At 49.0% G+C, this 69855-nt stretch overlaps 1 protein-coding gene and 1 long non-coding RNA gene across 4 annotated transcripts; one reads left to right on the top strand and one right to left on the bottom strand.

The window, feature by feature from the left end:
* Positions 1-20505: 20505 nt before the first annotated feature.
* Positions 20506-46946, bottom strand: CYGB (cytoglobin). The gene is made up of 3 exons (XM_034790442.1): positions 46380-46946; positions 23525-23756; positions 20506-21352 (listed from the first exon to the last, which is right to left on the bottom strand). Exons 1-3 carry the CDS (start codon positions 46520-46522, stop codon positions 21188-21190), a joined length of 540 nt encoding a protein of 179 aa, XP_034646333.1. The 5' UTR covers positions 46523-46946; the 3' UTR covers positions 20506-21187.
* On the top strand, positions 41410-66292 carry LOC117887734. Of its 3 annotated transcripts, none has more exons than XR_004648193.1 (4): positions 41410-41537; positions 64714-64770; positions 65422-65499; positions 65856-66292. It is a non-coding gene; the product is annotated as an uncharacterized LOC117887734 (long non-coding RNA). The 3 variants fall into 3 exon arrangements; XR_004648192.1 differs by lacking the exon at positions 41410-41537 and adding an exon at positions 46966-47088; XR_004648194.1 differs by lacking the exon at positions 41410-41537 and adding an exon at positions 51118-51161.
* Positions 66293-69855: the final 3563 nt, after the last annotated feature.

Raw genomic sequence — 69855 nt, 5'->3', positions numbered from 1 at the left:
GGAGGGGAAGAGGAGGGTCAGGCTGGTTGTCGGGGGGCTGTGCCTGGGAGGGGAAGAGGAGGGTCAGACTGGTGGTAGCGGGGTGGGGGAGACAGTGGTTGTTTTTTTAGTCTCTCAGAGGTGGCAACTCTATCTGGATTCCCAATCACTCAGAGTTGGAGGGTGCTCAGATATGGCATTTGCGTTTTGGCCCAATTTGTACCCTAAATAAAGCCAGTAATCTCCCCTCTCTGTATCCCTCAAACCGGCCTCTGCGAAGGCCCAATGGAACCGTTCCCGGTTATGGAGAGGGGGCTGGATTCTGCTTGGGGTTTTATCGATACAGATCTGAAGTAACTCCACTGATGGCAGCAGAGCTAGTCCAGATTTACACCAGTGCCAGTGATTGAAACACTGAACTCCCAGGCTGCACAGAGCATTGTCTATTCAAAACGACAAGGCCAGGGGAGCCGGCCAATCGAGCCATTAGATGGACCATATGTTCCTTCGTGCTTTATACATTCCTTTACTGGGGGCAAGTGGGCCTGATGGATTTATTACTAATCAGACGGTGCAATCTGAATATTTCTTTAAATTGGGGGTGGGGACTCCAATCCTTCAAACCAAGCTGAGAGCTCCAAGCTGGTGAATGTATTATACTGAGAGACTCCATGGCCCCTGTGGGACCATTGACAGGATTTGTGCATAGGGGAGAAGTGGAATTTTCCACACTTCATCTCGCCTGAGAAACCAGCAGCCTGGTGCTGTGTAAGTTCTGGTCATTACCCTGCTTTCCCATTTCACTGGGGGGTACAATCAAAAGAGTCTTTCCTCCCCTCTCCTGTGTTAGCATTTGAAAGTGTGGGAGGAGAAGAGGAATCTGGTTGTAAATTAGCCCTGAAGAATTTTTCAATTTCAGATGTGTATTTTTTTTCCCCCTTGTTGTTTAATCTCTTTGCTGCCAAACTCCAGAGAATTAATCTTGGTCTGGGCTGACAGAGTTTACACTAAGTGCTGCTCAGATAAACCATATCACCCAGCGCAGATGAAGAGGAGACAGAGAATGGGGAATGGGGAAGGAAGAGATGGACTCCTGGTTAGTATCATTGCTAGGAGGGTTTCTCTTTCTTTCCTTTTCTTTTTAGCAAAGCTCTGAGGGGAAAAACAGGACCAGATCCTCAGCTGGGGTGAGTCAGTGCAGCTCCAATGAAATCGATTGACTTGTCTCAGTTTACGCCAGCTCGGCATCTGAAATCAATGGGAGTTAGGCACCTAAATACCTCTGAGGATCAGGGCCCTGCTGTAAAGTGTAGTAGAACTTAATCAGCATCCAAACCACTGCACGATGCCGCTAAAGATGGGAGCTAGAGATCAGGCAAGTACACTCTTTGGGGCTGGGGCTGTCTTTTTGTTCTGTGTTTGTACAGCGCCTAGCACAATGGGGGGCCTGGCCCAATACAAATAAAGAAGGAGATGGAAAAAAAGGGGATAGAGTTCCTTTGAGTTTGCAGGATTTATCTATCCATGTTGCATTAATAATGAAATATTGATTCTCTCCACATTTGTATTGGCTGGCATGTTAGTTGTCCCAAATGATCTTCTATTCACCTGGAGGGAGTGGAGGGAGAAGAAATTTGCACAATGATTCTTGCTCTTTGCTGGGATCCAAAATAAAGGACACTGCAGAGAGGGCTAGATTTGCCTGGACCAGCTCTGATTCGCAATGATGCACCAGGGTGCAGGACTGGATGTCGGGTGACCAGACAGCAAGTGTGAAAAATCAGGGGATGGTGGTGGTGGTGGTGGGGTAATAGGAGCCTATATAAGAAAAAGACCCCAAAATCAGGACTGTCCCTATAAAATCGGGACATCTGGTCACCCTAAGATGGGCAGTGGCATGTTGCTTGCTAGATAACTATTCTGGCGCAATGGCAGACTGGTGTGAGGAATTTGCACTGGGACAGCTTTTCCATTCATGTTCTCCTTTGGGGCAGGAGGGAGTCAAAAGTTCTCCTTGGAGTTCTGGAAGTGGAAGCTGATCCGGGTGGGAGATGAAATGCTGAGTGTTTGAGCATGGCGTGATATATTTATCCTGTCTCCAGAGCCTGCCTTGGGTCATATTACAGCCTCCTTTCAGGGCAGTGTGGCTGAAAGCCCTAAGAGCTAAAAAAAAAAGTGTCGCCTTAATGGTAACTTTAATAGGACAGGGAGGCCAGGCAAATCTGTGAGAGCTGGGTGAACAGTTTAGGCAGAAGTTTGGATCCACCCCATTCTAGCCACCCAGCTGTACCTGTCTGTGAGCTCGGGGTTATCAGATACCAGGCTTTGGGCTGGGGGAACCCTGCTGGTGTTAAACCCTGTGGAGCATCCTAGATTTAAAGAATTGACTCTGGCTTTATTGAGCTTGTGGGAGTGAAGGAGAAAAAAATCTAGTGAAGGGGAATGTGATGGGGTGTACAAACCCCACCCTGGTCAGCCAGGGGTTAGCAGAAGCAGAGCCTAATTAAGCCGGATGGCACCTGGTCCGGTGTTAGGCATAATTGGTGATCAAACCCAGCTGGGAAGGGGGTAGGCCTTCATAAAGTAAGGAGCAGGAGGTGAGAGCAGAACTTGATCCCTCAGTTGGAAGTCAAGGGCAGAGGAACAGGAAGGTGATATAAGAGATAGCATAGGGAAGGCTGTGGTAGAGCTAGCCAGGGCTGGCGTACCCTGCAGGGCAGATGGCTTGTGTGGGGCTGTGAGATAAAGGGGGAGAAGCGGCTCACCCAGGCAGCCAAGAGCAGGAGTGTGACCTTGGAGTGTGAGAGGGATGGGACTTGCAGGGGCCCAGGCAGTAGGCCTGCTTGCCCTGACATGAGGGTTGTGATGAATTGGGAACATGGCCCAGGGCAGGAACTGGGGTGAAGCCCTAGGAGGCATAGCTCACTAGAAGAGCCTGGAAAGGGGCTACAAAGAAGGCCTGAAAAAAAGTGAATAGTGGGAAGAAGTCCAGGGAGGAAACTGCAAGGAGTCTGAGCCCAGTATGGTGAGAGGACCTGGGTTCCCCACCAGCCACTGGAGAAGGTAGCATAAGGCTGCTGAGATGGGGAGGTGGAGGCATGAAAGCCCTGGACAAAGGGGTATAGGGACCCAGGGGCCCAGAGTTGAGTGCTGAAGACCTGACATAAGGACGTTGGACTTTGTTACTTTGGAAAGAATGGGACTGGCATGTGACCTGTCTGGAGAGCCGGGCATACTGCTGCAGGGCCAGAGGTTGCTAGAAAGGAAAGAGCTGCTACGCCATGCCCAGCCATGAGATGTGCCATGGTGATCCCACCCTTCTATAGCGGGATATGGTTTAAAAAATGGACCAGTTGACCGGGAGGGTGAAAGATACTGGAGAAAAGGTGTGTGTGTGTGTGTGTGTGGGGGGGGGAAATCAATAAGTATCCGGATCAGACACTATTTCAACTTAGCATAATGTGTCCATCCCATGTTGGCACTCTCTTATATTGGGTGGACTGCAAGGGAGGGGTGTCCCTGCACCCTTAATACAGAGCAAGTCCCTCCCATGAAAAAAACATGGGGCACAGGCACAGAGTCTCAGCAGGCTGTAAACTGTCACAGCTCTATTGCTGGATCTATGATGATTTATGCCAGCTGAGGCTCTGCCCCATTGTGGTTATAGGGGGTGACTTGAATCGGCCTGGGAGAAAGCCTGGGTGTAAATTGGAGGAGGAAAAGAAGTTGTGAACTCTAACAGGTGAGATTTTCAAAAGCCTTTCAAGTCAGTAGGACTCGTGTGCCTAACTGACTTAAGAGCATTTAAAAATCCCACCTTTTGCAAATATGTGATCCAATGGCTAACGGGTAGACTGGGCGTTAAGCCATTTGGATTCTATTCCTAGCTCTGCCACTGACTTGCTGGATGACCTTGGCTAAATCTCTACACCTCTCTGAGCCTCTGTTTCTCTTTTTGAATTGCAAGCTCTTTGGGGCAGAGACAGTCTCTCCCTGTATCTGTGCGGCATCTAACATAATGGGCTGACCACTTCTGTTGAGACCTCCAGGTGCTACTGTAATATAAGGGGGGGGGGGGCTTGAAACTCCTGGCACTCATTGATTTGAAGATTTGCCCCAAGACCCCTGTTGCAGGCACATAAGAACTTCACATCAGGAGCTTTGGTTGGTTCCTTCCATTCTGCAATGTGCCAAGCACTCTTTTCCATGCTTAAATATTAGTCTAAAAGAATGGTCCAATTAGTGTCTGTCCCTGCTACACTATCGGATGGTTGTTGCTAGCGTGCGTAGCCCAAGGCTAAGATTTAGGCTCCAAGTTCATATGTTGAAAGCAACAGGTGGCTTGACTTTCAGAAGAACTCCTAGCATCTCCCCGCCCCTGCCCCCTCCTCCCCCGGCAGTCAATAGCATTGTTGAAATTTGGACATCTTATTTAAGCAATTCAGTGTGGACTGTGGAGCCTAACTTTAGACACTTGGTTTTTAAAATCTTGGCCATAGTATTTTAAGGCACCGGATGGCCTGGCTGTGATCTCCCAGGTGCTGGTTTGACACTGGAGTAATTCCAGTGTTTTCAGAGCAACTCCTAACTTGCCCCAGTGTATGAGGGCTCAGAATCAGGCCTAGAAGGCTGAATGCAATAGCCATGCCTTGGAATCAGTCTGATAGCACTTCTTAAACCACAGCTCAGTTCCATGCTCCCTGAACGGCCGTCTTTCCTGAGTTGGGGCCTTAGATTGTAACCTCCTTTGGGCAGCATCTGTCTTTGTCTTGTGCGGGGCTCAGCACTAAATTAGTAGTAGTTGAGTGCATTGCCAAGGGTCCCAATGGAAGGACCAGATGTTACTGGTCCATCTCTCTGTCCTTGTGTACTGCTGGAAGGAAAAGGATAGAAGCAATAGTAGAAGGGAGATGGTGAAAAGACAAAAGGAGGGGGGCCATGGCAGGAGCTCAGGTACTACAGTGATGGGTGGCAGTATAAAGACCTTAGAGGGAAATGATAGTGGAGAAGAGAGAGAGAGAGATGGAAAAATACAGAAATAAAAGGTCAGAGAAGAAGGAAACAGAAGCCAGGTAGAAGTCCCTGAAATTTATGGATTCTAAGGCCGGAAGGGACCATTATGATCATCAAGTCTGATCTCCTGTATAACACAGGCCATAGAACTTCCCCCAAATAATTCCTAGAACAGGTGTTTTAGGAAAAAAAAACATCCAATCTTGCTTTTTAAATGGTCTGGGATGGAGAATCCACCATGACCCTTAGTAAATTGTTCTAATGGTTAATTACGCACTGTTTAAAAAAATGCCTTATTTCCATTCACTTATGGCAGCAGAATCCTTCCTCTTGGCATTGTCCTTCCCCATGAGAGCAGAGAAGACACTGGGTTCTAATTGAAGGGTCTCCAGGTAAGTCTAGACTGCAAAGAAAACCCCCTGGCACTGCATTTCAGCACCTGGGTCAGTTGGCTGAGGCTGCGGGGCTAAAAATAGTAGTGTAGATGTTCCTGCTTGGGCTGGAGCCCAGGTTCTGATGCCCGACGAGAGAGGAGAGTCTCCGTGCCCGCAATCCAGCCCACATGAGAATGCCCACACTGTTCTCCTTAGCCCTCCAGCCCAAGCCAGCTGACCCTGGCTCTGAGCCTCAGTACTGTGCATTTTTCTTTGCAGTATAGACATAGCCTGAGTGGGCTAACCACAAAGTATGGTGGGAATGAGAAAGGTGCAAGCTGTCCACAATATTGGTCATTGCTCACTACAAACCCATGCCCATTCTTCCAGCTACATGAACTCTCTGAGCAATGATGCAGGGGGCCCATTTTCCAGTGACAACAGATCCAGAATAGTTCTCTATCCGAGCCACAGAGAGACTCCATGACTTGCCCAAGGAAGCGTGTAGTGGAGCAGGGAACTGACCCCAGGTCTAAAATACCAGGCTAGCACTCTGCCCAGTAGGCCATCCTTCCCCCCACTCTTTGGAATAGGCCATTAAATCAGGAGCCACCTTCACACACAGAACCCCAAGAAATCTCCTCTATATGATGTTATTTTGCAAGAAATAGGTGGTTGATTGTAACCATTAACTGTGGAAGTCAGGGGTAGGCCTGGGGAATGGCCCACCTGTTCATGAAAATTCACCCAAACTAAACAGGCGTTGCTGCACAGGACTAGGGGATGTGCAACCCCCTGCTGATGAGCTGTGGTGAGGCAGCGCTGCCAGCCACTGGGCCCTAGTCTGAAGACTCAGCAGTGAGCACATCTCTGCTGGAAGTGGAGAGCTCCACTCCAAGCTCTCACAAGTACTTTCAAGAAGATTGTTGCTTGCCTGTTCCAGTAATAATAATGCCTCGGTCGTGCTTTTCATCCCAAGTGCTTTCCAAATGAGGGGCTACACAGACTCTCTTTAGGGCCATTTCTTCCTGCACGTTTGCACAGGGCCTGGCACACTAGGGCCTCCAGGTGCTACTGTAATAAAACAATAATAAATTATATCATTCTCCCCATTTTAGTCGGGGAAAGGTCTCTCTGGTCCAAATCTTTTTCTGTCTTATTTCTCAGTCTTTTTTTTTAAATCTCATTCCATTTGCAAATGTTTCCCTCTTGTATTCCCATTGTTATTCTCCTCTCTGTATAGTTTCCTCCCATTCCCTTTTTCACAATAGTCTTTCTTGAATCCGTGAGGAAGGAGGCACTAGGACCCAGGCAGGGAGCTGAAGTTCACTGGGAGTCTGCAAGGTAGCCTGCCTCCATTTCTGCACTAAACTCTGAAGTGTTCAGAATTCATTGGAATTGGATTTTGGGGCTCACTGAGCTGTTTGCGCTATTAAGCATGAGCACTCCACATCTGCAGGGTTGAGCTGGGAGAGGACAACGTGGCTGCAGGTTGATCCTATCCTAGCCACTGGGGAGATCTCATTAAGGAGAGCTCAATGCGGCTCTCAAAGGAAGGGGAACCGATCTAGTTTCAGGGTATGATTGTAGAGTGCCTGGCTTGGGCCCTCTATCTCTGGCTGGAGATCTGGGGCCTGTGTGTAACTTGTGGGAGGGAGGCTGAGTGGTGGCAGGTGTTATTTGCAGGAGAGTGTTGGGGAAAGCCCTGTATGTTACCTCTAGAAATGAACAAAATGATGGCTGTAGCATGATACTATAAGGGGTCCTTAAGGAAAAAATAACTTCCCACTCAGCAGTCCCTGCTGTCTCTAACACCCAAATGTCCTTCCCCACCCCACATTTCCTGTTATCCCTCTTCTTGTGGTGTAGTAGGTTAGTGACTTTGGGAACTGGGCCTGGTTCTCCACTCTTACAACAGCAAATGGGTGTAACTCCATTAAGTTACCTTAGTGTAAACCTGGTGTAGGGCAGTGGAGGGTTCTTTGCATGTCCTGCTTTGAGCAGGGGGTTGGACTAGATGACCTCCTGAGGTCCCTTCCAACCCTAGTATTCTATGATTCTATGTTAACTCCTCAGCTTTCCAGGTGAGGAGTTTCTATTTCTATTGATCCTGGTGCCTTTCATTTTGTTTCAAATTTCCCAACAGTTTCTTTTAGTGAATGTCCTGCTGGCGCCAGTCCATCAGCCCCCCAGACTGAATCTATCTTTGTCTATGGAGCAGATGCAACCACAGTGCAAGCTTCCACCATGCTGCCACCCCACCATGGTGCCTCTAACCCTGTCTGGGAGGAAGCCCCTATAGGAATGAATAGAACAAGGCTCATTTTTGGTCACTCTGCTAGACTATTGTTCGGGACGGGGCTTGTGTGCTTCAGACATTGGAAAGGCAGTGTGACCTAGCAGACTAAGGCCAGGCCTAAACTCAGAAGTTAAGCTGATCCAGCTGCATTGCTCAGGGGAGTGGAAAAGTCCAACCCTGCTTGAGTGATGTAGTTAAACTGACCTAAACTCTGGTGTAGACAGGACTAGGTCGACAGAAGAATTCTTGCATCAACCTAGCTACCACCTCTTGGGGAGGTGGATTAAAGACAGCGGTGGGCGAACCCTTCCCATCGCTGTAATGTGCGTCTACCTGCTGTAGTGTTTCAAGCATAGACAAGCCCTAAGATACTGGAGCTCTTGGGTTCTCATTCTTTCTCTGCCACTGATTTGCTGTGTGTGGCCTGGGCCTAGTCTTTCTCCTGGTAGCAATGAGGGTACACAGAGGTCTTCCAGGGGGTACCTCAACTCATCTAGCTATTTGCCTAGTTTTACAACAGGCTACATAAAAAGCACTAGCGAAGTCAGTACAAACTAAAATTTCATACAGACACTGACTTGTTTATACTGCTCTATAGACTATACACTGAAATGTAAGTACAATATTTATATTCCCATTGATTTATTTTATAATGGTAAAAATGAGAAAATCAGCAATGTGGACACTCTTCTGTATTTTTTATATCTGATTTTTGTAAGCAAGTAGTTTTTAAGGGAGGAGACGCTTGATGTATGCAAGTGAAATTGGACTCCTGAAAAGGGGTACAGTAGTCCAAAAGGTTGAGAGCCACTGCTGTAAGGGACCAGTTCAGTTCCCATTGAAGTGAACTAAAGACTTCCATTTATTTCAATGGGAGTTGGACAAGGTGCCAAGGGATGAAGATACCTGAAGGAGTGGCAGAGCCTTGCAGTATTATATTCTGAACTAGCAGGGTTGAGGATTGGAGAGGAGCACAATAGGGCAGCTGTGCTAGGTAAATTTAAACCAAGACTCCTTAAATCTAGCAACCACCTTCTATTTATCACTGGTATGAAAGAAACCAGGAAGAGACTGAGGATAATGGGTTTGACTGGTTTATCGATGGAAGGTACAAGTTCAGTTTAATTACACAATTTTGGCCTATTACAAACATACTAAAAACCTACAAAAAGAAAAATTACATCCATAATACACTAAACGGCATGTAGAAAAAAAGCACATGAGCTTCGATAACACGTACATACATTATAGTATTCTTAACACTGAAGACACAGAATTACGTCTGACCAAATTGGTTCACAAGTGCGGGTCACTGTGGGACCGGATAAGGACATACTAACAGACAACTTTAGCTATGGAAAACAGTATTGTTACAGTTCGTTAAATATTTCAGACCCACGCTTATTTATCCCACGCTTTCTTTTTAAAGTTGGTTCAAGCTTTTTTTTTTTTTTGCACTCTCTCTTCTGAGCATCCAACCTTTTTCTGACATCGCCTGTGTTGACCATGGCAATCCCTGCACTGATACCAACACAACAGCACAACTTCACTACAGCAATGAGTAGGGAGGACATGCTCTGGAGGTCCCATTTGAGTCAATGGGAATTCCGCCATAGATTTAAATGAAACTAAGATCTCCTTTATCAAAAATAACAAAACCAAACTACAGCAGGATTCTACTGTAACAGTTTGAGTGCGGCCATATTGCTATTGTAAGCTGCAGGCTTTGGACCTTGAGTGTAGGTCTGAGATTTTTGTAAGTTCTCTAAGAGATTTGGTGTTCTGGTCTTAGCTGGCTCTGAAATGTGTTTTCAAAAGCAAATCTCATAGGGTGGGGAGACAGGGTAGATGGGACCTTCGCCTTGTCCACTTCCTATGCTGCATTTTTTTTGTTCCCCCGGCACCTAATTTCATTCATCTTGAGATAGGCCATAGGCTGCAAAACCTTTCATGTCCAGGTCCCCGGTTTGTACTGACGTGAGCTAGACTCACTCTGAAGGTTCTTTGGCAGCCTGTGCAAAAGGAATGGGTGGTATTGGCTCCATTCAGAGTGGACAGGGTATCTCGCACAGGAAGTCATCTTTACAGCGGGCACTGGTTGCTCCCTTGTTTGCACCCAAATTGTTTCGGCAGGTTTAAAAATGTCAGCCACAATGTTTGTGTTTATATTTCTGCTACCCGGGTACTACATATCCCTATATCTCTGTTCTCTCCCACAAGCATGTGTAAATGCTGAAGTTAGCGTGCAGGTATTCTATTTAGCTTTCATACAGAAACTCCTCTGTAGCTATAAAAATATATATATGTATATAGGCTACAACCAAATACATATGGCATCCATAGACGGGCTATCTGTGTTTGATCATTGCTCTCACGCTGCAGAACCCATCCCTGTTAAAGATTCTCTGCTCCTCTTGCTTCTTTTCTCAATAGCCACATAATAAGGGATGAGGCTGGTAGCTAGTTTTCTGGTAACAACACTGATTCATGAAGGAGAAGAACTGAAGGCCATTGCCAGGGCTTGTACAGTGCAGCAGGAGGGGCAGAGGCAGTTTTGAGATGATAAAAGGAGCATGAACTGCCTATATTGAGTGAGGATCTACAGGGGCATCACAGACACAGCCCTGCCTTGGAACAGATGGGTGGTGTGTGTACCTTGAGCAGTGCACGTGGTGGGGAGTTCTCTTCAAGGCAGGATAGCTGTTTCAAACCTGGGGGTTAGACTGCTCAGCCACCCTCTCTACTCACGTGTTGGGTTTTGTTAGTCCGAGCATGCTCCCTCTATGGAGTCAAGGTTACACGCACGGCAGAGTCCTAAGGAAAAACTTTCAAAGTGCCAAAGTCAGTTCAGAGGAGCCTGAACCTCATCCAGGAGGGAGGGATAGCTCAGTGGTTTGAACATTGGCCTGCTAAACCCAGGGGTGGGAGTTCAATCATTGAAGGGGCCACTTAGGGAACTGGGATAAAAATCTGTCTGGGGATTGGTCCTGCTTTGAGCAGGGGGTTGGACTAGATGACCTCCTGAGGTCTCTTCCCACCCTGATATTCTATGATTCACCCTAGAACAGTGTCCAAACCACCAGCCCCAAATCTCAAAACACTCCGCAGGAGCCACTGGGGAGAACGGGTTAAAAAGAGTAACAACCTACACTGCTGCACCCCCTCTACAGAGCCTTCATCCTGACAAACTCTATCCCCCTGCAGCAAAACATGCCAAACTGTGGTAGACGCTTACCAAATACAGAACCCGGGCTGTGCTAGAGATGGGAACTGGAAGGTCCAAGGCAGAAGTGCAAGCACAGGGAGTAACAGCTGTGCAACCAACGTGAGAGGAGAGATGAGACTAATATAGGCCCTTCCTAGTCTGTCTGTGTAAGAAGGGAGTGGAGGAAAACTGTTCAAAGAACTATTAAAGCCTCTCCACTGAAAAGTGGGGCAGTAAACTGCATCGCTGAGATGTAAGGGACAGCTGAGACGGCATTGCACTATGGAACAGCCTGCCATTGAATCACAAATGGATAGATATGACAAATGGACACACGGGGGTATAACCCAAAGCATAGTGTGAACGATGTGCTGGGCATGTGCTTGATACCCTGCGTTTTTCTTGCTTTTACCCTTGGCCGCTGTGAGAAAGTGAAGTATCAGGGGGGAAAGTGAGGCAGCCACCTGGAAAGGGTTAAAAGTTCCCTGCCTCCCCCAGCCAAGGGAAAAGCACACACACCCTTCCCTTCAGTTGCTTCTTCCCTATATGCCCAGCCAAGGCAGGGATCCTTTAATCCTTTCCAGGCAGCTGCTCCCCTTGTCACAGCAATGCTGGTACAACTTGTCGTGCCAATCGGTGGTTTTAAAGTTGAACTAAAGAGCATTTCGTGAAGCGATATTAGTTGAGCAGAGAGGGTAGCGGTGAGGCTTTGATGGGAGGAGGAGGACTCCAGAGACCTAGTATACCAGAAGAACAGGTAGTGTCCTGAGTCTGGTAGATATGGCCCTGCTGTGAAGGGACAGGAAGACTCAGATGGGACAGCAGAGGAATGCAAAGTAGACCTGACTCCAAGTTCAATGGGATCTTTTCTGTTGACTTCTGTGGGGTTTGGAGCAGGCCGTAAGATCCCGAATTGGCTAGCCTTACAATGAAAAGTACAATGAATTGGCTAGCCTTACAATGGCAAGTAGCCTCCTGGATTTCTATGGACTAATCTGAGTGAGATACTCTTTGTCATAAGTAGGGGTAGCAGAATCCAGGCCTAGTTGGGCTTAGGCAACTTCATCATTAATTCAAACCCAAGTATATTCAGCAGGCATTTGCTTTGGAACGTGCCTCTGTAACAGGCGGCTTATAGACAAGCCAAGAGGCAATGTACCTCACAGCCACTGGGCATGGGGAGGTGGAGCCGGAGATAAATGAAGTCCAGTTTCCGAGAATCTCCATTTCAAAATTTTGGATGGTTGTGAGAAGAGACCATTTGGGATATGAAACAGAGCTGTCTGGAACATGCAGCAGCTGTGTGTGTGTGTATGTTTGTGCATGCAAGAGAAAACCATGCTCAGAGCCAAGACCAGTTCTTCCCTTCTGCTCTCCCTCACAGCATTTCTCATTCCTGTCTTGTTCAGGAATTATTTCCCTTCCAAGGTTCAACTTGGTTTTATCTCTTCTCTGCTGAGATTTTCCTGATCTAAGCAAGCCCTGTTCTGTTTCGGGGGTGGAGAGGGGGTGTTGACTTTATCTATGTCTATTCTCTGGCACGGCCCCCTTCATTCTACTTCCTACAGAGCTGGTAAAAATAAACATGTTTTTGTTTGCATGTATTTGAGTGGCCTGCGATTTGGCTTATTGGGTGGATCCTCCCGGGACAGCAGCTGTGCACAGCTGGATGGTATTTAGAAAAATATATCTTAAAAATACGCTAAGTTGTGCTGTGTCTTTCTAATGTGATTGCTGCTCTGAGTTCCAAACTCTACAGCCAATCCGCTTGGGACACAAAATACTAACATTTTCGAGTGTTCACTAATTCTGGGTGCCACAGTTTCCTGGTGGGGGACAGCTTGAAACACACTAAGGCTTAACTTGACTTCAGCTGGAGTTGCGGGTGCTCAGCACCTTTGAAAATCAGCCCTGACTGTCTCCCGTTGGGCACCAAGAAACCGAGGCCCCCAACCTGAGTGGGCGCTTGAACCTTGTGGCCTTTGTCCATCTCCCATGCCAGACTCTTGCAATGAATTCCAAATCTCCACACTCTCAATGCTCCAGGCCTTTCGTAGCTAATCTCACTCCCACTGACCAGGCTTTCTGTTGATTTCAATGGCAGTTGTGTCAGGACCAAAGTGCTAGCTCCAAATCAAGCCTTGGAGTAAGTGACCCTGACTGCATTAAAGTCAATGGAGTTGCACTCAATTACACCAAGGGGGAATTTGGTCCATTATGTCTTATGGAGAGAAAAGGTCTGATGGGGGGGGGAAGTAATTCCCTCATGGAGATAAGGTGAGTAAATATGCATTTTCAATCACACTGTAACAACGCATAGCACATAATGGGCCAGCTGTAAATCCGCGTTGCTCCATAGAAATATGTGAAGCTATGCTGATTTACATCACCTGAGGATCTGGTCCACTGCCTGCACAGCACTTGGGTAACATGAACTAACTGATAGCGGTTTCTGCTTCTCGAACACCTTCCAGGCAAGGATTGCAAAGGGCTTTGCAAAAATTAATGAATTAACCCACACTACACTCCTGGGGGCTAGGTAGAAGACATCTGCAATTCCCTCTGTTAGATGCCTGTCCTTGCCCTTGCCGGGGAATAAACTCAATGAATTAACAGCTCTCTTCCCATTTGTAATTAATATGGTCCTAGCTATGAAATGACCCAGCTACAAACTTAGTTGACAGGTGGAACACGTCCCTGAAGTTCATACAAATGGCTAGCAGCTGAATAGACATTTGGATGTTAGCTGTTGAGATGTTTGTGCACAATCTGGCTGCACATACAGGGTACTGATTCTCTAAAACAAGCCCATTACGTTCCAAGTGACCCTGCATTGTCTGTAATTGTCTGGGCTTTTTTTTTTTTTTTTTTAAACCCCTTTAATCTTATAACAGCCTCAGCACTGGGGATTTATGACCATCTGGGGTTCAGATACTCCAGTGACAGAGATCAGACAAGTACCTGGAAAGACAGGTAGGCAGGTCAGATGGTCACTTCTATCCAGCTGGTCATTTATCCCCAGGAAGTACCCTCTGCTAGGGTCATTAATGGTTAGACACATACTGGCTGGAAGGGTCTCTTAACATATCCATTCTGCCTGTGTGCTGTGGAGGAAAGAGCTGCAAAGTAGAGTGGTTGTAGCTCTGCACTGCCCGTGAGAGAGGCACCAAGCACCAAATGACTCACGGGGCTGTGTTCATTCTAGGCATGGGTTTGAGTCACAAAGTTCAGCTCCAGAAGGGGATATGAATCCAGAGCATCCCACACTTGGGGCTTCCGACCCAATGACCTGACATGGTCCAGTATAGAGTTTGAGATCTGGCTCTAACTTCCCCAACACTCTGGGATGGATCAGATTTGGTGGCCTGGTGTGGACCTAGTTCTAGCTCTTTGATTGTAAAAGTATCCTTTGTTCCTTTCCTGGACGAATTTGTATTCGGTGTTCCTGGTTGTTAAATCGCTACCTTTCCTGAAAGCTCTGAAGAGCCCTGTGCTGAGTGTTCCCTATTGGCGCTGCAGCCAGTGAGCAGAGCCATATGTGGCAAAATGAGGCTAATCCAGGAGAGGAGGAATGATTGGGTGCTACAGTAATGGCTGGGTAAAGAGGCCAGGTGATTTATAATGTGTCACAAATGCTAGTTCACACCAGTCTGCAGAGTCCAGTCGGGGGCTGATGCAATGATCTATGGGTTATATAAGCCCAAACCCTGGCTAAAATCTAGCGGTCAAAACGGGGGGTGAGAGACATTTTTTCATAACGTTTCCATTTTTATCTTGTTTTAACTGGGCCCCAGCCCTGGGGCTGCTCTCTCTACGTCTGGACGCTGTGTCAGCTCACGTTCCTTTCCTGGGCGCTCCTAGGAGTCTTGTGGGGTTCTCAGTGTCTGAGGCAGCAGGGAGGGAGAAAGGTGATTGTAGGTGGAAGGAGAAAGCAACCAGCTCTGTTTAATAGAATTCAGTGGGCAAGGCACTCAGCCCGGGCGGGATCCATTTCCTATCTGGTAGGCTCAGAGTGGGGTGACCTTGAATGGGCCTTGCACCCGGATAGTAGAAGATCCTATTTAAAATCTTTACACCCATTAGTGCCAAGAGAGAGAGGGGTGCCCATGAAGGTGCCTACTGAAAACCCTGTGGAGAGACTCATTCGCAGCCCTGCCCCTCTTACTCTCAAGGTCTCCTGAGTGTGCAAACGCAGAGCTGCTGATACGGTGCTTGGTTGGGAAGACTGCAATGTGTGCGTGGCTATGTCTACACTGCACCTACGTCGGCAAAACTTGTGTCGCTCAGTGGTGTGACTATTTCACCCCCCTGAGCGACATACATGACACCAACACAAGCGTGCGTGTGCGCAGTGCTATGTTGGTGGGGGAGCTTCTCCTGCTGACGTGGCTTATGCCACTCGCGGAGGTGGGGTTTTTTAATGCCGACGAGAAACCACTCTCCCATCAGCACAGAGCGTCTTCACCAGACATGCTGCAGCAGTGCAGCTGTATCAGTCCAGCTGCAGCGCTGTATCTACAGACATGACCTAACCTGGCCCCAGGGCAGCCAATAAAGAGAGGCCAGAGCCTCTCCTGCATGGAAAAAAAAAATCAATTTCAAAGAATAAATCAATCGGGCTGCTAGTGAGTGAAGTGAGGAATGTCTGGCTGCTGGCCGCCGGGGGAGAAATCATTCCCGGGGAGAGTTAATGTATTTATCACAGGCTTGCCTCTCATTCAGTCTTGGAACAAACTCCCTCATTCTGCTTAATTCTCTTCAAACCGCTTGGATTTTTTTATATATATAAAATATTGGCCTCTCGCTGCCCTTAAGTCATGTCATGTCTGAAGCTAGAAAGCTGTTCTCTCTCCCCTGTGCACGGCAAGCGAGCAGCGCAGATCCTAAGCAGGCTCAGAGTTTCTCTTCTGCCAGTTGGGGATAAGATAGACCAGTGGTGGTTATTGTGACATCCTGGACACCTGTCTGCTAGAGTCTGGGCTGAGAATGAGCTATTCCACAGAGGCCACTGTCTAACAATCAGAGGATAATAATTCTGGGGGAGATTTTCAAAGTTGACAATAGGAAATAGGTGCCTGGTTCTCACTGACTTTTAATGAGGATTGGGCACTGACATGCCCTTTGTGCCTTTAAAAAATTCTCTCTGTCTCCACCAAGCTGGTGGGGATTTCAACCATTGATTTTGAGGTAAAGGGCTCCATGCCCTAGAATACCCTGAGCCATCTTGGCTCCCAAGAGGAGTGGGGGATTTGCCAGCTCTTGATGTTTTCAGATTAACACTGGCTGCCTTTCTGAAAGAGATGCTTTAGCCAAACACAAGTTATTGGGTTCGGTCCAGGTGTAACTGGGGGAAATGTAGTGGCCTGTGATATACAGGAGGTCAGACTAGATGATCTAATGCTCTCTTTTGGCCTTAAACTCTTAAACTGATGTTCTCAGCAGAGAGACTAGGTCCTGAAAGTGGATGGAGACTGAACTTGCCTCTCCGTTCAGTAAGGTCCCTCCAAGTCAAGGTTGAGGCGGTGCACTGGTAGCACAGTGCAGGGAAGTTTGCATTGCCGCTGCCTGTGCTGTCCTTTTGCAATAGATACATACAGCAGAGGACTTCAGTCTCCAGGACTGTCTGTCCAGTCCCTTCCACCAGCACTACATTTATATATATTTTAAAGGACTCTGGGTTAGTCTCAGGTTGGCACAAGGAGACAGTGCAGGTTCTTTGTGAGTGAGAGAGAAGGCTGAAAGAGGCCTGCTTGTGGGTGATAAGAGAATGTTTTCTTTTATTGGCAATTCTCCTCAAAATCTGGAATTGGAATTTTTTGCTACCATTCTCCCCATGCATAAGAAATTCCCCCTCTCCCTTAGACAAGGAAAGGAGATGAACTTCGGTTTGGGGGTAACTCTAAAAATCTGCAGAGACCCTCTTTCTGATCCCCCCCACAATTTTCACTTGGACTCTTCAGAAACCGAACGTGATGAAAACACTGGCTCGAAATGCCAGGGGGAACATTTAGCAAGTGGAGCCATGGATTTGATGTGTCAGTCCCAGGACCTCTCTATAGGCTGCTACCAACTCTCAGCATAACCTGTGACTAAATCCAAGCCATAGTACCTAGAACTTTACGGCACCGGGATCACGCGCGTCTGACACTGCTGAGATCCAGCAGTTGAACCAGCACTCTGGTCACTGTATGCCCAATTAGTTTCCGCGGAGAAGGGCCTGGTTCAGGGAAGCTGGGGCTAGTTACAAGATCAGTCTGAGCCACAGGGTGCTAAAGACCTAGTTCACCCATTAGCCGGAAGAGTAGAGAGACACATGGGGAGAAAGGGCAAAGGGGGGATGAGAGAGACTGGGAAAGGCTGGTAGGCCCAGGGTAAAGGGAGTGCTCTGCGCGTAGAGATCGCTTCCTTCTGGCAGAAGGGGGTGGGGTTTGAATGTCACTTCTAGCAGAGCTGCTGCACAAGACTGTAAAGAGGTGGTGGTGGTTGGGGGTAACACAAATAAATGACATGCTGGTGTTTATAAACCGGAGGTGTTAGAGCCATTGGTACAAGAAGACAAGCGGAGGGCTGGGCCCTGCCCCAGAGCCTAAGAAGGATTTAGTGTCTGATCAGCTCAGCTGTGAATCTTATTGGAATGTTGCCCTTTCATAGCTGCGGGATGCTGAGAAAGAAGAGAGGCACCAAGGGCTCGATCCTGCAAGATGCTGAGCGCTCCAGGCCCGCTGACGTCTGGATTAGGCCCACTCGTGCTTAAAGTGAATCAGGGGCTCAAGTGCTTTGCTGGATTGGGGCTGGAGGGCTCAGAACTTTGAAGGATCTAAGTCCAGCCGAGCAGTTCAGAGAACTGTGCGCGACAGGGAAATGTGGCCACCTGCTTCCTCCATATGTGACATCCCCAGCCCCCAGCCCTCTGTCTCCCAAGGAGTTCCAAACCTGTGGGGAAGGTTACAGAGAAACACAATAAACAAGGACCCACGTACAAAACATCCTGCTCCTTTCCACCGCGCTCCTCCCTGTGAGAGGCAAAGAGACCTGTGCTCAACCACCCACTCTCGCAGAAAGGGACCCGGCCACCGCCGAAGCGCACAGGGAAGGATTTAACTCACAGCAGAATTATTCTGTTCTTTGTCGGTAGAAAATGGTGAGAGAAAAATAAATGCCTGTTTGGTCAAACTTCTTCATTTAGTTTCATGGCCTATAACATGCACCAGCAGCTCTTTATTACTCCGTATTGTGAATTAAGCCTCAACAGTGCTCAGTCCTGTACAGGACACAGAAGAAGACATAGTCCCTGCCCCAAAGAGCTTCCAGTCTAAATAGGACTCTTGCTATCTGACTCACTTGTCTACTAGCTGGTCTGCACGGGACAAACAAGGCAGAATATTTATGGAGTAAGTATCCTCCAAGGGCAGGGTAGTTACAATAGAAGTACTATGTAGCAGCAGGCTATTTACAAAGGCAGTACAACGTACTGTGCTAGGTGAGCACCGCGTAACTGGTAGGGCATTTTCAAGGAAAGTCCCATGTGGTAGCAGACTCTGTGGTACTTTGTATGCGGTATTGTTGTTGTAGCCATTGTCAGGCCCAGGATATTAGAGAGACAAGGTGGGTGAGGTAATATCTCTTATTGGCCCAACTATGTTACTTATCCTGTAAGTCATACAAGGAGAGGAGAGGGAGAAAGAGGGAGGGGGCAAATGGAGGAGCTGGAGGAGTGACAAAATGAGGGGAGGTGGAAGGAGGAGAGAGGAAAGGTAATCCACAAACTGGGTGCAGTTTTGGGGAAGTGACATCTCTTTAGTTACTATTTAAAACTGTCATTTGGCTCCAGATTGGCTCAGTGCAGCCCCCTGGTATGGAGACTGCATGGGGCCAAATCCATCCCTGCTGTAACTATTGATTTAGCCCATGGTGAAAGCTCCTGGGCTTGCTGCCAGCACAGACCATATGACAGAGTTGCCCTAGTGAGAACAGCCACTTTCTTAGGACCGGCTGGAAAGAGGGATCTACTGCGGGGGTGGAAGGAGGGACACTCATGGTACAAGGAGCACACTTAACTCAACCCCACGCTTTTGGTCCTCTTGTGTACATGATCAGGGGAGACTCCCAGCCCCACCCCCCAGGAACCGACCATTGACGGCTCCTCTGAGAATGTCTGGGAGGAATATAACTGGAGACACACATGCAGAGCAGGTCTCTTCCCGGGTGCAGACTACATCTGAGGTTTGTGGGTAGTCTGCCGCAGATGGGAGCCTCCGAGGAAAAGAGCCCTGCCCCTTGCTTTGAGCAGTAGCACTTACCATGCGATGTATCATGGAGAAGTCTACTTGTAAATAATTATTGGATGAAAAACATGCCAAGCTTCTGTGAGTTATTTGAGCAGCTTGGCTTTTCATCTCCAGAGTGCTTTACAGACATGCACTGATTAATCCCTGCAACACCCCCTGTGCTTTGGGGTGGGGGGGTATTGCTATCCCTTTTGACAAGTGGGGAAACTGAGGCAGAGAAGGTAAGGGACTTGCCCAAGGCTGCAGAAGGAGCTCCTGCTGCTAGACCAGGGTTTCTCAAGCTGGGGTCGCTGGACCCCTGGGGGTCTGCGAGGGCACTCCAGGGGTTCCGTGAATCATGTCCAGATCAACTCCTCCCCCTCCCTCCCAGTGCCTCCTGCACGCTGTGGAACAGCTGTTCAGCAGTGTGCAGGAGGCTCTGGGAGGGAGAGGGAGGAGTGAGGAGGGGATGGGAAGAGGTGGGGTGGGGAGGTCTTGGGGGAAGGGGTGGAGTGGGGGCAGGGCCTTGGGCTGAGCAGGGAGCTTGGGGTCCATGAAAATTTTAAAATCAAAATGGGGGTCCTCAGGTTGCTAAAGTTTGAGAACCACTGTGCTAAACTGTGCATCTCTCCCCGAGGGGGATGCTGGAGAGAGTCATTTGTTATAAATTAACATAGGGATTTATCAGGTGCTCATGATACTGACGGGGACGGAATCAGTGTCTTACATGCAGTGATTTTTATCAGGCACTTTATACGGAGGAACCCAGTTTCACTCTGAGGGCAGATGTATGCTCTAAGGAGCAACGCTTTTTTTCCCGTGAGTAGAGACTTTTCATCACACTCAGGAATTGACCCTTAATATGTTCAGTTCATCTTTCCACCCCTTTCCTGCTCATTGCATAATTCCTCTTCCTCCAGCCAGAGGGCGCTAAGAGTAGCCGTGGCTTGGGTGCACTAAACCTCCCATTCTTCCAGCAGACACACACACGCTAATTGCGAGCTCCCTGGGTCATGGCCACTGTGAGTAACACCTGCTGGCTGAGTCAATTCAGATGCCTGTCCCGGCTTCCCATGCGTCCTATGACATGACTGAAGGAGTTAAAGGGAGACAGCCTGGTTCCTCAGTGCCTCTCCTTTTCTCTGGAGCCTGCATTTCCCTGGCCAGCAGCAATCCGCGGCCGACTGCCCATTGTCTTGTGCTGCCATTTCTCTGAGTGCAGGGCCCAGATCCTGTGCTAATCTCCTCCCCTCCCCCTTGCCGCAGGAGTTGTACTCTCTACCCACGAGGCCGTGCTACAAGCCCTGTAAATGGCATCCCATGACATGCTCTGTGGTGGCCGGAACTGTTTCTGAAAATGCAGCAGGTGGGCCGAGCCTCCAGTACTACGGGCAACAGATGGCCATGGAGAAGGGTTTCTGTGCCAGTGAAATACTGCTGTCTCAGGATGGGGTGAGGATGGGCGACTGGTTGGGCTGCTCCTGTACCGGGGATGTATAGTTTAGTGGGAGGTTCTCTGCATCCCACACTAATTCCGGGCTGGATTCTTACCAGCTGGGTTCTTTTTCTTTTAAAAATGCAACAGTTACGTGTTTCCTTTGCAAACCAGACAGGAGAGCAGGACATGACCCTGATAAATCACAAACCCCATGCGTATGGAGCCCATGATGGCTGGGGGCACTGCAGACTGTAGGAGGTTAGGATGGGCTTTTAATTCTTCAGTAAATTCGGGCTGTATGTCTCTGGCTCACCGCAGAATTTGAGCCAATGCAGTTCTTAGGGATCAAATCAAAGCCAGGCTCTGGGTTTGGGGAGGTCGATAATTTACTGGCCTCTGGAACAAGACGGGGCCACCAAGCGAAATGATTCCCCATTCCCACCCCCTGCAACTCCCCACCCTCTTTTTTTGCCACGGGGAGATAAAATTTGTACTCTGCTGTTACAGCGCTAACCCTACCAGGCTGCTGAGCTCAGTGAGGCTCTGGAGGGAAGACCATAGTGAAGTCTTGTTGCCTGTCCCTCCCCGCCCCTCCCCTGCCCCTGTGTCCGCTCACATGGTGGAGTTTGGATACTGCACCCAGCCCACCTCCTTGTACGCGGCAGTCACGTGGGTGTAGATGAGGCTCTTCACCTTGGTCCAGGCTCTCTGCACCTCTGGGGTGAAGTCGTTGGCATATTCTTCTGCAATGACCTCCAGCATGACGCCGGTGAAGAACTGGGGGAGAGGGAGACAGGAAAGGGTTGTTAGATTCTCCAGGAAACAAGGGGAGAGGGGAGGTGGTCAGGGGCCACTGGGGCAGCCCCTTTTCCAAAGCAACCCTGCTGCTGAGTTCGGGGGGGCTTCTGCCATCTTGCTGAGCCAGTCCATAGGGATACTTTACCCTGCTTTGCACTGCCCCCAGCCATTGCTCTGAGAGACTGACAGATGCTCATTGGGCTCCAGGAGATGTAAAGCCATGTTATTAGCCCTGCCGTGCCAAGGGAGAAACTGAACCCCAGGCAGGTTGAGAGCTACGTTGTCTTGAGCCAGTTCATTTTAGGGGCCCCACTTTTTGGGTTCCCAACTACAGACATACAAGGGCCGATTTTTTCCAAAGAGTTCTGCACGGCAGGTATTGGGCTGGTTGGAAAATCGGGTCACAAGCGTCACAGTGGGAGTTGCTGGGTACTAGGCACTTTGAAATCTGTCCTGTAGTGTCTGCTTTTTAGAGGTGTTAACCGCCCACAGCTCCCACTGCCTTCCTGAGTCAGTGCTACTGAAAATCAGTACTGAGGTCCCAGGTATCTCACGCTGCCTGCCCACAGGTGGCCAGAAGGAGGGGCCACATTTGAAAAGTTTGGCCTAAGTGTCTTGCCTGAGGCCACAAGTCGTCGAGGGACAGAACCCTGGCGTCCTGCCTCCCACGCCTCTGCTCTAACGGCACAGCTGCTGAGCTCTGGACAGGTGCCCTCTCTAGGTGCTCGGCAACTTCCTCTCCTTTCTGCTTCTCCAGGTGTGGCAGAGGAGAACGCTGGCCGGCTGCCCATGGACATAGTGTCCTAGAGGTAGGAGTTGCCTGCCCTGAGTCACCTCATCCTCTTTGGTCTGCAGTGCTGCTTTCTGACATGCTTGGCTGTGCGGGGGCAGAGGGGCTTTCCCCTACTTTCCAGGGTCTTTATCCTGTTCCCCCAGTGGAGCGCTAGCTATTGGTAGGGGGAGAAAACCCTTCACCTCCACCAGAAGCTGTGGGAGAAGGAGTTCCCTGCATCTTCCTTGTGGGGGGAAAGGCAGGTTTCCGTGGGCTGGGACAGCTTGGTACCTCACTGCTATGGCCAATAAAACAGCTGTAGGTGACCCGGTCCAGAGGTAGGCCCTCGTCTGCTTTCTCTCTCCCACAATCTACCCCTCCTAGTTTCATGATGAAAATGCAATCTCTGATCCACTGATGGGTTCTGATGCCCGTGGCCGGGGGAGGTGGCCCATGGCGGCGAGTCTCCCAGGGCTGTAGGCCACAGCCCATTTCAATTCAACCTCATGGACTCAGAGGTGGGGTTTTTCCCCCTGAGGTTCATCTTTAAAACCATCATGTGAGAGCAGTACTGTGTCTTGGCGCCGTGTGGCACAGAGGTGGTGGTGGCCCCTGGAGGAAGCTGGAAAGGAATTCCCTTCCCCTCTCCCCCCCCCCCCATCATGGCAGGAGCGTGGCCGTTGCCTGCGAGCTGCATTTCAGGGGAGGACGCGGAGGCTGCACTGACATTAACCAGCTGATTGCCCCGTTTGCTAACCCATTGGCCATTTCCATCCCAAGGCAGGTCAACGCCCAGCAAAGGAGAGAACCCTCAAACCAGGATCCCAGCTCTTTTCCCCTCTTCTTTGTCTCATTGGCTTGCAGCCCCATTGCCCCTTCCATTTGACACACTTCCTCGCACTGTAACAGCTCTCCCCTGCACTCCCCCCCCCCCAGAAGCACCAAAATAGGCCCCTACTGTTGGCAAGCCCCTGCCTTACTATACAGCTTCTGGGGTGCAGCCTGTGAAGTCCTCATCCCTCCCCTCACTCTCTTGCTGCCTGTCGGTGTCACCTGCCCCTTGGCTGCTAAGGGGAGTGAGAGAAAACTCCCAGCTGAGCGAGTAAGGAGAGGAGGTGAGCGGGGAGGGAACTTGCTGACTTGTAGCACCGACTCCAGCAGTGCCAGCAGACCCTATCTGGTACAGCACCCCCTTCAGGATACCCAGGAAACTGACTACTCCTGATGTAAAAATCCATAGGACTGGCCAATATCCTGGGGGCTAGAATAAACCAGTGTATTCCCATCGTCTCTTGCCAGCACCCATTTATCAGTGTGGGCCTTATCCCCTCCCTCCCTTTCCCTCTAACGTCACAGAGACTTCCGTTCTGGTCCTTTACCTTGAAGTAGACAGGCTCCACTTTGTGCTTGAGGGCATGGGCCTTGCCCACCAGGGCCAGAACAGATGAGACCTTTTCGGAGTCGTTGATGTTCTCCACTACGGTGTTAACAGCGCCCATGACCCGCCGGGCATGCTTGCGCAGCTGTGGGGTCCTCTCCATCTCCAGGGGGTCCTCCATGTGCTTGAATTGACTGAAGTACTGCTTGGCAGACGGGAATTTGACAAAAAACCTGCACAGTGCAGTTGGGAGAGAAGGAGAGGGAAAGAGAGAGAAGCCACGTGAATTTCAGTGAGAGGTGAAGTGGCTTAGGGCAATGGTTCTCAACCGGGGGTGCACATACCCCTGGGGTACGCAGAGGTCTTCCGGGGGTACATCAACTCATCTAGATATTTCCCTAGTTTTACAACAGGTACATAAAAAGCACTAGCGAAGACAGTACAAACTCAAATTCCATACAGACCATGACTTGTTTATACTGCTCTATAGGCTATACACTGAAATGTAAGTACAATATTTATATTCCACTTGATTTATTTTATAATTACATGGTGAAAGTGAGCAATTTATCAGTAATAGTGGGGCTGTGACACTTTTGTATTTTTATGTCTGATTTTGTAAGCAAGTAGTTTTTAAGTGAGGTGAAACTTGGGTGTACGCAAGACAAATCAGACTCCTGAAAGGGGTACAGTAGTCTGGAAAGATTGAGAGCCCCTGGCCGGGGGCTAGAGCAAAGCCAGTGAGGCAAGAGAGCTTGGATCTATTCCCAGTTGTGCCACATACTCACTGTGTGACCTCATGGCTTGCAGTGGTGTGGGGTTTCGTTAGTCTTGAGCATCTGCATCTCCCAGTAATTCAGTGGGGGCAGTGGTGCGTGGCCCATCTGCAAACCATGTTCTGGGAGCTTTCCCAACTATAACAGGGGCCTGTCAGTAAATACTCACCTGCCTAGCAGAGTGTCGGGGGTGGGAGGGCTGAATTTGTGATTGTCATTATTATATTGCTGTGGCTAATGGCTCCCTGGTGCTGGGCACCGGCTGCACACAGCGCGAAAGATTTTTCCTGCCCCACACAGCTTGCAATCTGATATTTGCAAAGCCCTTCTCCCATCTGTGCAGAGCCCCCGGCAGACGGGTCTCAAAGCGGTAGCCGTGTTAGTCTGTATCAGCAAAAAGAACGAGGAGTACTTGCCCCTGCACGTCCACACAAATTGAATAATTCTGCCCTTGGCCACCCCCGTGATTCCCCTGAGTTTTCACAGGGGGAACCAAGGGCAGCACTTGGCCCAGAGAATCCAGCCGGGATTCACAATGGGAAGTCAAATCAGTCCTCAGAACGTTCCTGCTGGGGGCGGTGCTGAGCCCTGGGGCATCCAAGGGCTGTTGGGTCTCCAATGTGCCGATCCTAGGTTACTGCACCCTACAGGGATGTCTTCTTCATCCCGTGTTGGAGAGTGGAGTGGTCCCGGGGCCAACCCTCTTTCCCCGACCCCAGGAAAGGGGTACAGGAGACCCTCAAATCTGATGGGATTAAAGCCATGGGACAAATTAATCACAACTGAAATGAAAGGAGTTGTGGTTGAATTGGCCACGTGGAGCTAAAACCTCGACTCCCTCTCCATTCCCCAGTAGGAAAAGAGCTGGGGAGGGGGAGTCGGTGTGTCTTTGCTGTGGTTATTTAAGAGTCTCACACACTCCTCCAGTTTGCTGGGGCTGCCCCAGCCCCTCATAGAAAGGGCAGCTCTGCTCTGTGCTGCTAACAGGTGCCGGTTTGCCTGGGGCAGGACCCCCAGGGCGCAGATCTGAAATGCTGCGAGTGAAAGGGAAGCTTTTGCTGAGCTCTGAGTCCACTTGCCGTGTGCACAGGGCGTCCCGCTCCAAGCTGAGGAGAGGTGAAGGCTCTGTTATGCTAGGCTAGTGAATCGATACACCACTTGGTAACAGAGGCAGAAGCATAGGGCGGGAGGAGAGAGAGAGAGAGAGAGTGTGTGTGTGTGTGTGTGTGTGTGTGTGTGTAGGAGCCTACATCTTAAAAATCTCTGCTGAGTTACTTAATCCCTGCATGAGAGGTGCGATTCTGCTGTCACGTGCAGCGGGGCACCTCCATCAGACTGGAACTCCATTGAGTTCAGTGAAATTGCTCCAGATTTACACCAGGGGGAGCGAGATCAGGATTCAGTCCATCCTCTCCACTCCGAACATCCGAAGGTTTGAGCAGCTGGGCTCTCTCTGCGTCCTTATGTGTGTACATTAGACTGGCTGGGAGCCAGCGTAGGCTGCTCAGGAGCTGGTAGACTCAGCTCCCAGGGCTGTCCCCGATGTCTTCTTTGTCCACAGTTCCAGAAAAACACCTCCCTCCTGCCATCTGCCTCCTCCCTTCTTCCAGGCTGGTGCAACCCCTCTCCCCCCTCACACGCTCTGCACCGCCCCAGGCCCATGCACACACCACCTCCAGGGCCAGGTGGGGGTCATCTTCTGTGCGCGCCAGCCCATGGGCAATTGCAATACGAGGAGCAGGCTCTCATTTGCCACCTCATTGTCCTCTCCCCACCCCCCTCCATTGGCTCCCGGAGGATCCGGGGGGCTGCCAAGTCAGCAGCGAATGGAACGTACATCGCTTCTGTTGCTTCCCTCAGGCATCTGGGATTCATCAGCGGGCCCAAAATAGGTTTTGATGTGTGAAGAGTGAGCAGCAGGGGGGAGGAGGGAAGGTGTGGGGGGGAGGCGTCGGTTTGAAAATCAGAGAGGGAGCCACGAACAAGCTCCTCGGATTCTTTTTTAACCTCTGCCGGCAGAAGCTTGAAGCGGCTCCTCCTGCCAGAGGAAATCAGTTTTCCGAACCCCAGGTCTCACCATCCCACCCAATCTCCGTTCATTCACAGCTGTCCAGGAGAGACTGGGCCTGAGAAAGGGCTTTGGAGTGGAATACGCAGGTGCCAGGGCCTGGGAACTACACCTTGTGGTCCCCTGCCTCCTTCTGAACGAGCATTAGTGAGATCTCTGAGTCTCATTAGGCTAGGGCGGCTCTGGCTGGGGAGAAGCAGCAGGCTAGGTTATTGTTATATTGGTATATATACATGGAAGCATCACTATTAATGTTCCCCTTTTCCCCGAGTTCCCAGGATTCAGCCTAGAATGTCTCCCAGAAGAAGGACAGACATTCCCCCTCCATAGCAATAGGATTTCTTTTGTTATCCTTGACCGGTTTCAGAGGGGTAGCTGTGTTAGTCCAGATCAGCAAAAACGAGGCATCGTTATGGCACCTCAGAGACTAACTTCACCCCGAGCCCTGGTCTCTAAGCCTGGATACTTGCTGGCTGTATTATTTTGAAGTTCTTTCTCTCCCCCCAATTGCTCTTCCTTCCCCTGACCGCGCTGTCACAGGCGATAAGAAAGGCTACAACACTCAGCATAAAAAATGGAGCCAACAGGAAAGGATCATTCCCAATATCAATATCTAGAGGTCCTTCCCATTGACAGCACTGGTCTTCTCGGTGCCCATATAAGCAGATCTCTCCTCCTCTTGGGCTGTGGGGCAAGAGGAACTTTGGCCTGTGTGAGTGCTAATGGCACCATCCTCTCTAGGATCCCAAGGGTTAGAGTCTCACCCATTGTGGCAAGCTGTAATATCGGAAGATCTGCCCTTCTCAACACTGCTGTCATGCTGCCCAGCTAACAAGGAGCTCTGGTCCCCTCAGCGGTGACCACCTCTGTACAGGGCTGAATGAGGGGAATTCAGACTCAGAGACGGGGTAGAGGGGAGCAGCAACCAGAAGAATAGGTGACCTGGCATGTTGGATGAAAACCATCTATCCTAAAATGTGTGTCCCACTCAAAGCACATAAGGTTTGATTCTCCTCTCACTCACGCCAATATAAATCAAGATGACCCCCCTGGAAATTGGTGAAGTCACACCAGTGTAACACTGATTAAGTGAGAGGAGAACCAGGCGCATGAAGTCCAATAGAGAGCTTGTAGGGAATCTAGTAGATTAGTAGGGCTGGATTCCTGTCTGGTATAAATCCATTGAATCCAGAGATCAATTTGCCTTGTAGAGCTTTTGCCTACTGTGGGGAAGCTGGTGGGACTTAGCTAAGGGCTGGTTTACAGCTCTAGAGAATTCCATATGTTCTGGGTGGGGTGGGAATAAGCCTGTGATAAGAGGCTGGAGGCATTTATGTTTGAGATGAGGCAGGCAGCTCCAACCGGGGGTGCTGCCGCAGAGCACATGCCAGATGTCCTGCATTTGGCTTCTGCTCTTAGGTACTTGGGAAGCATTACTTGCTCTGAATGCAAAAATGGTGTCTGGGAAAGAGGCTAAGGGGGTAGACAGGAACAGCCACTATGTGTATCATGACTAGGAAATCAGAACTTCTCCTCTGGCAAAGTGAAGGATAGAAAAAGATCAACCTAACCCCCACTGTAGATGCAGCTAAGTGGATGGAAGAATTTTTCCTTTGACCTAGCTACTGCCTCTCAGAAAGGTGGATTAACTACATCAATGGGAAAACCCCTTCCGTCAATGTAGGATGCATCTACACTACAGTGCCACAGTTGTGCTAATGTAGCGTAGACATGGCCTACGTGACTCACACAGGAAGTCTGTGACAAGACAAGGAACTGAAGTCAGGTCTCCTGAATTGCAAGCTCGTACCCTCAGCACTGGACCATCCTTGTTTCTGGGTGAATCAAGCTCGGCATTCAAAATTGAAACTTTTGGCCTATATCCAGAAGAAAAACACTAGTGTTAAATTCAAGAAAGGCATATTAAATAAAAGTTCACTTGACTCTCAAGAAATGTTTTTAAAAAGCAGTTAATCTGTAGTTGTTAATTAACTTAGAAGTTTAATTAATCATTTTGATAAAGGACAAACAAAAGCAGAGAGTGGAGGAAGAGAAAAAAATAACACATTCTGATGAATAGGGAATTTTTTTCTGTCTGTTGCATCTTTGTCTGTAGTTCAAACCTCTTAGTATCTGGAATATTGTTTTCTGATTCATCCAAGATCATTACAAATCTAATATTTACTGTTGCATATGCAAAATGACGATTGATACAAAACAGATGCCTGAATACCGATTTCATTAAATTCCTTGTAAGTGATTCGATTCCGCGCCCCCTAATTTGTATTGCATGAGCTACATCTGGACAAAATGGACAGGATGTCCTAAGTGTCATTTTTTTCCTTCTTCCCCTTTAACCATTTTAGGTACACGACCTTTATCAGCAGCAGAACCAAAGGAAATAATTAAAGCACAAGATGGCTGCAGGCATTGGGAATCTGCTCTTTGTTCTCATTTGTTTGGAATCTGAAATATGTTGGAGGAGGAGTGAATTTTCGATATATTTGATTGAGTAAAGTATTTAGAAGGCGCTTTCCCTTCCAGTAATTCCAATACTCACTAGTTTACCAGTAGGAGAGTTGTTTTCTGAAGTTTCAGTTCTTCTAGGGAAAAGCGTATTTTCTTGAATCCATGAATTTGTTACAGCTCTGAGCTACGGTCTGATATCCCTACTCACACAGAGTAGAATGTACTCAACAAGTAGCCCTGTTGTAATCAGTGGGGTAACTTGCAGTGGAAGGTAGTGGAGAAAGGATGGTCCAGTAATTGGGGCAATAGCCTGGGACTTTGGCAAGCCCGGTTCAAGTCCCTTGCTTTGTCACAGCCCTTGGGCAGGGGCTGGATTTACTAAGGTATTTAGGAACCTAGTGGGGCTTACAAAAATGCCTATGTAAGTCAACAGGAGTTAGTTGTAAATCCCCACTTGGCTTCCTTAGCAAGGTGCCTAAATGCTTTGTAAATCTGGCTCTCTGTGCCTCAGGTTCCCAACTGTTTACTAGGCACAATGTTGCTGTCCCTCCCAGGGGTGCTGCAAGGATGAATACATGAAAGACTGTGAGGTGGTCAAACACTACGGTGATGGGCGCCTGCCTCCCCTGCTACTCAACGGGAGCAGTTATCAGAGCTTGGCCCTTTAGGACTACCTAGTTGAGGTTGGACAATGTTGTGGTCTTTAGTTCATATCTATCATTGACCTTAAAAAATGACCTACACATACCTGACTGTGAATTTGAATGAGTATCTGATTTATCCACATTCATTTCGACAGCACCAAAGACCCAGCACATGTCATTTTACTGCTCTGAGGTCCCAACGCAGCAAGGCACATACGTGTGGGAGAGGGCTCAGGGCTGGGGAAGAGCGTTGGACTGCAGGGGGGTGAGGGCTCTGACAGGGGATGTGGATTCTGGGGTGGGGCCTGGGATGAGTGGTTTGGTGTGCAGGCTGCCCTGGGGCCACAGCGGGGAGAGAGGACTCCCCCAGCCCTCTCCCCCTGCAGCAGGTTGGGGCAGGCCACTTTCCCCTGCCATGACAGGTCTGTTCGGAGCTAGGGCTGGGGAGAGGCTCCTCTCCCCGGCCGCAGCAGCTCCCAGGCTGGGGGTGAGCATCTCTCCTCACCTCTCCTGGCTGTGGCAGGTTCGGGGCTGGGGGAAAGGCGCCTCTCCCCGCCACAGCCCTGAGCACCTGCATGGCCTTTGATAGGCTGCTACGTGGCCGCACAGCTTAGAGGGAACTTAGGACCCTGTCCCCCACCCTCGCACCCGCCCATCCCCCTCAAGGCCCTGCCCCTGCGCCGCCTTTTCCCCTGAGGCCCTGCTCCCATGCCACCCTTTCCCCCGAAGACCCCGCCCCCTGCTCATTCCTCTCCACTCCTCCCCCATTGCTGGCCCTTATCGCCAATAAAAAGTGGGAGGACCATGGCCCCTGCCCCTCCTTCCCCATTCCGGGGCCCCTGCTTCAATTTCCCTATTTATAAAATGGGGATAATAGTGATCCCCTCCTCTGTAAAGTGCGTTGAGATTTACAGATGAAAAGAACCCCATAAGCACTGAGCATTAGAAGCCATTTGTTAAAGTTTCCTATGGGCCCCTGGGTGTTTTCTTCCTTGCTGCCCCAAGCAACCACATCAGGCACACCAAAAAATCCGTTATCTACAGCCAGGCATTCATACCACAGAATGTGCTCCAAAGAGAAAATGTGGGATACCCACCTACACACACTTAAAACTGCCTTCACTAAACAAGGACGCTCCACCAGAGAAGTAGATTGCATCATGGAAAGGACCACCCAGATATCCCAGGAGAACCTGCTATAATACAGAGAAAAAAAAAAAAGCCCCCTGACCACACACTCTTAGTTGTCACCTACCACCCCACACTGGAACCTATGTGGGGTATCATCAAACAATTACAGCCCCTATTTGATGGGGTCCACATCCAGAAAGAAAGCTTTGCTGAACCCCCTCTTCTGGCCTTCAGACAACCCCCCAACCTCACCAGGCTCTCATCAGACCAGGATCCACCAACTCAAAGCAGCACCAGACCCTGCCAGAACAACAGATGCAAAACCTGCAGACATCTCACTGCTACAATGATCACCACCCCCCACAATACACCTTTCAAGATTCAGGGGTCCTACATATGCCTATCGCAACATGTGACATACCTCATCCAGCACATCAAATGTCCCAATAACAACTGTGTGGGTGAAACCAGACAATCCCTACACTCAGAAAATTCACACAGAAAAATAATAAAAAACAAAAACACTCTGTCCCCCGTGGGCAAACCCTTTTCCCAAAGGGATCATTCCATGTGACCTTGCAATACTCGTCCTCAAAGGAAGCCTGCACCACACCTTCAAAAGATGAGCCGGGGGCTTAAATTCATAACGTTGCTAGCCACTAAAAATCATGGCGTGAACAGGGATACTGGTTCCATGGCTCATTACAATGATCTGTAACACATGCCCTGCCTGCTAACCTTTAATGGTCCACTTCAGACCTCTTTTGCATAACATTCTAACCCTTATTGCTCACCCCATTTCAAGTGACTTCCGACAACGTGTCACCCTCATTATACTCAACTATCTGTCCCAACTTCTATTTAGCTTGGACACTGATTTCTTTCCCCACAGCTGAAGAACTCTCTGTATTTGAAAGCTTGTACCTTCCACTGAGGGAAGTTGCTCCAATAAAAGATATTACCTTAGCTTCCTTGTCTCTTTCATGTCCTGGGACCAACACAACTACAACAACACTGCAAACAACTAATTGTCTCACTCTTTATCTGGTGCTCTCCCCTGTTGTCTTATTCTTAGACGGTAATCTGTTTGGGGCAGGGCCTTTCTTTTCGTTGCATGTGTGGAAAGTGCCTAGCACAAGGAGGGTGGGATCCCAGGCATTACAATAATTCATTTGTAGTGGGAATACATAATAAAATACAACAGATTTCCTTCAGCTGTGCCCTTTGTGAAGATGTGCACAGGCTAGCTTGTTTGGCGGTGCAAATATTTTTAATTGCTCTTCCCTAGACGTCACGCCCAACAAAACCCAGGCTGGATGAGTCGTAACACCACGAGTGGTGACAGCTGTGGGAAAGGGACATGCTACGGGGCTCACAGAGCTGCTCCAAGGACAAAGCGGCTGCAAAAGTTGAAGCTAACAGCTAACTTACTGTTAGTATGCAGCTCACTGTGTGGTACCAACACTTCTCCCTCTGCCTTGCCAGTCTCAGGACCCAGGAGGAGCACTGGCGTCAAAGTGGCCCTATCTTGTGGGGTGCTGAGAACCCTCTACTCCCATTGCAGAGGACTCTCATCAGCACTGGGGATCAGGCCCAGCAAGGGACAATTTTAAAGACCTCCTCTCCCCTCCTGCTCCATTCTGATTGCAGGGGCCAGAAAAGGCCACTCTCAAGGTCCAGGAGCAGCCACAAATATGGAGTCTCCCTTGAATGCAGGTGTAAAGGTGTATCTGCACCAGGAGCACTCATATGGCCATCTTGAAAGCACTTTGTGGGTCATCCGATCAAGGAGCGGAACCAATACCATGTGACTTTGGAGACGGCACATAGAGTAAATTACGGAACAGTTCCTGTTCAAAGCAATAGTTCACCGTCCTCAATGCTTCACCTTTATACATGGCAGCAAATTAGTATGGGCTGGTCAGAAGCTGCTGCTGCTGTGAGTCTCAGACTAAGATGCTTCTTTGGAGACTGACTTCACCCCACTAAACATGCGTGCACAGAGATCTCAGCAAAGGGCCTCATCTTGCGGGCTGCTACCATGAGGCACTGAGAACCCTGCACCCATTCCAGACTTTGCAGAAACTCACTGTATGAGAAGAGAGACGCATAGCTGAACCCGAGAAAGGACAAATCCTCAGAGGGAAGGTGAGGACGTTGTCACAGAAAGTGACCCAAAGTGATAATACTCAAAGTAAGATCCACTGAATGGTCTCAGATGCCAAAGTGGAGCTTGCCGGAGCTCCCAGCAATACTTCACGAAGCAAGCCTGGGACTAGTCTCCCAAGGGAAGAGGTTGGGTATTTAAAAATGGACCAAGAAAAGCCTGATAAAATATCCTGCCCTGGCTGGAGAAGGGAAGGGAGTAGCTGGGATGACCTTATAAGTCTTCCTTGTTTCAAACGTCTCCGATTCTGTGAAAAGCAAAATCCAGTGGGGTGGATTGTCCCTCTCTCTCCCGCTTTGTCTTTTCATGGTCTCTGCCATCCCCCCAAGGGCAGCAAAATAAGGAACACCTAGCAACTGACGAGCCGCTTCCATCCCTTCCTCAGCATTACACCGCACTGTTGACCTTCTGCAGACAGCCGCCTGTCCTTAGTAATGTTGTTGTCTAGATTTCAGCAGCTCTGGCTTTGATTGATCAGAGGCTTTCTAAGAGGCGCGCCTCAAAGAGCAGAGGCCACCGCTGTGCTCTGAAGTAATTACCAGCCTCACAATGTGAAACCTGGTCATGTATAGTCATTTCGCCACCACAGGCAGCACATCCTGCTACACTGCATAATGGGCCTCGGCTTCACTCTGTCTTCATTAAAGCTGTGGGTATTGCCAGAGACCCAAACATCCCCTTGATGCATAAATCTAACTTTCCACTCAGTGCTCTGCAAGCTCTTAATTCTGACAGTATCTATTTTGGTTTTCTTGGAGGCACATGGCTCCTGCAGTGTCTTCTTGCAAAAGCCATTATAGCAATTACTTCAGTTCCGGGCATAAGTGATCTGGTCTCACGCTAAGAAACCCATATTCCTGTTTCCAAAAGTCTCACTGGAGCTATGGTTTCAGCTGGCACAGTTTAATTATTACTTGTACATTTCCAGTTGTTCAGTCCTCTCTCTCTCTGCGAACAGGGCTTGTCTGGGCTGGTTTTCACAAGCCATCAACACGCACCTCCATGCTGCCAGTGACACGGAGCTACAGCAACACAGCTCTGCAAATCATCCGACCAAAGGATGCCTCTTACTGCCTTTCCTGGGCTCGTCTCTTCCTCTTCTCAGCTCCCAGCCACGCAGCTGGCCTGCAGAGGTGCTCCCTGCCCTGGGAGGGGGCAAGCGAGACTGGGCAGGCAGCTTCTAGCCCTGTCTCCCCAGCCCAGCTCCAGTGAGAAGCTCCCCAACCCAGAGGAGCAGGTGTCACCCGCAGAAGGCCTGATCCAAAGCCCATTGGCAGCAATGGAAAGACTCCCATTCATGCTAATGGCCTTGGGATCAGGCCCTGAGAGATTTCTGGGAGGAAGAGCAGTGGGTGAGGACCCACCTAAGGTCAGACCTTTGGCACTGATTCCCCACAACTCTCGGACAGCCATAGGTGGGAATTGTGGATGAAGGGTGATCACGCAGGAGAGTGGGGGCAGTGAGCTCTGGGCCCCAGCTGAGATAGGCAAGGCAAGGATGCCAGGGTTTAGACAGAAAGGGGGGAGACGTTTGAGAAAGGCTAATAATGGGATAACAAATCAGGGGGGAGGGCTCCGGAAGGAAATCGAAATGAATGAAAGTTTCACGAGAAAGCTAGCAAGGGCAGCCATGACATTAACGTAGTTAGTACTGTTACAAAGCAGAAAAATCGAGATTATGTTTTATGACAGAGGTCCCCACCAAACTCAGGATTCTGTTGTGCTAGGTGCTGTACAAAACAGCCCCTGTCTCAAGAGCTTACACTCTAAATAGACAGGGTAGAAGTAGTAGTCTTCCTATTGTAAGAGGGATTAAGGGACTTGTCCACAATAGTAAGGGAATCTGTTGCAGAGCCAGTTTTTGACCGCAGATCTCTTCAGGGTCAGTCTAGGGCCTGATCCACAAGGCTCTCCTATTTCCCTAAAGAAAAGGTAAATGAAAAATAGACAATGGTTTTAAAATATAAAATGAAAGAAAGAATTGACTTGAAAAATAGAAATCGTGCAGATAAGAGTTAATTATAAAATAAAATTATTATTAATGATTAGCTGCAAAGATTAAATAAAGAAATAACTAGGGTTCTTATCCTACAATTGAAATCCATTGGGGCTGCATGCAGGATAGAGCCCCGCATGCATATTTGGCATCACTTCATGTAGCTCAGCGGTTTGAGCATTAGCTTGCTAAACCGAGGGTTATGAATGAGTTCAATCCTTGAAGGGTCATTTAGGGATCTGGGCCAAAAATCTGTCTGGGGATTGGTCCTGCTTTGAGCAAGGGGTTAGATCAGATGACCTCCTGAGGTCCCTTCTAACCCTGGTAGTCTATGATTATAATTGCCAGCACTGCCAACTCAGTCTGAGAGGCTGGCTCACACTTAATCAGCAAGAAAATATCTGAATATGAAATTTTGCTTGTTTGCTATCTCTTAATTACTGTTTGTCTGCTTGGTCTATTTCAATTGTAAGATTTTGGAGGTAGGGACAGTCTCCTACCATGTGCCCCTCCTAACACAGGGTCAGACCCTGATCCCGAATGGAGCCTTGGGCAGTACTGCAGTATAATATTAAATAATTCATAGAATATCTGGTTGGAAGGGACCTTAGGAGGTCATCTAGTCTAACCCCCTGCTCAAAGGGGACTAATCTGACAGATTTTTACCCCACTTCCCTAAATGGCCCCCTCAAGGATTAAACTCACAACCCTGGGTTTAGCAGGCCAATGCACAAACTACTGAGCTATCCCTCTCCCCCAATTATCCTAAACAGAAAGTAGTCTCCATGTTTCAGAGTGTAAGCTGTTCATTGCAGTGGTCAGGAAGGAATCTTGCCCTCTGTGACAATTTAGGGAGTTTGTCTGTACAACTTATGAATTCTGGCTGATACTGGGAAGTTGTTCTTATGAAAACTGCTGTATCATGGACTGCCTCTATGTCTGTGTTTATCCGCTCTGGGCTGACGGGGCCTGTAGCATGAACATCCCAGACTAGATACAATGGACAATAGTTAACCGTAGCCACTGTACTCTGACCCGTGAATAGATATGCTAAGAAGGTTTACTGGAGCAGGGAGGAGCCACTCCTCCTGTTTGTCGGTAGGGGGCTGGGGTTTGAAAAGTCAAAATTCTCAGCAGCAGGCCAAAGGAACCAGGTGTTGGTGGTGGGACGTATAAACTTGAAGGAAAGCCTCACAGGAAGCTTTGGGGCAGAAGAGGGGAGAAGAGACTGGCAGGCTTTTGTAGTGGGGACCCAGTTTAGCTGCAAGACTGAGCAAAGTCAAAGCAGGCGGAGGGGGTGGGGCAGAGGGCTCCATGGTTGAGAAGCCAGGCACTGCAGCAGAAGGACACTGGCCACCCCCGGAAGACTCTGACCCCTGCCCAAAGAATGCTCTGGGGCGGTGAGAAAAGCGAGGCAGGGACATGTGTGTAGGTTTTATGATTTTTGTTTAGATCTGTGCATTTCGTGGAAAGAGCTCTGGTGCCTTAGAATCCCGCACGGAGTCTGTCTGAGGGTTACGTGCAACACCTCTCGTGTGCCCCTTGCAGAGCTAACCGTGGACCCAGGACACCCGCACAGGTGGACTTCTGGGAGACGGTGTGTTTAAGCTACGGGAGGAAGAGTGGGGAGTGGGTGTGGGCCCGGGGCAATGCCTGGACTCTCTTCAGGCTCTGGAGGTTTAAAGCATGTGGGATGCAGCAGCTGATTCCCCCACACTTGTCTGGTGAGTGCCCAAAGGGGGGCCTTTGACTAGTTCTGTGACAGCCCCTCGCTAGCATCGCATCGCACAGCCGGCTAGGTGCAGTGGGCAAGCAGCTGGCCTTTCTCTGATGCATGCTGGAAGTCTCTGAGCAGCATGGGGAGTGTTGCTGATACAGCCCCTTTGCAGTGCAGCAGACAAAAATCATGCCTGTCACTCGCGCTGTGTTAATGTTGGTGGCATGCGTGCGAGGCTCCCTGTATAACTCTTCTCGCGCGCGCTGCTAGGCGTTTCTAGACCTGAGGCAATTGTTCATGAGGTTGATCTTACATCCTGCTAGTGCCTCTTAATAGTGCACACGCTGTAGTTGCCAGATGATGGTAACGCATGCGGCATGCACCCTTGCTCAGACTTGCATTTCTCAAGAGGCACACAACCGCCTGCCTGGGACTGAGGTTTGCCCTTTGACGGTCGCAATTTTCTCTGAATTCTTGATATCCTCAAACCACATCTGCTGCAATAAATGCTCAGTGGGGCCCTCACACTTGGCATCGGGTCCCAGATCATCAGGAACACACAAGTACTAGGGATCCTCCAGGATTTTTCAAACCCTCAAGGATGGGCAACATACCATAGACAGCTCCAGAGCTCAGACATCCTGTCTGATCCCTTGGTGCCCAAGGACCCTGGACAGTTACCCACATTCCAAGGCTGCATGTTTAACCCTAAAACATCAGCCAAGGTGGATGATTTGGCCTAGGAAGAGTGTCTTTTTCAGGCAGCCCGTACTTTGAAGGTTGAGAGATGTATGCTGTTTAATCAACATTGCCCATTGCTACCAATTGTATGAAACTCTTAGCTTCTGCCAAATCCACGAGGGATGTCCTTACCTTTCCGTGATTTTAACGAGCATTGTAGCTCAACACACAGGAGCACTTTGTAGCCCCCAGCAAAGATGTTGCTTGAATTTATAGACACCGAGAGCCACATTCTGCTCTTCGCAGCGACAGCCCAGCACCCCCATTAAACGGAGCAGTTTAACGGAGCAGAGAAGGTGGCCCACGTACCCTGTTCTAAATGAGGGATTCTCGTGGGCTGGTACAGATCAGTTCAGCTAAGGACGAGTCACATGCTGATCAATCGTTATCTTTCACATTTCATTTCTTAACTCTGCTGCTGCTGAATTGTCCTTTTGTGGCAAACTGTGAGTCTGAGAAATAGTCCCTGGGGGGTTCTCACAATTGTTCTGGTTCATCAGAATGTCTCTTAAAGAAGGAGCTTTGCAGTAGGGGAAACTTTCATAGACAGTAGATCAGAGTTAAAAGTAAATCATTATATCAAAGGTCTCAAAAGGGATGGGGAAGGAAGAAGAGAAGCATGCAACTTTAAAATAGCCTGTGTTCTTCCCCAGTGGGCACTTGTTTTGAAATGAAGCTGATTGGTTGACAGTTAAATTATTTGGATGCGTAATCTTGGGGTGGCAGCTTAAAACAGAAATGTTACATGTGACTGTTAGGGTAGGGGGTCTACCAGATAGGACACTGGGCTGGGAGTCAGGTGACCTGTGCTCTGCTCCCTGCTGGGCCACTGCCCTGTTCTGTGATACTGGGCACATGACTACACCTCTCTATGACTTTGTTTCCTCTCCCAACCTTATGTCTTGTCTACTGAGCTAGTAAACTCATGAGGCAGGAAATGTCTCTTATTCTGTGTGTGTCCAGCACCTAACACAATGGGGACCAGATCTCAATTGCAGTCCCTGTCTAGGTACTGCTGTAATACAGATAAATAAACCAGATTGATAATAAAAGTGGGGTCACACAACTTAATGGAAAGAGTGTCTCATGGAGGCCTCCCCCCAGTCACCTTCTCACAAACCACTTCTTCTCCCATTGGCCATCATTGAGACCCTCCTCCCTTATCATTCCACCATCATGCAGATCACCTGCCCTCCTATTGGCCATTACCGACACCCAATCCCCTCCCATTGGCCATCACTGACACCCACTTCCCTCCCATTGTCCATCACATTGACCCCCACTCCTGTTTGCCACCGTATAACATCCCCGAGGCAGTCGTACACAAGGAAAAAGGACAGCTAACAACACACTTAAGTATCTTCCAGTGCCGGTCAGCAGAGGAGGAGGCCACTGGTAGCGTGAGGCCAGCAGGTGTTCCACAAGCCACACTGTGCAAAGCGCTGGCCTAGTGAGACTCCCTGCTGCTGACTAACATCCACAGCGATCATTGCTGGGTGACCTGGGGCATTCGAGGTAAAACCGAACCGTGATTGTGTTTTGCTGTTTTCTGGCCTTTCCTGTTTTTAAGGGCCTTTCCCAAAGCTCACACAAAAGATCCACTTCCCGTACATACTTGTTAAACCATTAGAAAACAACAACCATTTAACCTTTCTCATGTTTTCATAAGCCTCCTGACCACGTCCGCTCATTACTAAAGCTGCTTGGTATTTAAACCCCAGACGCCTAATAATGCTAACAAGCCTAACACTCAGTGAGTGCTTTTCATGCTCAATGCCCTTTACAAGATGGGGGGGGAGGGCGGGAAATCCCGATGAACTGGCTCAGACAGAACGCCTGTTGAAAACAATGGGGTCTGATTCTCCATGTGTACTAACCTCTCTTTACGCTGCTCTGGTTTGTGTGGCAGAGCGGGCGTAGGAGAGAGAAGGGTGTAGAGACCACGGGGAGGAAGCTGTTCTGAGGTTGAGAAGTTAAACCCAGAGCTGTGCAAATTTGGGAGACGTCTCCCTGCAAGGTCAGAGACGGGGCGTTGAACTATGGAAAGTTAGTGAAGAAATGCCAGGGCCTTACACACACAATGACTACCTGGTTCAGTAGGAGATGGTACATCTTGCGATGGTTTTGACAGCTCTGTTGCTCGGTGCAACTTTCAAATTGGATGCGATCTTTGATTTGCTCTTTTGCTGCACGGAGCTAATGAAAGACTGAGTTTTTCACCAAAGCGTTTGAAGGGGCATCCAGCGGGCTCCAGCCTTTGCGTCTTAGCCCCACGAGCACGGAGCGCCTGTGTGTGTATCTTCTACATGGATGGTGAGGGCACATATGAACTGCGCCACTGCATGTGGCATAGGTTTGTGTGTGTTCTATGTGAACTGCGAACATGTGTTTGCATTCACGGTGTGTGTTATGTGCACTGAGTGCATGTGTTTGCATTCACGGTGTGTGTTATGTGCACTGAGTGCATGTGTTTGCATTCACGGTGTGTGTTTCTATGAGGAGTGCGTTTGCGTGTAGGATTTCCAAGGCCCCCCAGGGAGTTAGGCCTCCAGCCGCATTGACTTGCAATGGAAGCTGGCACCTTATTCTCTTTGGTATCTTTAAAACTCCCAGCCTATCTGCACGGTAGTGGGTACTGCCTGTGTGTGTGTATTGTGAGGATGTGTGTAATGTGTATGTGTTTCACTTTGCAAGGTTTCAGTTTGTGTTATTAACACAACAATATAGACCAGTGCTTTACAGAAATAAGAATAAATTGTGACCTACAAATACACCATCATGGAAACATCTACTACACAAAGCAAAATCTGTTGTAGTTACGTTGAGAGCTGTTGAATACTGTTCTGTCATCCTTTTTCATGCGCCTAGCTACTACATAGGGCTTTTCATCTACAGCTCTCAGAGTGCTTTATAAAGAAAGGATATCAGCAGACCTATTTTACAGATGGGAAGACTGAGGCAGAGAGCGGGGAAGTGATCAATCCACTGGGCCAACCTACTTCCCCATACAGCTGTGAGTAATCCCACTGAAGTTCAGATACTGAGATCTGTGGAACTGCTTGCCCCAGTAAGGTGCTATTCAGTGTTGTCCCCGGGGGCGCTGGAACAATTTTTATAGTGGGGGGTGCTGAGAGCCATTGAACCAAACTGTAAACCCTGTCTATGATGGAAACCACTTCAAGCCAGGAGGTGTGGCAGCACCCTCAGCAACCCTAGTTCCAGCACCTATGGTTGTCCAAGGCACAGCTGGGTCCTAAGTTAGATTCAACTCGTGCTCTGTTAAGAGTTAAGCATATAGTTAGATAATAATAATGTTAAATGCAGAGACCTCTGGTTTCTCAGGGGAGGATGATGCGTGAGATGAAGATCTTGTGTTTCCTTAGGCGGGAGGTTCCCTAGCAAAGGAAACTGTCAATTATTTAAATACTTTTAACCACACAACTTTTATTCCCACAGTCTAGGGATGACTTAGTCAAATGGCGTTATTATTGTTCTATTCCTGTAGCGCCTGGGGACCCCAGCCAAGACTGGAACCTTCCTGTCCTGAAAGAAGGATCAGAGAGGAAGGATGGTCCAGTGGTTAGGCCACCAGCCTAGGACGCGAGAGTCCCATTCCTTGCTCTGCCACAGACTTCTTGTGTGACCAGGGGCAAGTCACTTACCCTCTCTGTGCCTCGGTTCAAGCAGGATAACTGCCCTGCCCTACCTTGCAGGGATGTTGGGAGGATAAATTCACTAAAGATTGTGAGGCACTCAGCTACTCCGGGGTTCAGACTAGCAGAGTACCAGATGTGCAGTTAGGCACTGCACACGTGCACAGTAAGAGAGAGCCCCTGCTCTGAAGAATTTACAGTCTAAAGAGACAAGACACACAATCGGTGGGAGGGGAAACTGAGGCACAGGGGGTGACTTGCTCATGGCCACACAGCAGGCCAGCGCAGAGCCACAAACAGATACCCAAATCCTTTGAGTTGCCACTGACCCACTGTCTCTTACCAGGGTGCTCTGTTCCATTCTCTCCCAATACCTGAACAGGCCTGTGTACCACCCCCTGCACCAGGCAGTTATGATCCAGGGAAAGTTTCTTTCATTTAAAGACAAGTAGGGTTTATGCCCTGAAGCATGAGGGTTTTGTTTAAGTCTGACCATTATAAAATACAGGTCACAGGCAGGCGAGAGGAGCAGATAGCGTGTGCTGGAATCAAAGGGACATAGACCAAGGAGGAGAGAGAGGAGGGAACTGTTCCTTGCAACAGGACTGGATTCAGTGGTGCCTTAGCTGGGGTTTTGGCCCCTCTCTTCCAGGTAAGCAGGACTTTTGCGCATATGCAGCGCTCCAGAAAATACCCTGGCTCCGAGTAACCTCATCCTCTTTCAATGGGAAACGAACCCACCCACAATCTGCTACCGCGGGGCAAAGGGGCAGCTGTCTGGTGGTGCAATGTGATTGATCAGAATGCCTGCCCGGTGGCATGCACTGTGCATTTCCCTGTGGGCTGTTTGAGTCTGTTTGCTGATACAGCATGCAGTTTCACTGCACAATGCAGCTGTACATATCCCCGTTGCCATGTGTTTGTGTATCTTGCCTCTCTTTGTGTATGATACGTGCTTATCTTTGCTGTGTGATCTTGGATTTCCTGTCCTGTAGGCCTGCTCCTGCTCTTGTTGAAATCAACAGCAAAGCTCCCATTGACTTCAATGGGCAAAGGATCAGGCCCTATATTTATCAGCATTATTTATTTCCAAGGGTGCAATGTGCTAAGCTCTTTCCAAATGGAAAAAATAAGGCACCAGCCCTGCCCTGACCAGCTCACAATCTAAAGGCAGAGAATTGAATGGAAAGGGTACAACATATCCACAGGCATGTTAAGAAATGCCTAAATACATACGGATAAACTTTAAATAGGCCATGAAGACAATTCCTGAGTTACTTCTCAAACCTGACATTGACAGTCAACAAGTAGAGTTGCTCATTTTTGCTCTGGCCTAGTGGTTCAAGCATATGGCTTGTGGTTAAAAGACCTGAGTCAGCCTCTCTTCCTTACTTCTGCCACTGACTTGCTGGATGACCTTGTGCAAGTCACTTTGCGCCTCAGTTTCCTGATGACACTACCCCTCCTTTGCAACTCCCTTTGAGACCTGTAGGTGAAAGGGGCTATCTCATTGCAAAGCATACGATGCCTATGGTATATCGGTGGATTGTGGCTGCGTGTGTCGGGCAGACGTGATTGTTTTCCCACGCACACAGAGCGATAAGCCTGTCTGCGGGTGGTCAGCAAACCGAATGAGAAAGTGACCTGTGTCGTTGCTGAGCTGCCGCATCATTTATAAGAAAGTAAAAGCAGCGTGTGATTCCATCTCCTTTTCCCTTCCTGTGCCTCCCCACAGCCTCTGCTCATGACCTAGTTCTCCTGGCGGGAGCTATTGCTGATGCCAGCTGTGAAATGTAAAGGCATGCAGGAGCCGGCTGGGCAGGAGCTGTTCTCACAGGTACTGACAATTCAAACCAGGGCTGGCCTGTTTCTGCACTGCCCGCGTTTCCCCAGAGAGCTCTGGAGTGAACTCAGGGAGGATGGTGGGGAGCGATGCAGAGTGAATCCCTTCCCAGCAAAGGAGGGTTTACGTGCAGTTTCAGAGCTTCTTGATCCAGCCTCACTCTTCAGAGGCAAGCCTGTGCTCTGCTGTTCCCCTGTGACCGGGGCTGCCTCTCTTCCTGCTCACTTCTTGGCATTCACGGGGCAAGTGGCTTATGGCTGTGCTTCAGCACCCCTCCCTCCGTGGTCTCAGTGGCAGTGGAGCAGCGAGTCACCTGCAGTGTGTCATGTCACTGTGACAACATGAGCTGCTGCTTTTGCCCCAGGGGAAAGGATGGGTCACTTGTCTACTGCCTCATCCTTTTCTAAATGCCTCTTGCCTTCGCCTCCACCCGCAGGACTCCTGATGAGAAATGCAATGATCTCAGCTGGAGTTTAAGAACATACCAATGGTCCGTCTAGCCCAGCTGCCTGTACTTGGGTAAATCCCAGGTGCTAAGTGTTAGCTAACAAATTCTCCCGTCTCCATGGGAGTCCTCACTCCTGCCCGGCACTGGCGCCGGTTTTGCGAGGTGGCGCTTTCCTCTTGGCACAATGACAGGGAAATCCCAGAATGCAGTGGTCTTTAGAAACCAGCCTGGAACAGAAACCACCCCGAGCATTGGGGAAGTTCAGCTCCAGGTCGGAACTTTGCAGCCAGGGCCCCTTTGCCAGCTGTGCTTCACACCCTCTCCTGTTCCCGGTTCTGTCTGGTTTTCGGTCTGTTGTGTAACACCCCAGACCACACATGCCAGCTGGCCACTGCTTTTCCCGCTGGAATTGCTGCATCTACTTGGGAAATAACTTTGTTTTAGCACCTCTACTCCAAGAGAGATAAGCTGGGCTCCCCAGTGCATTTGTCTGCTATTGGCTTCACCTTGCACCCTCTTCCACCATCCTGTTATGTAGGCTACAGCCCCTTCCTGCCCCCTCAACCTGTACATGACCTGCATTGTGCACACATGCTTCCCGGCATCGATACTAGCCATTCTCTGCTGTGTTCTGGCTCATCCCCATCCCATGCGTCACTTACACCCTCCCTGCAATTACTGATGGATTGGATCTATTCTGTCTTCGTGCAGTTCAAGTCAGACAGGAATCCAGGGTGTTTACCATGCTAATCTGCCCAGAATAGGCTGTGGGGTACCACTTCCACCACTCGTCCATAGCTGCTCCCCTCCCCCTGTACCAAAGAACTGACACACACACACACCCATCCCGCATGCACACAACACCACCCAGCAGGTTTCCTAGAGGCAGGGGCAGATGTCCAAGGAGACAGCCCTAAGTCAGGAACGTGGCAAGAGCCTGCTTTCAGCAGAGATGTGCTCAAGCAACCGGGCTCTGATTACCCCAGCTCCATCTCTAACGATCAGAAAAGTCGCACTAAATATCCAGTCTGGTTCCCCCTGTGACTGGCACAGCTGGAAGGGCTGTGCACTTGTAAGCAAGCAGGTCGCTGCAGCCAGTCATGTCGGGCACTAGCGTAGGCCAACAGAGCACTCTTTCAGTGCTTCATTTCACATTGGGAGGAAGAACGATCAGCCCCAAGAAAGCCTCAGGGAAATTCCCAGCTTCAGGTTTGAGGCCCCTCTTCACAGACCAGATCCTCAGCAATTCCACTTGCCCCAACTCGTGGCTCAGAAGACTAATAAAAGATGGACCTAATAGTGTCCAGATCTCAGGTCCTGTTTGGATTCAAGTGAGGCCTAAGCCAAACTCTGACCCAGCGTTTTGGGGGGCTGGGGCTTGGCCCATTTTAGAAAGGGGAAGGGAGAGGCAGCTGCATGATTTAGATCTGGAGGTGATCTTCCCCAGGGAGAGGGAACAGGGAGGGTTTGGTTTAGACTGACAGTTGGAAGTCCTGGAGTGAAATTCTGGCCCCATTGAAGTCAATGGCAAAACTCCAACTGACTTCAATGGAGCCAAGATCTCACCCCTGATGTTTACCTAAACTCGCTAAACCTCTTGAGTTTATGAACTCGGGCAGGAGATCTCCCAGGAATGGGCTTTCTGAGCAGTGACTAAACCTAAATATTTCCGTCTCAAACCATGTCCAGCTCTAAGAGTAGGGAGAGGTTCAGGGAGGGCTGTGGGATGGGGCCGTCTTTGTATTTTATCCAAACCGGTTCCCTGCAGAGGAATGCTGTGAGCAAATCCTGTAGTAATTCCTATAAGTCAAACAAGGGGAAAGCCAAGAAGGGTCGTCTGCACATCGGAGGCGGTTTCTGCTACCTCTGCAGTTCCCCTAAGCTCAAAGGAAACTTTGCAATTATTACTAGTGAGAAATGCATCAGTCCAAGTGTTTCTTATAACACAGGTCAGTCCCAAGGCCACGACCTGCTAATCTCAAGGAACAACGTTTGCAGCCAGATTTCAAACAGCCAGCTTTCTCCATCTGGGGTTTTGTCCTGGACCATTATAAGGGAAGGAGAGCATTGGCCAAATATGCATCTGGATTCAGCTTTCTCCCAGCAGTCATGGGGGGTTGGAGCTGGAGGCTGAGGTTCAGGTCCATCCTTAAACATTTTTGCTCAAATCAAGTGGAAACTGGTCATTGCTTCTATCTGCAGGGCGTTAGTTTAGATCACCTTGAGGTCCCATCTAACCCTATGATTCTACAGCCCCATCTTCCCCTCCCCAGCTCCTTCTATGGTTCTTCTGCGCATTCCTTTAAACCTAAGGCCTGATTCCCCTCCCACCTACACCAAAGGTGCACTTGGGTAACTCCACTGACTTCAGCAGCACTATTTCTGATTTACATTGGTGTGAGCGAGATGAGACTCGGTCCTGGAGTCTGTGCTGCCCGTCCGGGCGTACCCAGAGAGTTCAGAAGCACAAAACAAGATAAACATTCAATAACAGTTAAAGGTTCTTTGAAAGAAAACAAATCCTTCTATTTTAGAATGAGAAACCCCAGTAGCAACCTGCCCCTTTCTTACCCCTGGACAGACACACGTCATTCCCTTTACCTGCAGGTCTGTGCAAATACACAATACGGTGCTGTAAGGTAGTTTCCATATCCTAATCCCAATGCAATAATACTTCATTCCTCCCATGCTCATTACCAATTGCCACATGCCCCCCCCCCCTGCTTATGACCTTCGTACCAGCCTTAGCAGGCAACTTCAGCATTATCCTTTATACCAATGCTGTCGTCCAACAAACAGATGGTGCCGTCAGAGACCGATCTGTTTTGGTTTCATCCTGGCTTGTAAGTTGCATTATTTCACCCACAAACCTAGTACATATAATTCCATCAGCAGGAATGTGAGTAGAAACCACTGAGCAGAAAACGGTACAGCAATCCCCTCCTTCTACACCCTCCCTACCCCTGCCAACACTGCACACAGGGTATAAGGTGACCTTTCCCATTGAAATACCGATTCCCACAAACTACATTATAAGGGTCTCCCCCACTCCCCAACATGTTGAAATCAGAGAAGTGCTGTGAAATTGTCCATGATCAGAGCCAATAGGGACTGAGAATGGTTCCTGTCTATCTGTCACTCATTTCATTTCATTTTCTTTCTTTCTTTCTTTTTTTTTTGTTTGTCTCTTTTTTTGAAAATACCTGATCAGTATGGAGACCCCAACATCCTCGCAGTTCATGTACACTCTGCTCCAGGTCTCTTGAATCACCTTTTTCTCGGCATCTGACAGCTCTTCGCTCCTTTCCCATCTCTCAATCTCCATTTCTCCCTGGACTTTCTCCATGAAAAACAGCCGGCACAATCCTCCAGGAAGCCAGGAGGAGATAAAGAGAGATGTGTGTGTATGTGTATCCTCTGAGAAAAGAAAAAGGTGTTTGTTTGGAGGTGGTGTGGATGAGATTGTCGCTGTCTATATCTGTATCTATTTATCTATATATATATGTAGAAGTGTGTGTGTGTGTGTGTGTGTGTGTGTGTGATTAAAAATATATCCAAGAGGTATAATGCATGTGATTAGATTTCAAATCTTCTAGTGCTGTCCATTGCTGTAGTTTGCTTCAGCTCAGTGTGTGCATGTATGACTCTGACTCTGATGGGAAACTGACTAAAAGTAAAATATTCAAAGGCATTGCAAGACCAGCCTCTTTACCAATGTGTGAACGTGAGCTCACTTTCTCTCCCTCTCTCTCCTCCTCTCTCTCTCTCTCACTCTCTCTCTCTCTCTCTTTGAACAGGGAGAGATGAAAAAGAGGTTCTGTGGAACATCAGGAGCGTCTGCTTAGGGGATTTTATGACTACAGGTCTTTTTTCAACCCTTGTAAACAACTCTGAGGAAATGCAGCATCCAAAGTGAGCGGTTAAACTTATCCCAACAACTGGCTTAGCCTTTTCCATTTCTTCTCTCTCTTGTGTTATCTAATGTTGCAGGAGATTGTGTTTTGAAGGGGAAAATCCCCGCTTGCTTCCGATTTCTAGTCTGTGTGTTTGAGGCGGCGGGTGGAAGGCAAAGGAGAGAAATACCTATTAAATCACTGCTTAATTTCAACATGAACTAAATTATTTTCTGTCCCAAGGGGATGTTTTTAATGATAAGAATTTGCTTTGTCTTCCTTTCTCCAAACACAGTGGTAGAGGAATGTGGGCTTACGGCACTCCTGGAGAAAGCATACTGGTGTATTTTTATTAATTAGGGTTAATAATTTTGTAATGGAGATTGCATTGGTCAGATATTCCCATCCCACCTCTCAGGTAGCACTTTGGCAGGCAGGGAAGGAGACTGAATTAGAGGAAAAGAGAAACACTTGTGTTGTGGGTTTGGTTTTTTTTTTTTACCCAAATGACATTTCAAACTAATTGAAAATCAGGAATACTGTACCTGCAGCACAGACATTTGCATAGATAGAGAGAAAATCCTACAGGGACCTGTAATAACAGACAATACCCAGATGGGGATTGGAGACAGAGAAATAGACAGACTGAAAAAGTGTGTAAATATATCAGTCTCTCTCTCTCTTCTCCTTCATCTGTTTGCCTGTCTGTGTGTACTCTTGTAGGGAGAGAGATCGATCAGACAGACTGATGGACAGGTCAGTGCTATAGCTGGAGAGGTAGATGCAGCAGACAGACAGACTGAATCAGTGTGAAAGACTGGCCCACCGGTGCTACAGGAGGATAGCCACACAGTGCGGTCTGATTTGTTTTCTGAAGCCAGGTCCATGCTGAGCACAGCAGGCTGCTGGAGCACATGTTGTACAGTTCAAGATGACACTGTCTCTTTAAAAACGTGGAGCTTGGCCCTGCTACTATCCAATCAGCATTTTAATTTAATTGTCACATGTCATTGCAATATTGTTTTGCAAAGTAGGTACAGTTAGTATTGTGTGTGAAATATACGTACAGCACAGGTCAGTACTTTCAGGGCCTGATTCATCCCCTTATGAGCCCAATCCAGCTCCCAGTGTAGCCAATGGGAGTCTTTCCATTCATTTCATTAGGAGTTAGATCAGCTCATGTGGTGTCATATATATACCTATACATATAGATAGATATAGAGATAGATAGATAGCTATATGTGCAAAGTAGATACCAAATGAGGGGAAGGGTGTTCCACCGGTTAGCATGCTAGCTGGAGACCTGGCTTCAGTTCCTGTCTCTGCCACTGACTCTCTGTGTGACCTTGGGAGAGTCACTTGGCCACTCTGTGCCTCAGTTTCCCATCTGCAAAATGGGGAGAAGAGCACTGCTCTCCCTGATAGGCCTGAAGGGCCTATGGTCTAAACCAGGCAGAGTAGACAGTGCACAACAGGAAGCCCAGAGGAGGGAATGGCCAGTCATTTGTGGACTCTTTTCTTGTGGGCATTGCATGAGAAGTGAGTCCTTTGGAGGGGACTGAGAGAGGGAGTGGTGACTTGGTGGGCTGGGCTAGGGAAGGGGCTCTTTGGGTTGGGAAAAGGGCAGCCTGGACAAAGACATGAGAATGACCTGGAAAGAAACAAACAGGTGAGGCCTCCAGGCTGGCACCACTGGCAGAGCAAAGAAAGTGGAGGTGATATGATGACAGGTGAGGCCAGAGAGGGGCCAGTCGGATGGGAGAGTTGTTCCAAATATGTGTGCTTGTATTTGTGTGAGGGTTTGAAACTACTTGTGGGGGAGGGGTTCCCTTGGTTTTCTTTGCAGCCATTTCACTTCCCTTCTTTGCTTTTCCTTGTTCCATTTAGGTTTGGTCACTTTCCCTCCTGCATCATTTATCTTCCTATTCCCTTGTCTCATTCACTCTCTCCTCTGCATTTTTTAGGGAGGCCCCGTCTCTCTCTGTCTCTCTGTCCGCCCCGCCATTCTCCATTTCAGTCACTCTAGTCCCCTCTCCTTGGCAGTCCCTCTTTTCTGCCTCTCTGCTCTCTCTCCCATCGTCACATCCGGCCCCCCTCTGAACCAGAGCACGCTCTGCCAACCATTCCGCCACGCCTGCCTCTGTAGTGGCCTGGAGATGACAGGATGCTGACCTGCCAGCAGTCAGAGAGCAAAGAGAGCAGAATCTTGTCAGTTTCAAGCTGCTTTGCTTCATTTCAGCACAGCCGTACAAGATCAAGTGCGTTCTAGGACATTCTCCATGTTCCCCGCCGCAGGAGGTGCTGAAGCAATGCTGCCATGCATCATCCATTGCTCCTCCCCAGCCCATATTCCCTCTCCAATTCCCCAGCTTTAATGTTCTAGCCTTTCTCTCTTCCCTTTTCTGCAATAGCTCCATTGCCTCTTCCACTGCCTTTGCTCTCCTATGTTGCCTCTTCTGTTCCATGGATATGCTAGGTGCAGTGTGAAATTTACTCGGCTCCTGGTCTCAGAGGGGGAAGTAAGCTCAAACCAAGACTTCCTCCAACTCCCAACAGCTTTGAGTCTGCCCATTAGATATTCCTGTGCATTGCTGCCCAGTTTGATTTAACTCTAGTTCTCAGTTTAACCTTCTAGTTTAACCTTTAATTCTAGTTCTCAGGATGAAACACTTCTCTTGTGGATGCTGCAGTCCTGACTGCAGTGCCATCCCTTGCTCTTCCCTTGTAACTTCTTGCCGCTGGCTGTCATGTCCCAGGTCCCTGTATGGAAGTGTAGGGCCATTCTCCTGACTCACCCTGACAGCCAGAACAGGGGAGTCTCATTAGCGCCATTAAAGATAGAGAGTCTCTTTGAGGTGAGAGAGAATTCAAGGGGTGGGGGACAATTGGTTGCGGAGGGATAAATCCTACCAGCCCTCTCTGGAAAGAGTTTTGGAGCTCGTGTCTGTATGTACAACCCTGTCTTAGGCCTGCGTTACTGTAATTCAGAATCAAGTCAATCCTCAGGAAAGGGGGTGGGGGGTGTTTGAGGACTCTCCACTGTGTGCATGGTGTGTTAGGCATGCTGTGTGAATGCAACCCCCTATCGGAATCAGCGTGCCTGAAGAGTGTTTCGGGAGGAGGGGGCAGCCTTTTGTGTGTGGAGGAGGGTAGGCTTCCCAATCCCAGGGCCCATCTCAGTCCTACTTCCCACCCTAGATGGTGCTTGTGTTCTCTGGATGGAAAAAACGCTGCTCAGTGTCCCTGCTCTTCTTCCTCTGGGATCTTTCACCTTGTCTCCTCTAATGCAGCTGAGACTAAGCCCTCTGGCTCCTAGAACGGATTGCACGCATTACCCACGGTGCTTTGCAGTGCAATTTCGCTCTCTCTTGAATATACCCCTGCTGTTGATTGGGAAGGCCTGGGGTGAAAAGAAATTAACAAGACTTTAGGAAATGAGAGAGGTTTTAAGGAGCTCTCGCCACAGCCAGGCACCCTGCAAGGGAGAGATTTTGCCTCAAGCCCATTTAAATGCTATGGACTCGTTGTCGGTTTCTTACCGCCGTCATTACTGAGCACCAAGAGATTTGTGCGTAAACTGCAGCTTAAGTTGTGCCCTCGCTAACACTGAGCTCTGTGGGGATGCGAGGGTATAACCAAAGGCAGAATGCGCCTGTGTGTATGTGTGTTGTCTCTAACACCGCAGCACAAGCTTGAGCTTCAAGGAAAAGGTTAAAGCAACATGCAAAAGCCAATGCAAGCCCTGCAGAGCTTCCCAAATGCTGTGACATTAGCTGCTTCGCTCTCCCTTTCTTTGCAGAGATAACCTGGCTCTGCAGTAGCATTCGGATATCTTTCTGTGCTGGCGTCCTCCCCTGCTCATGCCCACACTGTTTGCTCTTCCTGCAGCTTCCGAGCTTCTGGCCCAGCTCTGCAGAGCCCTGTATGTGCTACACATGCAGAGCAGGGAGCAGAACCCTCGGCAGAGGTTGTCCTGCAGGAGACAGCCCTGTGCCGTGGAGCAGCGCGAAGCGTACAGCAGGGTGTGGAACATACACGGGTTATGCTGTGGCTTGGACGGGCTCCTAAGTCTGGCTATGAAGTAGGTGCCAGGTGGGTATACATGCAGAAGGAAGCCCAGAAATACTTCCCCAGCCCAGCCCACCAAACCACCCTCCTCAGCTCATTGAGGTCCCACCTGAAGACTCGCTCCTTCTGCAAGGCCCGCAAAAAGTTAATCATTTTAACTGGAAACAAACATCCTACTCACCCCCCTCCTGGGGGCTTCTCAAAGCAGCCTCCTTCTTCTGTGCCTGTCTTGGGTAGCATGTGAGCAGGCAGCCAGGGCCTATCTGGTGCAGCGCCAAGCACGCTGTCTGCCTAGCAGTTAGAAGAAGAAACTCCCTTCTGGGTGTGATTAGTGCAGGAGGATGGGGAAATCACACACCCCAACATCAGAGAGAAGCTCGAAGCCTTCAGGTATCTGAATCCATTCAGCAACCTTAGGGGGGGTTTCACCTTTCGTCCCCCCCCCCCCCCCCCCAACTGCCTGCACATGAAAGAACCTGGCACAACAGAGAAGCCAGAAGGCCTTGTCTACGTGACATTGCAGCCCTGGTTTAACCTAAGGGATGGATTTAAACGGATGTAATTAGAGGAGCACAACTCTCTGGGTGAACACTCTTACTGTGGTTTAAACCAGGCCTTTTGAAGTCAGATGACCGTAGTCGACTGGGAACAGGTTTAAACAAAAGCCTCTGTTAAACTGAAATAGAAGTGTCCACCCAGGGCTTTGCACCAGTTTAACTAAACTGCTTTAAAAACCAATGTGACTTTCCCATGTAGACAAGGCTTGTGGCGCTGTTGGATCAACTGGGGCAGGAAATTCCAGAGCCAGCGCCCCTCCGGTGAGAACACCCAGCTCCCGGGCCCAAATGTTTAAGTCAAGTGCCGTTGGTAAGAGTGACCAGCCTTTCCCACAGCTCTGGGGAGAGCGCTGATCTCACAGACAGCAGGGATCTTGACCACGTAGGGTTCTAGAAATCCATAGCGAAATCCTGAACGGGAAGCCAGTGTCTCTTCAGAGAATACCCCCTAGAGGCGGCAGTCACGTCCAGTTAGCTGCAGCTTCTGGTCTTCAGAGGCAGGTCCTTGCAAGGATACAGCTGGGAGGTGACAAAGGCCATACATCTGCATCACAGAGAAACAGGGTGCAGAGATGGGGGAGTAGTGCCAGGGAGGTGAGGAGAGTAGCCCGAGGGCCCTGGGAAGTCGGTAATGTACTGTCACCCCCAGCGCCAGACCTGAGCGTCAATACCACCCCAGCAGCGTAGGTACAGCTGGGAAGGATGGAAGAGAGTGACCGGGGAAGTGCAGTATCCTGCTGACCTCTTTAAGTGTGAGCATCTGGGGAGCTGGTGGCTCTTAAATAAAAAAAATCCCCCCTGGAATGAGCTGCCATCTGATATTACGGAGACAAACAGCTTAGCCAGCTTGTAAAAAAAGAGGATTAGAGCCTCTATGGAAAGGCTTGTGGAGAAAAGGAAATGGCTGGGGGCCTCAAGCCCTGCCGCAGTCTGGTTTGAAGCAGGCATGGTGGGCTGGTCCCTGGGTGATGGAGAGCCAGGGTAAGTAGTTGCTTGCACACCCTTTGGCGGGAAGAGCCCTGGATACTTCTGGATTTATGGCGGGTTGAATTTGCATGGACAGGGCAGAGGAGGGGAGAGGGGAGCAGGGTGTGTGAGTTATTGTGACTGGTACAAAACTCACCCGTTCGGAGAACTGAAGTGAAACCACTGGCTTCCCACATGGAGATCTGGAGAACTGAAACTTTGTGGTTAAGCCCAGTGGGTGAGAGTAGGGAGTAATAGAGGGGGTGCTTTAAAAACACCCCCCATTAGATAGATAGATTAGATAAGGCCACGTGAGACAGGATTGCGACCCCAGGCTTTGCTGCTAACCCTCCTTGGGCCCTGATCAGCCTCCAATTTCCCCTCCCTCACCTCAGGCTCCAGGCTGCCATGCAAAGCCTTTCCCTCAGATGTCCTTCCGCAGTTACTACCGCCCTGCTGCCTTCGCTCAGGTCTAGGCACCGTGTTGGCAGGGCACCCCTTACTCTGTGAGGCCAGGTAATCTGCCCCCTCCCGGAGTCCTAGTGGAACAATGAAGGGAAGGTCCTGAGCTGATCCAAGCACCAATGTTCGAGAGCCTGATCCAATTGTTACTGCTTGACCCCACCCCGAGTCCAGAGCAGTCATAAATGCAGCCCGTGTCAGGGGCCGGCAGCTCAGCAGCAGCGACAGGGCTATTGGGAAACAAGCCAACGCTTTCAACAGAATTCTCTTTGTTGAAACTTTACTTGGTGAAGCTGGTCTGCTCGTGGCAGGGGGAGCGCCGGAAAGCCAGCCTGCTCAGAGAGTCGTGTCAGCTTGCATTTGGCGCCAGCGCATGAAGCAAACACTGTCACGGAACCTAACTCAGGTTCAAAGACAAGCCCCATTTCTTATTCAGATCACATTACCCAGGCTCCCCAGAAAGATTAATTGATTCATATCTTAAAAGGAAAAGCCTTCAGAACCCATTAAGTCTGCCTTTCCCTTCCATCGCTGCTCTCAAGGTCTAGGGCAGGAAGCATTAACTAGGCTGCTCACATCACCTTGCTTTTGAACTGGGTCTCTCGCCATGTCAGTCAAGCTTGTTTGGAATGGATAGGCTACATCCCAGGGCAAGACGTGTCCTAAAGTGAGTTCATTGAGCTCTCTGGGCTGACTCCAGCTGTGGAAAAGTGTCATTTCTTCATTCCAAAGAATGGCCAGAAATAATTTCTGTTCAATTAGCACAGATCTTCAGCTGGTGGAAACTGGCACAAATCCATGAGCTACGACAATTTATACCAGCCGAAGATCAAGACCCGGTAAGTGGAGAAGCTATTCCAGCCACAGTTCAGGTCCTGCACTGGATTCTTTGGGAGGTGCGACTTCTTGCTCATGACACTCAGAACTGTGAGCCCCTGTGTGACCCTTCTCATCCTCAGCAAGTGAGAGCTTTGCTGCCGCTAAGCTACGTGTCAGCTCCCTGACACACCTGTTCATCAGCCTTGACAGCAAACTCTTCAGCACTCTGCCCGGCCAACCCTTGCTTGAAAGTAACAAGCGGTGCACCCCAATCCCTGAGTTCCGCAGAGACGTCTCTCTGCCGTGCCCAGCCCCTCTCACTGGATACTCGCAGAAGTTACTGGGTTCACTGCCTCCAAAGAGACAGACACACACCAGTCTCTTTGGCTAGCTGAGCACTCACTCTCCAGTTTAATACATAGCACTCAGATGGTTGTGTAATAAAACGAGGATACGTTTATTAACAAAGAACAGAGCTTTAAGTGATACTAAGCAAGAATAAAAGAGACAGATAGGGTTATAAACTCAACGAAACCCGCTCTCTGGTGAGTCAAACTTAATTTCAGCCAGTTAAAGTCTGAGTCTAAGCAGGTTTTTCACTTGTGTTAAATTTCCAGCAACTCTTGCCTCCCAGGCCCACAGGATCCAGTTTTCATAGGGGCAATGGTGCTGTGCCCTGTTGTTCCCCCAGTGAAGGATAACTAAAATGTCTCTGCCCCCCTTATATTACTCAAAGTCTTTGGTCTCTGTTTCGAAAGCCATGAAGGTTTCCTGAGGTGCAGACTGTCTGCCGATGTGATCACTAAGCGGTCCCCCTGCTTGTATAGCTTGATGACTTCTTTAACTTTATAGAATCATAGACTCATATAGTCATAGGATTGGAAGGGACCTCGAGAGGTCATCTAGTCCAGTCCCCTGCACTCATGGCAGGACCAAGCATTATCTAGACCATCCTTGACAGGGGTTTGTCTAACCTGCTCTTAAAAATCTCCAATGATGGAGATTCCACAACCTCCCTAGGCAATTTATTCCAGTGCTTAACCGCCCTGACAGTTAGGAACTTTTTCCTAATGTCCAACCTAAGCTGCCCTGGCTATAATTTAAGCCCATTGCATCTTGTCATATCCTCAGAGGTTAAGGAGAATAATTTTTCCCCCTCCTCCTTGTAACAACCTTTTATGTACTTGGAAACTGTTATCATGTCCCATCTCTCAGTCTTCTCTTCCCCAGACTAAACAAACCCAGTTTTTTTCAATCTTCCCTCTTAGGTCATGTTTTCTAGACCTTTATTCATTTTTGTTGCTCTCCTCCGGGCTTTCGCCAATTTGTCCACATTTTTCCTGAAGTGTGGCACCCAGAACTGGACACAATACTCCCGTTGAGGCCTAATCAGTACAGAATAGAGCAGAAAAATTACTTCTCATGTCTTGCTTACAACACTCCTGCTAATACATCCCAGAATTATGTTTGCTTTTTTTGCAACCGTGTTCACTCATATTTACCTTGTGGTCTACTATTTCCCCCAGATCCCTTTCTGCAGTACTCCTTCCTAGGCAGTCATTTCCCATTTTGTATGTGTGCAACTGAGATTGTTCCTTCTGAAGTGGAGTACTTTGCATTTGTCCTTACTGAATTTCATCCTATTTTCTTCAGACCATTTCTCCAGTTTGTTCAGATCATTTTGAATTTTAACCCTGTCCTCCAAAGCACTTGCAACCCCTCCCAGCTTGGTATCATTCACAAATTTTTTGTAAGTGTACTCTCTATGCCATTATCTAAATCACTGATAAAGATATTGAACAGAACAGGACCCAGAACCAATCCCTACAGGACCCCACTCAATATGCCCTTCCAGCTTGACTGTAACCATTGATAACTACTCTCTGGGAACATTTTTTGAACCAGTTATGTACCCACCTTATAGTAGTTGCAGCTAGGTTGTATTTCCCTAGTGTGTTTATGAGGAGGTCATGTGAGACAGTATCAAAAGCCTTTCTAAAGTCAAGATATACCACGTCTACCTCTTCCCTCTATCCAAAAGGCTTGTCATCCTGTCAAAGAAAGCGATTAGGTTGGTTTGACACGATTTGTTCTTAACAAATCCATGCTGACTGTTACTTATCACCTTATTCTCTTCTAGGTGTTTGCAAATTGATTGCTTGATTATTTGCTCCATTAGCTTTCCAGGAATTGAAGTTAAGCTGACTGGTCTGTAATTCCCCAGGTTGTCCTTATTTCCCTTTGTATAGATGGGCACTATATTTGCCCTTTTCCATTCCTCTGGAATCTCTCCCGTCTTCCATGACTTTTCAAAGATAATCGCTAATGGCTCAGATACCCTCTCTGTCAGCTCCTGGACTACTCTAGGATGTATTTCATGAGGCCCTGTTGATATGTAAATGTACCTTCATTGTCTTCTGGCTTAAAAAGCTCAACCCAGCCACGTGATGTGTGACATTTTCGAACAGAACAATACAAACTACACAGCAGTTGTGCTGCACTCAATAGTTCTACTGAAGCCAATGGGATGTCAGGCTGAGTAAGGAATGCAGGATCTGCTCCCTGTGTAGTGCTTTACAGGGTTAACACAGGGTAGAGTATGGTATAAATGACAGAAGGCAGGGGGGTAAAGGCACTGTATGTGTGGTGCATGTAGATATGGACATGAAAGGAGAAGCAGTCATTCTGCTTTGTGTAAGCTGGACCTTTAAACAAAGAGGAGTCCCCTTGGCCGCTGTGAGCTGCCATCAGTTCAGGAAGCAGAATGGGGCAGGCCGAGTCTCTGTGGTCTGTCTGTCTGTCGGTCGGTCTGTGGCTACTGCCAAAAAGGTGGGTGGGTTTCAGCCAGATAAGTAACATGCAGTAGTTATTTCACTGTAAAATTCTAGTGCAGACAAGGTACCTGGAGTGTTTCCTGGGAGGTAGCCAAGTGAGGCCAGCGCTACCCCACTGCCCATGGCTGACCTCACTACTTTTCCTCATGGTGAAAACGACAGTGCTTGTCTGCATCAGAATTTTACAGTGGGATAGCTCGCGTGTGAGTCAGCCTGTGGTTAAAGGCGCCTTCTTTTAGCAGTGAGAATAAAGCCTAAATATGTGTCTCCTTGACCCTGCCTTTGTCTTTCTCATGGAGGCTTCCCTCTTGGTTGCTCTCCTGACCCTGAAATAAAAGTCACCCTGCCTAGGATATACATGGTTTGTATGGGAAAATGAAATGCAATGGTGCATAAACTAAGCATGCTCTCAGAAGACCAACAGCAAAAGACAAAAACGAAGAGGGGTGGGGAAGAGAGAAGATGTTGCTGTAGGTTTTCAGATGAAATTTGAAAAGGGACAAAGGTCTGATGAGGAGAAGTCTCCTCCGGAGGACAGGAGCTGCAGAGGGGAAGGCGCTTGCATCACTTTCGAGCCTGCGTGAAGGGACAGAGAAAAGAGGAGGGGAGTAGAGATGGACAAGGGCTAACAGATCGGCAGCAGGAGCAAGTCCGTGGGGAATTACTTGCAGTCTGCAGCTTGTCAGATTAGCAGCGAGGGAGGGAGCAGTGGGAGAGGGCAGGGTTGGAGAGAGGGGTGAAACCAGGATTCAGAGCCTTGTATGCACAGAAGGTGGGGGGGTGGGAAGGGATGTAAAAGGAGGAGTCTGGAGCCGTGTACCCAGAGAGAGGGAGAAAGCAGGGGTGGAGTACTACAGATGGGTGTGATGAGCACTGTAGGGCACTCAGACAGATAGGAAGGATAGGAGATAAGTAGGTAGAAGACAGAAGGCAGCATATGGAAACCTTATGGCCAGAGACAGGAAGTCGGGGAGGGGAGGCCCGTGTGATGGGGGAAGGGTGCGGGCAGGACAGAATCACTGCACAGAGGGGACATTTGCCTCTGGCCTGTCATATCTGAGGCTGGCCCATTATGTGAGAATGGGGTGAAAAGCCTAAATCAATTAAGAGCAGAAGGGTTCATGGACTGGCTGCCCGGCCCCTTCCTACTCAAAGAGCAGAGGAGTGTGTCCTCATTTGTTGCCCATTAATTACATCTGATCCTGCTCTAATCCCCTCTAAAACCGGTCATGAGAACCTGCAGGTGACCGAGTGACTGGAAAACAACCTGCTGGCTGGGGCTCGCACGCTAGCCGTGGGAGCAGACGGGACCAGGCTGAGGGCAGCAGAGCTGCTCTGCCACTGCCTCCTCGGATGTGGCCGGCCTTCTGCTTTCTGTGGTGATGGAGGAAGAGCCATGTGCACCACCCTCCTGGTCATCAGCACCCTGGCCATCCTGCTGCGGCGCCACTTCTTCAACAGAGTCGAACCGTACGTCCTTCCCCATCTCTCTTTGCCCTGTGGCGGGGAGGGGAGGGAGTGTGGGAGCTGGCTCTTTCTAAGAGGCCCAGCTGCACCGGCACTATCTAGTATGCTTGAAATGTATGGGTCTGCAGCCACAAGGGACAGTGGTTATCGCAACTGCTCAGCACCTTATCTAAGGTTATGGGTAGTTTCCAATTAATGTCCTCTATTGTACCAGATATAGGAGGACTCTACCTCTCGGGCACCTGATATAGAGGTAGGCCTGATTTCATTTATACCAGTGACTCCGCCGAGAGTCACACCCCTGTATAACTGGTGTGAGATCAGGATCAGGCCCCATACATGCCCTGGCAGATGCATGGCCTCTGTTATCTAACACGCTTTTTCCTTCTCTGATTCTTATAATCCCGTTCTGGGATCCTTGACTCTCTTTTATGGGCCTCGTTAGCACAACTTTGGGCTTGGTGGGGCAGGGCTGTGTTCTCATCACTCCTGAACCCTTTGCAGACCTTAGGGAAATGTCTACAGATCAAGCGTGTAAGGCTGTTTCCTTTCCGTAATGTGTATGCCCAAAGCCATGATTCAGTGTATCTGATCATGCAGATGGTTTGCTATGGACATTAACCCGCGTTTGCACTTGGTTACGGTGACTGGGAAAGCTGCGACTAGCATTGCTGTGTATATAAATTCTGTGTCTCGGCTTGGAGCAATCTACACAGCCTGACTCTGTGTGTGCATTGGGAATGACATTCTACCGCCGCTAATTACATACTGGCAGAACCGCATTTCCAAAGGAGCCTTCGTCTGTGTTCTCCGTGTGTGGTCCAGAAGTGCTGAGTGTGCACCCTCAAATCCCCCTGAAATTAACGAGAGCTGAGGGCTCTCAGGGATCTCACAGGAGCAAGCCCTGCGCAGTGCAGACGTGCAAACCTGCAGGTGCAAGATCGTGCTGCCAGTTTTAGTGCTGCTCTGTGACATTTTCTGGCAATATGTAAATGTCCCTTCTGTGCAGGGAGGGTTATGATTTAGGGCAATCTCTACAAGGGGCTGAATTTGGCAATGAGGATTTAATAGCTAAGCCTGAGATGCTGCCACACTTACTTACGTATTCCATGAGTAGCCCCATTCAAGTAAATGTGAGGGTCGCTATGTAGTTTTCCGGACACGTGCAGCCGGGGTCTGTTTTGTACAGTGGGACCTGTCTATGCAGCGCTCAGCACCTGTAAAGCCTATTGATTTCAGCAGTATTGCTATTTGTATTATAGTCGCGTCTAGAGGCCCCAGCTGCAATCCTTGTGCCAGGTGCTGTACAAACGCACACTGAGAGACAGTCCCCGCCCTAAAGAGTGACACCCCAAAGAGGGTGCCCAAGGTCACCCAGCAGCAGGTTTCTTAACTCACAGCAGACTGCCGTGTCTGCTGGACTCCATTGTCTCTCACAGAGGAGGGTTTAGTGGGTGGTTGAGGTTTTCAGCTCTCGGTCAGCACCTGCCCCAATTTGGCTCAGATGGAAACAACTCAGCACTAATGGCACCGTGCTCGCAGCGGAGCGGGATGAAAGCCCCCAAATGGCTTCGCAGCACTCCAGTGGGCCGAGCTGGAGCGAGGGGACCTCTGCAGAGAGCGCAGCTGTTCTCTTCAAAGAGAGACTCGGCTTGAAGAGGTAGACACAGAAATCTATTTACCGGCGGAGACTGGAGACATCTGAAAGCGAGTCGGTGAAATTGGCATTTAAAGAGCCAGCTTCCGTCAGGGCGGAGACGAAGAAGTGTCTGATTCTAAGCAGGGTCTGGATGGTCCAAGCTGCCTCCTGGACTGCCTGGTGCAGACACAGAATTAAAGACTAATTGGTTGCCTGAGAAAACATGTTATAAATAAAAGCCCACGTGCTGGTTCTGTGCTATCCGGTCAGGAAGGGAAATGCCCTTGCACGGAGGGAGACAGGACTGAGGCACATGCCCAGCTGACATTCTGCAGGCTGAGTTGCAAAGGGCAGGACACTGCCTGGTAACAACCGCTGTGAAGCTGTGGCAGCATGGTTCAGTGGCCACTTGAGTACGTACCCAGGGTCCAGGCCGGCATGGCTGCTCCCTGTAGCCAGCTGTGCTGCCGTGGCTTCACAGCTATTGTTACCCACGCTAGTGTTCATCTAGCTCAGTGGTTCTCAAACTGTGGATCGGGACCCCAAAGTGGGTCAGGACCCCATTTTAGTGGGGTCGCCAGGGCTGGCTTAGACTTGCTGGGGCTCAGGGCCCAAGCCAAAGCCCGAGGGATTCAGCCTATTGTTTGTTCTTAGTTTTAGCCACTAGTTGATGGGAAGATGATAGAGATTACAGACTGCATGTCAGAGGTTACTTCTGCTTTGTCTTTCTTTCTCGCACCCTCTTCCTTTGTTCTCATTAGATGGCATTGCCTTTTCAGTAATATCTGTTTATCTGTTAATTATTAATAATACATTGTTTAATGTAGATGGGTATGTTGCTGAAGGAAAGATATAGGATGGTATGCTAGCCCTTTAAGGCTGGCTACCTGTCCAACAAGGTCCTAGTCCCAGTTTGGAACAGGGGAATTCTGGGAATTGTAGTTCCCGGGTTGCATGGGAACTGTAGGCCTGATAGCAAGGAACGTGGGAAGTAGCATAAGAAGGAGGCTTCCAACAGAAGAACAGGAAAGATTTGGGAAGGAGAAAGGACTTTGGACATATTGGGTGGGTGCATTGGATGGTAGCAGAGCAAAGGACGTAGCTTTGGGGGAGGAGTGAGATTTGGTGTTACAGGGCTAAAAATAGCAGTGTAGACATTCCCACTTGGGCTGGATCGGACCCTGGGCTTCAGCCCAAGCGGAAATGTCTATCCCGTTTTTTGAGCCCTATCATGCGAGCCCCATGAGCCTGAGTCTGTTGCCCTGGGCTCGGAGACTCGCTGCTGCTAGGTTTGGGGGTTTTGTGCAGCATAGATGTCCCCTTGGCGGCTGCCTGTTCTTTATCTCAGTTGCCAAGGTTGGTGCTTGGATGTGTAGGGCTCTCATATGCTGACAATGGGGGTGCCTGGGGAAAGGCTTGGACTATCATTTGGACATCTGTTATCCCAGAAGGACGGAAGTTCTCCTAGTCTTGCTGGTGGGCTAATGAGGGGGAACCTGAGAGGATAGTTGCACGTGTGAGAGCTAAACTGCTGCTAAAGAAGGGGTCTTCAGAACCCCAGATCAGTGGAAATGTACCCAGTAGCTTTACATCTCTCGGTTTAACGGTGGTTCAGCTCAGTCCATCTGGAAAGGGAGGTATGACCTCAGGTAATTTCCATCATTGAAGCTGGCTGAGCTGCAGACAGGAGCAGCCGCATCTTTCATCCCTGCTATGTAGCATGTAGCTACAAACAGTGCAATCAGCATTAGCAGAAAGGCACCAACAACGATTGTACTGTTCATTGCTGTATGACTTTAAATATTCTCAAATTATCAAGGCCGAAAATGCATTTCAAAACAACTGTGCGTGCAAATGGCACAACTAAGCAAAAAGCCTCCTTCTCCTAGAATGTCTGTCAAGCAGTGAGCTATCCCTCCCCCCCCATCCACCCACCTTGTCGCTTGTATCCCTTCAGTTTGCTGGATATGCACTTTCCACTATTGTCATGTTTTAGTCCAGCATCAGCAGGGCCAGTTCCGTGTCAGTCTGTGGATTAATTATAACAGTTCTTGTATAAATGTCTGTGAACAAACAGAAGTTGGTGATGATACATTGGTTGCAACTAATGTTCTGTCAAGCACCTGTTTTTAATTAGTCTAGAGAAAAATTTGTGCAGAAGACCATTTTGAGAGCTGCTGATTAGGAGAGTGCTGTCTCTCAAGCTGGATAGATGTTTGTATAGCACTCTCTTTTGGGGGATTGTTTTATGTTTAATAGGTTTTTAAAAGAATTTATTTAATACCAGCCAATGCAATACCAGCCTGGCAAGTGAATACAGAATATATCAACAAAGAAGTAAGCCCCGGCTTGTGAGTAAATACTAAGAATTCTCAGTATACCTTGGATTCGAAAAGAAGAGGTTTTCTGATGATTAAACCACAGTGACAAGAAGACTAAATGCGTACATCTATCATAACACTGTCTACTGGCGTATAATGAGCTGGAATAAAAACCAGCTTTCTTTGCTTTTCAATGCAGTTTGTAGAATGTAATTAATCGCTCATTCACAATCAAGAACCTTAGCATTTCCTAGTAATAACTCACGGATCATCTATGACTTTTCTTCTTCTTCTTTTGATTTTGATTGTATTATCAGAATACTAACAACTATTAAAAGCAGTAATAACCCTAACCATTCCCTTCTCTGATTCCCAGTGCCTCTTGTTTGCTGTTTCTGATCGATTGCCAGCTCTCCAGGGCAAGGACTATTGTGTAGTGTGTGTCTTGTATGGGGCTCAATCCCCTGCCAACACTTAACTAATAAGGCCCAGATTTTCAAAAGTGCTTAGTTTCCCATTTAACAGGCAGCCAGATTTTTCCAAAGAGTAGGTTGGCCGCCGAGCACTACAGAAAATCTGGCCCTGTTTAGGTGCCTAAATGAAAGCTGATCCTCTCTGAAAAATTTGTTCCCAATGATGGGTGTTCAGCAGCTGAAAATCTGGCCCATAACAGATGAGTATTTATTCCTCTCCACTATCAGATGTAACTTGGCAGAGAATGATGCTGAAACTGCAATACCCAAAGGAACTCTGTTTTCAAAGCCATTCTTTATTCATTCATTGATTGTATTACAATAGCACCTAAAAGCCCTGACCAAGATCAGGGTCCCAATTGTACTAAGCATTGTACAAGTGCACAGTGATTGCCCTAGAGAATTTACAATCCAAATACACAAACATTTTTTTTTTAAGATGTGACTGTAAAACCACAGACTTTGGCAAGGGGACGCAAGGGCAGGTGTGGCCCTGGGAAGTACTCTTGTCTCCCTTCTCAATGTGCTGCTGCCACTTTAACAAATATCTGGCATGTTGCAAAATGAAACCCTTAACTTTGAAGCGGACTTGGTTCTTGCAGCTATTGACTGCTGGCTGTGTCAGAACCCGGCAGAGCAAAAATAAAAATAAGGAGAGAAACAAAGGCTAACTGACCTGTTTCAAATTCTGAAAGGTTTGAGTTTGGGGCAGAAAGTAGGGGGATCCTGTATTTGCCCAGGCTAGTTCACCCTCCCCACAGGAGGCAGTGCTGTTGATCACGACACAGGTGAAAGAGTCTGCACCACATGGGAATAGAAATTTTAAACAACCACTTTTAATTCCTGAACTTGCCTTCCTCACAGGCAATTTTGTTCTAATGCTCTGAACTCAGGAGCTCCTGAGTTCTAATTCTGGCTATCACACTGGCTTGCTCTAGAGCTGAAGGCAACTCGCTTATGCCTCCGTTTTCAAATGTGGCCACTGAGTCTGTGCGCCTCACTTCTCAGGCACCCAACCTGAAACACCTTAGTCGCTGTGCCTCAGTTTCCCCATCTCAGTAAGGAAGGTAACACTACTGACCTGCTTCTCCAGGGATGGACTGGGATTAATTAGCAAGTGCTTGTAAAGCATTCTGAAGAGAAAAGTACTACGTATTTTTACATGCCTGCCCACAATGTACTACAGGATGTCACTGGATTGCTTTTCTCTTGGGTTATCCCGGGGCTAAATTAAGACCTGTTTGCGCACTGCCTAGGCACTGCTCCATCGTTAGTCTCTATGAACGCTGCAATGTAAAGACGTGAGGAATGGGCCCTAGTCAAAGAGGAGATCCCTGTACTCTAACCCCACTGTACTGTTAAACATGCCTGCTGATGTTTTCAAACACACCTAAAGGAGTAAGGTGCCCAACTCCCATTGAATTTCAGTGGAAGCCCAACTCCTTGAAAAATTCCATCCCGAAAGCCCCAGTGAAAGGCTGAGTGAGATAAGGGTGAGAAGTTGAACTGGTTGGAAAATGATGGGGGGGGTGGGGTGGAGGTTATGAAACACTGGCTTTTGGGACAAAAAAACTGTGTTTTTTCACCCCAAAACTCATATTTTGATTCCTGGCTGGGCCGCCTATGCTGCACCCTGGCCTCCTCTCTTGCCAAGCCACTGCAATGAATCGTGGGAGTCCCTGGTCACCAGCGGAGACATTGTCCAGGCAGAGAACTCAGCCCACAGAGAATGATGGGGCATGATTTCCCCAAATCACAGCTCCCCGGAGGCACTGCAGTGGCATTTCCAGATTGGCATTCGCGAGTTGGGTTTTTCACTGAGAAGCTGAAACGTGCCGTGGAAAGCAGACACTTTTCACACACACAAAATGAGTTCAGTCCAAACCCCCATTTTCTGTCAAAAAGTTGCAGCAGAAAGCTTTTGGCCAGCCCTCGGCTGGAGGGGAGAGAGAGGGAATGCTGGGTGCCTGGCTGTTCCCTGGCACTGCCCCAGGAGGTGTGTCCGTGTTGGTTCACCCTGTTCTTTTCCCTCTTTCAGACACCCTGAGGGAGCTGAGGAGACCAGGCAGGAGGTTGGCTTGGACTCCCTCACAAGGTAATGTTGCTTCAAAATAAAAGCAGGGCATGGCGGCTGGGTGTGGGAAGGCTGTGTGGGCGTGAGAGACTTCCAAGCCCGGAGTTGGGGAAATCTTGGAAGCAAAACTCTAGCCTGGCATAGAGTATGATCATTATATTTCTATTCCTCGCTGTCTTTTCAGGGACAGATCTGAGTGGTTTTGTACCAGGGCTGTGCAAAATGGTGACAGGGCTTTTTTCTCCCATGGAAATTTTCACAACTATTTTGTGCCCATAAAATGTAGCTGTTTGGGGTAGTTTCATGACATGGGGCTTTCATGAGGGGAAAAGACACGTTAGAGATTGAGTAACCCCGTCCTGAACCTGTTGCTGCCGCTTCAAGTAATCATTGAGGAAAAGCAGCAGGTTTCTTTCAGTTCCCAGCCAAAGTCCTTTCTCTGTGGACGCCTAGTCGTAATCTGGGTCCTCCAGGAGCTCTGCCCGCTTCTGCCGTTTGACTATGGGAGTGCCCAGGCTTCCAAGAGGCCATAGGGAGCAACTCATCTTGGTAGCAGGACATGTCCCACCCAGCCAGGAAGGTGCTGTGTGCATGACTGACAGCAGGTGTGTATGTGGAAGGGAGATTTGTAATGGACGTTGGGGACGACCCACAGTTTTGTGCTTTGTGCAGGGAAACCAGAAAGTGAGCTCCCATCCCTGCAGGAGGCTGTCCCCCCACAGCTCTGATCCAAGGATCAGGAAAGGAACAGTAAGCACCTCACTGCATGTTACTAGCCACTGGCAGAAAACTCAGCCCTCTCACATAGTGGGCAGGGGTGGTGATGACCCCGGGACACCAGGGTTATATGTGGAGGATGGGCACTCAGTATGTGCACTCAGATCCACAGCGAATTTTCACAGCTGGCTCGAACACAACAATGGGCTTTCCGTAAACCCTGGCAGTGTCCAGGGACCTCCCATCTGTTCAGTGTATATAGGGGGGGGATGTTGGTCTCCAAGCTTCTTGCCTATCTCAGGACGTGCTGCTGTTTAATGAATAAAGGTCTTCTTGTTGTGTTTTGTTTCTCGGTATCTCTGGATCTTCCCCCCCGACTCTGCCTGCAGGTGCTGATCGTGTCATCTCCTCAGCTTGTTCAGAAGCAGCCCTTCACTTCACACCAGCCGCAGCAGTGGCTGGAAGATATTGGCCAAGGCAATTAGCTACAATTCTGACAAACCCCATGCAACCAAGGGCTCTTATTCTGGCTGCTGGAGCTGAGGGGAAGAGGTTACCATGCCTTTAATATACAGCAACTACAAAATGGCCGACAGCCCCATGGAGGTCACCTCAGCAATGCCATCCGGAAGCCATGACACAACCTCAGGGTCTGAGGTAACCAGGAAGTGATCACAATTCACCTGGGAGAAAGTCCTGCTCCCAGTGATCAGGGATTCACGCCCTGGGGAGGGTTTCCTTTTATATAAGTATGTTAATAAAAAATCACTTTGAAGACCAGCTCACTCTAGCCGATAGCATTAAAGGCGCGTTTGCTTCCATTAAATGCCAATCTCTTGGTGGTTTTATTTTGTCTATTAGCAGCAGTGATCGTCACCTTCAGCGTTCAAGACCCTTGTTACTGCAGTGGAGGAATATTTTGCATCAAAATCTTTGGAGCTGAAAACAGCCAAAAACTGGAGAATAGTTGAGTTTTGGACAAAATGGCTCGGGCTCTTGGTTTTCCAATGAAAAATCAATTTGTTTTTGAGGATAACAGATATTTTCCATGACATCTTTTGTTTCATTGAAAACCCAGTTTTCCACTGAAAAAAAGTTCTGATGGAAAATTTTTGACCCCGCACAATTGAGGTTATTTATGGAACTTTCACTTTGAACTTCTAGACTTTCAAACACTTACTTGTTCTTAATTCTATCTTAGGCCTAGTCTACACTCAAAAGTATCAGTATAATTAGAGGTGTGGCTTTTTTTTTTTTTACTGAAATAGCTATACCTCTCCAACCCCTGGTGTGGACACAATTATACAGTGTAAAGGTGCCTTATCCCAGTTTAGCTTATTTCCCTGCCTATACAGAAGAGCTATATTAATATAACTGCATCCACACTAAGGGTTTGTAGTGCTTTAACTAAACTTGCTACTGGAGACAAGAATTTCCTAGTTTCCATAGTTAGACTTCTGTTAATGTCCACAAACTGTTTTCTAATGGATTCCCCTGCCGCTGCCCCCGAAGCATTTAATTAAGTCTTTATAACCTCAGCTCAATCATAATGATGGTTTTTTGTCTGGAAATAACAACAGCTTTGGGGTGAAGAAAGTCACTGCTTATCTGGAGCTGTTTCCATTTTTACAGCAGATTAGGAATAAAGAGGAGGACATGGAAGGTGCAGATAATTAGATAGAAGAAGGATCAGGGGAAAGGAAGAGGCAGCACCATGCATTCAGTGAGGGCAAAGCAGATGAAGTGAAGGACTGTTCTGCTGAAGGCTGGAATACACCCAGAGACTCTGTTGGTATAAATTGGCTTAACTCCACTGATTTCAATAGAGCTAGGCTGATTTACATCAGCTGAGGACCTGGCCCTATGAGGCCTTCACATTTTTTAGTGTATTGGCTTTTTTTTTTTTTTTTTTTTTAATAAGCTCAGGGCTTACACCCAGGGCCAATATTGGGTTTGCCTTGTTGATGATCACATTTAGCTCTAGTGCAATAAGAGCGTGGTTCCCACAGACTTTACAGGATAAATTACACAGCCCCTTTCAGCTGAGCATCTCAAAGTACATTACAAAAGTAGGTGAGGATTTATTTTTTAAACAACCGAGGAAACTGAGCCGCAAAGAGGCGTCGGCCCACATGTTTGAAGATATTTAGGCGCTGCTGTGCCTCTCGTTTTCCAAAGGGATTTTAGCACTTAGGAGTCAATGGGATTTTAGAAAATGAGACTTAAAAGGCCTGGTTTACACTACAGAGTCAGGCCGACGTAAGGCAGTTTATGTCGGCCTAACTCTGTGTGTCTACACTACCACGTTGGGCCTGCCTATGAACGTCGCCCATTACACCAACCTAATCACTCCAGCTCCGCAAGAGGCATAGTGTGTAGGTCCATGTCGTTTGGGCGACGCAGTGTCTGTGTTGACACTACATTACTTACATTGCCTGTTAGCTGTCAGCTCTGCACAGCTCTGTAGCTGCCTCCTGATGACAGTTTGGGCGGGAGGAGAGCCCTAGCCCCCAGAGGCTTGAGCTGGGCCCCCCTTCCCCCATTCCTCACTGGGAGGCTGCTGGACTCGGACTCTCCTTCTCCTGGCCCCCCCGAATCCCTCACCGAGGGGTGGCAATGGGGTACTGGGCTGTCAGCCACAGGGGTCCAGCTGTCAATGCCCCACAATGCCTCACTTCAATCGGTGGAAGCACTCCTGGTAAGGACGCGTACTGCTGACAAAAGAAGCAAGTGTGGACATGAATAACCGCTTTAATTATTGCAGTGGCCATACGTTGACCTAACTTAGGTGGACTTAATTTTGTAGTGTAGGCTTAGGCTCCTAAATCAGTTAGGTGTTGAGCACCGCAATGACGGAGTACCTTTAAAAATCCGGGCCTAAGCAACTTGCATAGGGTTACCATATTTAGTGCCTCCCAAAGGAGGACACTCCACGGGGCCCCGGCCCCACCCCCCCGCCCCAACTCCGCCCCCTCCTCAAAGTCTCCGCCCCCTCCCCTGCTTCCCGCGAACATTTGAGTCGCAGGAAGCCTGAAGCAGGTAAGGGGGGGTGTGGGGGGAGGAGGCGCGGCCCACCCCCAGCACCGCACCGCTGTTCCCCAGCCCGGCCCCCGGCACTGCCGGCCCGGCCCCCAAGCCCCCGGCCCGGCCCGGCACTGCCGTCCCGTCCCCCGAGCCCCCGGCCCAGCCCGGCCCCGCCGTCCCGGCCCCCGAGCCCCCGGCCCGGCCCTGCCGGCTGGGCCCCCGAACCCCCGGCCCGGCCCGGCACCGCCGGCCCGGCCTCGGAGCCCCCGGCCCGGCACCGCATGTCCCGATTTTCCCGGACATGTTCGGCTTTTTGGGATTTCCCCCCGGACGGGGATTTGGAGCCCAAAAAGCCGGACATGTCCAGGAAAATCCGGACGTATGGTAACCCTAAACTTGCAGAAGAACAAATGTTGAGACAGTGGCAGGTCTCCCAAGGCACAGCTCTGAATTCACAGCCCCTTGCTCCAACCACTCTCTCCTTTCAGTAAAAAGAGAGGCAAAGAAGCTAAGAGCTAGGACCAAGAAATATATATTTTCAGTTAAGAGCTGAAAACACAGCTGGTGAGCCAGCGAGGCAGAGTAGAGAAAAACAGGGGGGCTGCCCCAAACGTTAAGAGCTGCAGAGGAGGATGCTCTCGGACCAGTGCGATTACAGAGTTACCAGATCAGTGTGGGGGGAGATACATTTCAGATAACCACAACCATATTAGCAGGAGAAACTAGATGGGTTGGAACTGGAATCCCTAATCTCCATGTGCAGAACTTTGGGAAAATCTGGATTCAGATCTGGAGCTGAACTTTGCAGGTCAGGTCCATCTCTACATTCAGTCTTCAGGGCTGTAATGAAAGAGTCTAGCAAGCAGTATTGTGGGATAAGCTGGAGTTAAAGAGGGCAGCTGGCACTGACAGGTGAGAAGAGAGGGGTACGTAGGCAGCTGTGGCACCAGGCATGTGAGAGATCAGGCTCTCTGAACTATTGAATGGGGATATGGGTTCGTAAACAAATACTGGCTGGGGCGGGTGGGGCATAGTGGATTTTGGAGATGACGTTTCTCTGAGTCTTGGAAAAGGCCAATTCCCTGCCTAGAGGTCTCCAAGGAGGTGTATTCCGTGAGAAGCCCTCTGGTTACTTGATTAGTTGCAGCCAGAAGTTGAGCTAATAATGGGCGGAGCCGCTTTCAGTGAGTGGCTGAGTGAAGATTTCTGGCCCACAATGAGGCTTTTGCTGTCTGTGCTAAGATTTGTGTGGCTCCCAGAAGGCCCCTGAGGGCTTGGAGGGAAATTTGCGTAATTTCATTATCCACAGCCTCACTACCAGCCAAACCCACACTCGGCTTAACAAGAAAAACAAAACTGGAACTG

This window comes from Trachemys scripta, chromosome 14, assembly GCF_013100865.1.
Source record: "Trachemys scripta elegans isolate TJP31775 chromosome 14, CAS_Tse_1.0, whole genome shotgun sequence".
In the NCBI taxonomy this organism is placed as follows: domain Eukaryota; kingdom Metazoa; phylum Chordata; order Testudines; family Emydidae; genus Trachemys; species Trachemys scripta.
The sequence above is the reverse complement of the archived record's forward strand: the minus strand, read 5'-3'. Positions and strand labels throughout refer to the sequence as shown.

Bases quoted from the DNA above. Each gene is read 5' to 3' on its own strand.
- CYGB (XM_034790442.1), bottom strand. From the start codon at position 46,522: ATGGAGAAAGTCCAGGGAGAAATGGAGATTGAGAGATGGGAAAGGAGC. The intron at 23,757-46,379 runs GTATTTTCAAAA...TGCACTGTGCAG, and splicing joins GGGGTCTCCATACTGATCAG to GTTTTTTGTCAAATTCCCGT. The intron at 21,353-23,524 runs GTAAAGGACCAG...CCTCTCCCCCAG, and splicing joins TGGAGCCTGTCTACTTCAAG to TTCTTCACCGGCGTCATGCT.